This window comes from Blennius ocellaris, assembly GCF_963422515.1.
Source record: "Blennius ocellaris genome assembly, chromosome: 11".
NCBI classification, from domain to species: domain Eukaryota; kingdom Metazoa; phylum Chordata; class Actinopteri; order Blenniiformes; family Blenniidae; genus Blennius; species Blennius ocellaris.
Window position 1 is genome coordinate 22,876,566 of NC_137660.1, and position 72,089 is coordinate 22,948,654.

The following is a 72,089-nucleotide window of genomic DNA, read 5'->3' on the forward strand; positions in this document are numbered from 1 at the left end:
AGAAACTACCACTTCAGCTCCTAATTTGAGCCAAAATGTGCAGCTTTGTTGCAACGTTGTAACTTTTTAATATTTTTATATGAAAATATTTAAACATTTCTTCTACTTCATCTCGCATCTTGCAGCTTTTATGTTTGAATTGTTTCCCTGAGCTCTCACTGGCCTCGCACGGTCTCTCCCCGTGTTCCCAGGCCAGTCTGTGCCACTGCATGGATCAGTGAGTTGCTCATCCTGGTAGAAAACAGGATTTACTTCGCTTCAAAGGGGAGCCGGCGTCCTGCGTAAACCGCGCCCCCTTCGTGGCGTGCGTCCTACGTCAGCGCGTCGGATGACCTCCGCCGCTCCGTCCGCCTCAGCCGAGTCTCCATCAGCCGCTCAAATACCAACTTCGCACTGACAGAAGACGAAGAAGGAAAAAAAAAAAACCCAAAACACTGAAAAGGCGACACAGAGCAGCGTCTCTTCGGCAGGTGGACTTCTCGGTCAGCAGCAGACATGGAGACACAGTGCAGGTAAGACTGACAGCGGCCGGATGCTCTGAGCTGGAATTAGCGTCACTCCGGTAGACTATTTGGTCGTCAAGGCAACGCTGCAGCCTAAATTTAGAAAACGGTAGTATAACGAAGCCCAAAGGTATTCAGTGAGTATTTTTGGTATTGTTCGAACGTGATTTGAAACGGTTTTGGGAGAAGCAGGCAGCAGTCAGCGGTCCTGACTCGGGGATGACTGGAGCCTATAGTATATGGTTGCCGTGGAACTCTTCAGATCGTGTTGCTTTCCTCTCCGGTAAACCCGTCAGGCGACTCTCCGCTCCCTATGAGCAAGGTGTGTTTATAAGAAGAAAGACTTGACAGGCAGGTCGACCTGCTCGGGGGTCTGAAGGGTGAGCAACACGCAGCACCACGGACAGCTCCTTGCACAGCTGATCCGCGTGCGAGAGGTCACTTCCTGTTTCAGTGAGCGCACAGTAAATAAATAAATAAAGTGCAACATCATACACACTCTGAACTTGCTATAATAATAATAATAATAATAATAATAATAATAATAATAATAATAATAATAATAATAATAATAATAAGAAGAAGAAGAAGAAGAAGAAGAAGAAGAAGAAGAAAGATGCATTTTTTTAATTTGTACTTTTTTTAAGCAAACCATCCAATATGTCAACTCACAGTTTATTTATGAAAAACAAACAGCTATCATCTACCAATGTGCTGTACAGTTTACTCAAGGATAACATACCATACACACTTGAATTTAATAAAATCCATATACAGTCAGTACATAGATAAAATAATCAAATAAAGTCAGTATAATACAATGATATTGGAAGAAGTTGGAGGATGATCAAACAGGACAAAAGCTTATATTTGTGAATCAGAAATCTTGGGTTATGGTATTGTTTTAAATTGATCTCTTGTCTGAGTAGCTCTAATTTGAGGGATGAGATTTGTTTGTGTGTTTTTTTTTTTCTTCTTTTCGGGGGTGAGTGGGTGTGAAGTGTTCACATCTGTTAAAATTGACTTCATAGCTAATAACTTTATAGCTTAGTTTATAACTGACTCATTTAAAAAGGATGTTCAGGTTAAATGACCTGAATTGCTGTCATTCACTCTACAGCTGCTGTTGCTGGCTCCACTCCAGTGGGAGGTACAGTCATTACCTGCAGGCCTGAGTGTCAAGTTGACGTGTAACCTGCCATTAACACATGTAGACTACTTAACCCTTTATAAGACATTGCTTGAGCTACCACACTACACAGTGTCGGTTATCCTAATACTTTAAACTCAGTGTAGATAATCACATTCATGATATGCATGATAAAAACCCTGGAAAAGCATTATTACTTTGACCAAAATTGTAAATATTTCACTTTTCCATCATTAAAAATTCAATAAATTACATTGATTTCTGTAATAGACAGGCAACCTGCAATTGAGAACCAGTGCCCTACTATACAATGTACATCCATCCATCTTTCACACCCCTTTTCCAACTTTCAACTCAGGGCTGAAGATAATCCCAGCTGACTGTGGGCAAAGGCAGGGAAAGGTCAACATGTTCCATCACAGGACAAACACATAGAGACAGATAATCAGACACACTCACATTAAAACCAGGGAGTAATTCAGTGACCAAAGAATCTCAACTCTTGGAGGAAATGAACTACTGTACTGCGTGGCACACTAGATAATGTATTTGTGACCTGACTGGATGAGAACTGTGTTTTGCAAGAGCAAAGGGTTTAAACATTTCCCAAAGTCCAGGGGTACAATTTCTTCATGTTTTTCATGGTTCCATCCATCATCAATGTACAATCATCTGTTCAAAAGACACAGGAATGCATGCAGAAGTTGACACTCACAAGAAAGCAAGTGAAATTTCCTTCATACACAAACTGTATATGTACAGTGTTTTCTTCGACAAACATCACATGTATGAACTTCCACTCAGGTGCCAAAACACATTGGGGGTTAGACATTAAATCAATTGTAAATGACACAGTGTGAAAACATTGAATACTTAAGGCTAGTCATAAGTAAGAGTCCACTTCGCCAACACTTCAAACAGAGACTCACAGTCTGTGCTGCTGCAGACTGGTGCGTCGAAGACTGCAGCCTCAAGTGCCATTGTGTTTTATTAACAAAACTCGAGATAGACAGGGAACATCAACAGGATTATGGCTTTACAACCAGATTTATAATGAGTTTCAGTTTCAGCCTGTCTATATTGTGGTACCTTGAGGCATTCCCACTGAAATCAACATCTTGAGTAATAATTTGTCTGGTACATTTAAAACAGCCAAGTGAAACCTGTAAATGTGCTGCACAGTACATTATTTATGTGGGATTTTTTTAATGTTTTCTCCACAAGCTGATCTTTCAACCGCCACTATGGTTCTCACCCCACAGTTCTTCTGGCTTCTGTTGCGTTGACTTATCTGACTAGATATGGCACAACATAAAGACATGAATAGATTGATACTGTTTTGACACAATTTCCTTATTCCTTATAAGAGTTTAGAATTTTCAATACTATGTACGTTGCTTTTGAGGGACTGTCCTACATAGTGTAGCTTTAGCTTTACACTGGATTAAACATGCGGTTGTTTCAAAATTGTACTGTTGTTATTGTAAAGCTCCCCAGAATCATTGACAAAACCAATGAGTTTATCAAGTGGTTTTATTTTATCCTTTGGTTTAAGTCAGGGGTGTCAAACATAAGACCTGTGGTCCAAAACGCCAAAAAGAGGCTCCAGTCTAGTCTGCTAAACCACCAAGCGAATTGTAAAACTTTTAAAGAAAACTAAATCTTTTTTTTTTTATAATGCAACAGCTATAGGTGAATGTTTTGGGGAAATTTCACTCTATTTTGCACCAGAAGGTGTCATTAAAATTGTCTTTATTAGAGATTGTTGTCATTTTCTGCAGTGATTGTTTGTTTTTTGTGAAAATATAGACATTTTCATCATGTATACTCTGCACCAGAGTACAAACTTTGTGGTTCAAGTAACACTTTAATGTTTCAGATACCATTATGAAGATTACAAGGAGACAGCCGACTGGATTCTGGCTCAAACAAAGCAGCGTCCCAAAGTGGCCATCATCTGTGGCTCAGGCCTCGGTGGCCTCGCTGACCTGCTGGAGGATAAGAATGAATTCCCATATAAGAGCATTCCACGGTTTCCCACCAGCACTGGTCAGTTGTGTCTTTTACTTGCATTAGAAGTGTTTGGACGCTTTATGTTTGCATGCAGAGCAGCTGCTCATCAGATACCTGTGCTGTGCAGTGGAGGGCCACGCAGGGCAGCTGGTGTTTGGCAGGCTGGAGGGACATGAATGTGTCTGCATGCAGGGCCGATTCCACTTCTACGAGGGCTACGACATGGACACAGTAAGCAACCATGTGTAAATTATTTATCACGTCCTGTGACACCTGTGAGGTTATAATTGAGGCTGATTTATTTGGATGTGTGCAAAAGAATTCGAGCCTGCACTCCCCACATGCATCAGTGAGTTTCACGCACCCATGACTTTTTTTCTTCCTCCAACCACTTTTGAAAGATACTGTTACCGCAGTCTGGGAATACTCCACGAGAGCTGAAGCTTTCAAATGCTTTGACGCCGTCGATCAGCCATCACAAGCCTTAACCTTGTCCATCGTTTCTGTTTTCAGCACTTTCAGAACAAAATGCTCACTAGCTGATTAATGTATCCAGCGTGTGATTTTCTGGAGGTGAATGGTGTTTGGGGTACCTGTCTCTTCATCTGCTGATTTATTTTTTACCACAGGTCAGATATAAATTATCTCCCCCACTTAATGATCAAACATAATTAAACTCGCCAGATTAATAAAAATTCATTCCACATACCAGGTACTATATTTAGATTGCATTCCAGATGAATGTGTGATTATGCACCACCTTTTATGGTGGGATATCCGTGGAAACAGCAGAAAACACAACCTTTCTGAAACACCGCTACTATGTACGTGCACCGCGGTCGTAGAATACAGTTTTTCTGCACATGCGCATGTTGATGACAATAACAATGGTGGCCTCCAGAGTGTCATGACTCCCAGCCCAGATTCTCCTGGGGCTTGGCAGTTTTATAGGTGGCATAACAGCAATCCAACTCTATTGTAAGCAACTTGTCAATGTTTATAGCGTGTTGTTTTCTGCGTGTGTGTTACGAAGCGGCTCTGCTGAGAGAAAGATGTAGGTGTAGCCAGTAACAATAACCAGGTATGTTTGGTTGAATTGAGGGTTTTATTGGTAGCTCTCGGGTGTACAATAATTAAACAGAACCCCAAAGAAACACTAATACAGAGGGCCAAACAGGTAATGCCCAACAACTAAATAATGTTTGTTCTAATCTAACAAAAAGGCAGCTTCTTCACAAGAAGGGCATGAACAAAAACAGGTAGCTTCTCCTCTAGAAAGCCTTTAACTAAAGTGCAACCAATACAAATTTAATAAACAAAAGAGTGGAAAAATGGGAACAAACAAAATCACTAATTAACACAAAATGAAACAGTTGGTGCCATCACCAAACTGTTGGACAACGGGTCCTGTTGACCAAAGTTTAATCCACACACGGATATCGAAAGGTTCGTGTGGAGCAGAGCTCAAATGATTACACAACAATTCAAACATACACCAAGGTTCTCACGGCAGACTGAACAGACACCGCGTCTGCTGGAGCTGGTTAAATAGTCTCAGCTGGTGGATGGAGCTGAGCCAATCAGCAGTCATCCTCCAACCAGAGTGCTCCACATCAGGACAGGAGGCACAGGGAGTTGGTGAGGGTATCTCCTGTCAATCAGGACACTGTGACAAACACACACACAGAGGCGGAGGCAAGGATATACAACCTGTGGGCTGTAACAGTGTGTGTTGCCTACACATTATATAGGCTACATTTTGGAAAAATAAACTAAACTGTGATAAATTATATTCTCAAGCAATGTTTATTCATGGTCTACAAAATTCTAAAAGACATAATTTTAATTATGAGAGAAGTGTGATTAATAGAGATTTATTTATATAAAAAAAAATTTGAGCAAATACATTGAAAAATATGATATATTCAAAGTATTACCATTTCTTACTTGGTGACCACAGATGCAAAAACATCGAAACACAAAAAGAACATTTAAAACATTATTCGTCCCTTATAATTGTCATATTTTCTGTTTGGTGGGAGGGGGATTTATTAATAAGTTTGAATTAACATAAATAGAGATTAAATGACCTCTGTGTGAATGCCTGCTGGTGTATTTATGTGTAACTTCTCTAATCTGCCTCGTGAGCAGCTTTCCGTCGCAATTTCTATAACAAGCCAACTGGCCCCTGTCTTTCGAGACCTTGCTGATGCAAATGACTTCCTATACATCCTGTAACAGAACAACCATTGGCTCTTTCAACTCTGACTTTGTCAGTTACTTTGAGAAAGAAATGTCACGGTTTCTGTAGGTGTTGGGTTTAATCTTTAAACCTTGGATTTTTCTAAACGCTTACAGAGTTATTCTTGTCACGGAGGGATGTTCTCTTAAGTTACATGATTGATTTTTTTTTGTGGCAAATCTCTTTCGGTTTTAAGTTCCAGTAAGCCACCGGGTGTGGTGATAATTAAATATCTGTAACTGGTTCTTTTGGGATGCTGCTTTCTAAACATTTGAGTTCACCACTAGAGAGGAAAAACCAGTTTAGCAAAACCTTCTACATCTACAAACTTAAGCTTGTGATTGTACCAGTGTGGTCTCTTTTTACTGTGTTGACGTGATGACAGATAGACAGAAACACACAAAGTCATCACATGATTGACCTTTGGCTCATAAAAATCATGTGTCAGGATTTTATTTTATTATCAGATGAGATAAGCCATCTTTGTATAAAATCCTCCCCACAATCTCACCGGGTCATAAAACCCAAGTTCATAAGTACAGCAATAGAAGGAAACCTGCTTCATGACTACGATATTTTCAATATCTGCCAGTTAGATCATCCACATGAAATGAGCTTCAGGCAAAAAGGTTTGACTCCATCCAAGCTGCTTCAGTAACTTTAAATAGGATAATGAACAGGTTCGCCAGGTCCTTCTTTTCAAAGTGTACCACATACATATATGTAAAAATATGAGATCAAATGTAAAAGTACTAATTTACCTTTTGAAATGTGGATTTTGGAATGATTGTTTCTTTTGAGAGAGAACCTTGGTTCTTTGTTTTCAATTGTAAATAAACTACAGTACCTGGAAATTCCTAATTAAGTACACTAACAAAGTGTTAGTTTCACTTTCCACTGACACAGAAGGAAACATGTGAGAAAGAAAATGTGCATTTCTACCTGCGGTTTCCATCCTCTGATCCAACAGCTAATCTTTAACAAAGTTATGTATCAGGATTATGCTGCTGGTTTACGTTAAGTCACATGCTCACAAATTTTTCCTACGACATTACATTTTTTCATTCTCTTTCTACATTTGTTGAGTATGACACCCAAGAATTGTTGAAAAATGTTGAACAAATTTCTTAAGAGTAGTGGACACAACACAACACTGAGACCCGAGCTGAGATATCAGTGATGCTGCCATGAAAGATAGCAAAGTCGTTGCTATTAAACAACCCTCAAAGCCACGTTGTCAGGGTGAGTGTGTAAACATGTGCATTAAGCAATGGCTATAGGTGAATCTTTTCAGACATTTCACTGTATTTTGCACCAGAACGTTTCATTGAAATTTGCTTCATGTCGAGATTGCAGTCATTTCCAATAGTAATTGCTTGGTTTTGTGAAATTATAGACATTTCCATCATGTGTACTCTGTGTGACGATAAAGAAAAACTTTAATGTTTAATTTTGAAGGTTATTATGGTACTATTTTACCGGTCCAGCCTACTCAAGATGAAATTGGGATGTAGCGTGTTTGACATGCCTGCTTTAAGTCATCAATGGTGTCACTTCAGGATTCGCCATAGCCATCAAATCAGCTTCTGTTGTGATTCAAAGGAAGTAAAAGCTTCTTTTTTTTTTTTTTTAATGAATTCTGCTTTGGCTTGACTTTGTATGTCTCTACCTCATCTGGGAATGACACAAGAGAAATGACAAACAGTTATTAAGGATTAAAAATGTAACACAAGTAACACATTTGCTTAAGTGCTTCTTAGAAAATAATTCATGTAACTTAGCGATAACAGCTCTCTGCTCCAAAATGTTGCTGTTGCGTATGCAACTCTCCATGATTGCGTTTCATTTTTAACAAGGCCACAAGTCAACCTGAAGCACAGTCCGCTACTTCAATATGCTAAACTTATATCAAACAGGCCAATGTGCCTCAGTGACAGCGCTGACCTTATCAAGATACCGGGGCCACTTGAAAACATTTCTGCACTAACCAGCAAAACACTTCAATTGGCAATTCAATCTGGAGCGGAGTGTGGACGAGGAAAAGCAATTTCTAAATGTGACTGCAGTGAAAAGTAGCAACCGTCATTTATGGACCATCAGCCGCCCAGTAAAAAGGTTAACACAACTGTTCCAGAGCCATGCACAAGCGCCTTCGATGACTAAAGAAACGTCACATTTTTAAAAGACTGGCCTCTCACGCGGTTTGTTTCACGGTTTACTTCAGAAATATCCCAACAAAATGAGACGGTGTGTTTGTGTCTGCAGGTGACGTATCCGGTGCGAGTTTTCTCCCTGCTGGGCGTTGAGACTCTGATTGTGACAAACGCAGCGGGGGGACTCAATGAAACCTACAGCGTGGCAGACATCATGCTCATTAAGGACCACATAAACATGCCGGGCTTTGCAGGACAAAACCCTCTTGTTGGCCACAACGACAAGAGGTAAGAATACAAATTCTGTCTGGAAGTTTTTTTTGTGTGTTTTTTTTTTTTTTTTTTTGCTGCATCATGGCTCTTCTCTGTTCACTCATGCATTCAATACTGCTGCAGGTTTGGAGTGCGTTTCCCCTGCATGTCGGACGCTTATGACCGTACACTGAGGGACCTTGCCAAGGAAGCAGCAAAAGAACAGGGCTGCGGCAGCTTCCTGCAGGAAGGGGTTTACTGCATGCTGGCTGGACCCACGTATGAGACCATTGCAGAGAGCAGAGTCCTGCAGACTCTCGGGGCAGACGCTGTGGGTCAGTACAGCTCCCGCATGCTCACTCAAAGGGACACCACTGTGCAGCAGGAAATTATCTCAACAGTGCATCTATAGGAACAGCAGTATAGGTTATGACAAGACATTTGAATGTATGCAACGATAGGTCCCCATGGAATAATAAAACACCAGTAAATATGTATTCTATAGGAAGACATTCATCTTCATTGAGCATTTTGAATAAGATAAGAGCTCATCTGATGATGCAAAGATGTTTTTTTTTCTTCACCAGTAGAGATATGACATTGAAGTCTGTCACCTTACGCAGCTTGACAGGGCCCCAGAATTAATGAGCTGAGCCAGATTTATGCAAAAACGGCAAAAGGAGATCTTCAGATACTTCTGCTTCAAGGACACATCAGATTATTTTCAAACTTATTTTTACTCAACATATAGATTTTCTTTTCTTATTATTTGAGCTTAATGTACATTTTCAATTCACACCATTTTATTGGAAGCTGATATGGAACAGATGTGGGATTCTCAGAGGTAATTCAATCTATTTGACATAAATGAATAACTGTAAAAATAGCAGACTTGTGTTATATGCACAGGTGAAAACTGACATAATATTTAGTTTCCAGGTACCTGTATTTGAGTATTTCTAACTGATAGTAACAGTCTGAACCAGCTGGAAACATTGTTTTTCCATTTTTCGTTTCACATTCAGACGGAAACATTCTGAAAACAGTCGCCATATGTTAGCACGGCGATAGCGGGCCAGACCACTTGTCAGTGCTGTGTTGTTGCAATACAACAATGCACACATGCAGAAAATAATTTTTTAATGCGACCACACTCTGCCTATGCAGTGTGCCGCGATTCAGAGGAGTTGCATTTTCCCTTTTTACATCGAAATGTCGACCGGTAAGTTTCCAAAATACTGCCCTCTGGAAACCATTTTCAGTGGCTTCAAATCTAGATGTTGTGCAGACAAACAATCAATCATAGCCTAAGTTTGCTCTTTTCACCTGAGAATTGTGTATACAGGGCATTAGAGTCATAAAATATCATAAATAATAAAAAAAAAAAATCCAGTAACAGTGGTTGTGATGCGTGTCTGCATTTGACCTCAGACCCTCAACTAACATGTCAAAAAAGATTCCAAATCAAGTCTCAATCGATTTAAATGTCATTTTTATTTACCTATTTGAGAATATTTCAGAACCAATGTACTTTTTTACCTTTATTTGAATGAAGAAGTTGAATCTGTACAATTGTCTGCCCTTCTACTAAAGTGAATCACTTTGACCACCTCTGGTTAGAACCCTAAGTGAACGTGTTCATATGTGTTCATACGTTTGAGACATTTGTTTGTTTCTGCTCTTTATATGCATCTATTATTAATAGAACTGAAGACCCGATTATTCCCCGTTTGAATAAATAGATCTGGTGGATCACAGAAACTTCCATTGTATGTTGGTTCTTTTCTGAGGAAAATGTTTGTTTTTGTAGAATTGTGAACAAGGACCATTGTTGTTGTAACATGAGCCGAGGTTATTGATGACTTTTGACCTTTAAATATGTCAGCTCACAGTCTGAGTACTTGGTCAATTTCTAGAGTCAATGTGACCAGCTGTGACTGGCCAGAGCTTGTTGTTGTTGTTGTTGTCCTTCAGGTAAATGGATTTTACCTACACACACTGAACCAGCAAGCCATACCTCAGTGATGTTACCTGGTTAGTGCTTGTGAAAATAGTTGCACTATGAATTCTGTTCGAGGTCTGACAAAACACCCAGCGGTGTTCTTTAGCCTAAGAACGTACACATACTCATGTAATAGAAGGACTTTGGTAAAAGCAGGACCCCTTGCTGAACTTCTTCATTCCAGTGAAAGTAAAAACAGAACAGTCTCTGAAATGTCAAGTAAAATAAATTATAAAGTAAAAATGATGCGTCATGCCTTTTTAAGGTTTCTTCGGGGCATCTACAATTCTGAGTAAAGTGAGTCTTTAATGGATGTTTTTTCGAGGTGTAATTAAATGTCATCCTCTCCCCACGTCCAGGTATGAGCACAGTCCCGGAGGTGGTGGTGGCTCGTCACTGTGGTTTGCGTGTCCTGGGTCTCTCGCTCATCACCAACAAGGTTGTGCTGGATTACGACAGCAACGAGAAAGCGAACCATGCAGAGGTGCTGAAGACCACCGAGCGCCGGACTCAGGACCTTCAGAATCTCGTCAGACACCTCATCGCCAAGATCTAGTGGCCGCTTGGTTTCCAGGCTAAGTTACTGATGATTCAAATTGAAAGCAGGTGCAAGAGAGCTTTTTCCGGTTTCAGAAATAGGTTATTACTTACTACAGGGTAATGGGTTAATAAGGGTGAATGATATGATGCAGAGTATAATCCAGGCAAGAGGGGGGTCATTGGTAATATCACCCTTAGAGTTGATGTCTCTTCAATGTAAGTGAAAGGACTGAGCAAGCAATTTAATCCATTGACATTTATAATTGTAATTTTCCGATGATTAAAACAATATCTGATACCTTTAAAGAGTGTCTTAACACCAGGCTGAGAGGATACAGCCACCAAATCTTAAATCAACACACTCCAATACTTAAGCCTATAGATAACAAGGGGTGATTTTTCACGAGTTCAAATTACTGAATATTTCTTTAAATGCAATGTTTTCCCCACATACATTAAAAAAGAAAAATTCTATACAAATGTAATACTAATAATATTTTGAAAGTTTATTCATATAATGTATTGTTAAGCATACCAAGATAATGCAAAAATAGAAAGACATTTGAATGTAGGGTTTATAGCGATAGATGGAGATTTAAAGACCTACTTACTTTAGTCAAAGATCAATACTCATGGAACTAAACATAAATATATTCTTATGTAAAAGTATGGCCCTTCTTGTGAAGTTCAAGAAGTTCTTATGTTTCATGTTTCCCCGACAGAAAATGTAATTTTCCACCATTGTCTTAGCTCCTCCTTTAACTTGTATATTAGGAGTATTATATTGTAGATTGGGAGTATATTTCAAATCCCTTTACATGATCATGTTCTCGGATATGTATTCCTTATCAGAGATCAATAATTGCAATATGAATACAGGAGGTTTGTACGTATTTCCTGACATCGATCTTGCAGGGCATTCGGATTTCCTCTGTACTATAAAAAAGGCAGCATGAGGGAAAAAAATCATGATCACAGTTTGGTCAGGAATAATTCACAAATGTTTGGTTCTTGCTAACCTCGAAGATTTGTTAGATGCAGATGCATAAATACTACAATTGTCATTATTATGAGAAAATAACCCCTCCGGATTAGTGAAGGACTTCAAAAGGAACTTTCTCTCCATTATTCTGAGACGGTTTAGTGAATAAAATACCTATATTTTTACATGTGAATAATTATTTTAGCTACAAATTAAAGTCAATATATTTAAATGCTATGAGCACATGGTACTTGAAATTGATATACAACTGTCAGAATAAGAAACGCGATAACGGTAATTTGAAAACACAACTAAATTATCTTTAACTTCTATTTCCTTTTGATTGACATTTTCTTTATTGAGAGATGAGTTTGTCCCGTGGACATCATGAACTCTGAATAAAGTGGTCAGACTGATGTGCATGTTTATGTACAGAGATAACTGACAAGTCCACAGCAGAAGGTGGCACTAATGTTGATATTGAGAAAAAGATTCTAATTAAAAAGATTCTAATTAAAATGGAGCAAGCTCTGGTCAATTTGTTTTGTTTGTGAGAACAAAAAAGTGTGATAAAACAAATCAAAGATATTTTTTTTCCTTTTTTCTTTTTAAAAAGAAGAGAAAAACCTGAATTTGATGACTTAAAGCAAAAAAAATAAAAAAATCTTCTGCTTCTGGTTTTTTATCATCCAATTGTAACACAAACCAAACAGTTAAGCGTACCTTAGTCTTGAGAGTTATTTATTTTTTAAGTGGTCAAATTAAATATTTATTATATTGATTGATGGATGTAACAATGTCGTAATTTCTATGAGATTTTATCAGGAAAAAAAGTCAAATATGAGTCTAATAGAGTTGTTATGTAAGAAATAAGATTTACAAATCCAACAAATCAGCACAAGGTCACAACATAATGTAAAAAAAAAAAAAAAGCCTGGAGTCAGAAGTGGTGTATGAAACTTTGCATCTGTTTTTTCAGCACATGAAGATACCACAGCACTGTAATGTGAACCTGAAGGCAAGCTGTTTACCTTCAGGTTTCAATCTTCTCTACACTAATGGAGATCGAGCCTGATGCCAGCTTCCCTCAACCATCTCATTCATTAGAGCCGGGGAGGCTGCAGAAATCTGTGATCAGTACTCAAACCCCTGAGACTCTTTGTATCAGGCCTAAGATCAAGATAGCTAGACGTGTTTGAATTCTTTATATTCTCAGAGAATAATTGCTCCTTCAATAGGTCGACTTCGCTGCAGGGTTTCGCCATGTTTGTGATTGGTCAGACAGTCTGCAAACCCCGCCCCTTTCATGGAAATGCCCTGGGTTGAATTAGAGTTGATGACGTGCTTCGTGTTGATGCTTATCACATGTAAAAGAGAGATATCCTGAGTATATTTATCCCGGCTCGTAGTATAGGCCCCTCATCTTCCTCCTGGGACTGCTGAATCACACTGATTACATTTGTCACTTGGTTTTTTTGTCTTATTTCTATAGACGTTTAACGTCAGCAAAATAATATTTCATTCCAAATGCTGGTGCTGGTGCTGGTGCTATCTAATAAAAACATGCTGAACACATGTGGGTGCTGGTGTGTTGTTTTTTTTTTTTTTTTGCTGTTGTGCATGAGTGCACATGGATATGTTTCGGTTTGTGAATATAAGTGGGAGTGCACTGAAGCAGCAACAGGTCAAAACCAAGCCAATATGGAAGCTGTTTTCAAGGAGAAAAACAGTTTCTTCCAGTTTAGCTATAATGAGGATTAGTGGAAACAGAGATTTCAGTGAAAAGCCACGAGATGAAATGAGATTGTACGGCTCAGTATAACGCCAGTGCCATCCACTTTATTCATCTTTGATGAAACTGCATAAAACCTGCACAAAATCAACACTTTCATTGGCAAACTACAAAAGTATTGGTCATCATTACATTGTTGGTTGTTACAAGGATCAAGGTGAACACCAACACACAACAAAACAGCTTTTAATTCCAATGCTGTTGTTAATCATGCAGAGACCAAGTGGACACAAAGGTTATTATAGTTGAGGGAAACTAAAACAGTATAGTATGTTTCCAGCTAAATTATAGAGAGAGCATTCTTTGTTTACATCTTTTAAAGTGTATTGCATTCATACTTAAATTATATATATATATATATATATATATATATATATATATATATATATATATATATATATATATATATATATATATATATATATATATATATATATACATTTATTATATCAAATCAATATATTTCTTCCACTTGCAGCATTAATGAGGATCAGTGGACACGGAGTTCTCCCTGAACACATCAGCATACTGTCATCTCTCTCAATGGCTTGCTTTTAACACACCTAAAAACAGAAGAAGTCGGTGTAGCAGCCAGAGGAGTTGCCCATCATCCTTTTTTTCCCTCCCATCGTTTATACCACCTGCACACAACTGAGGTGTTGGAACTAACCCCATAGGATTGTCATCATTCATTTTTTTAACATTTAAAGCCATGAAAAAGGCTGACTGTACCTGACATGCTCATGTTTGTCCTGGACATGAATAACCATCCCAGTAATATTACTTCAGTTGTCATTTAGTCCTCATGTTTCTCCAGAATTGTTCTGAACATGCTCATAATCACAACTGTTTCCAGGCTGGATTCATACAGTTCATTGCTATGCTAAATGATGGCACCATCTAATAATAAAGGAAACATGCACATTGCATGTCGATGTTGGCATATGCTGATATGCATGAGTGCGTGTGGAAATATGTTGGTTTGTACTGAAGGAGCAACGTCCCCAAATCAAATATGGACACTCTTTCCATGCTGAAAAGCAGTTTTCCCCCACTTGCAGTGATAATGAGGATCACTGGACATGCAAATACGAGTGGAAAGGTGGGAGATGAAGGCAAACACATTCTCCTTTCTCATCCTGTATCATCAGCCCCACCCCCCCACCCCCCCCTCTCTCTCTCTCTCTCTCTCTCTCTCTCTCTCTCTCTCTCAGTCACTCTAAACACACCTCAAACAGATGAAGTCACAGTGAGATTGAGATGAAGTGGAAATGGCTGTTCCAGGACCTACTCCGCTCTCTTACATAATTCATCTACATACAGCGTGCAGGGGCGCAGGCTACTGCCGAGCTGAAATATTAATACAAATGAACCGGGCAGCCTGACAAAATAAACACAACACCTGTGCTTGGCACTGTTGTATTTACGCACATCCACAAAAGACGCCTCACGGCCTGGCGTCGTAGCACGTAGTGTGTCGTGGAAAACAGATATGCACAGAGGATGCAAATGTCTGTCTGGGTTGGAGAGAAGTGGGAAGATAAAGATTGTGTGTGTGTGTGTGTGTGTGTGTATGTGTGTATGTGAAGAGAATGAGCGAGCAGAATGAAGTGTGTTTGATCGGCAGTCCCTGCAGGCTGGCGACAGGCTTCATCGTTAATGTAATGTTGATCTATCTATTGTCAGCGTGCCAACAAAGCCCCCAAGCCCACTATTGATTATTATAGGGTGAAAAAAGAAGCTGAGGAAATAGAGCGGGACAGCTCTGCTGAGTTCACACTCTTAAAAACTGTCACACACTCCGTCCATGCCCTCATCCTGCATACACAGTGTGAGCTGCTGTACATGCCATGTGCTCTTGTACTTCATGAGAAGCAGCTTTGAGGCTGAATCTAGAGAATCATCAGGTCAAGTTCAACAATATGCCCTTTGGTTCATCAGTTTACTTGGTTCATCATGGTTACATCCGATGGCCCAGTGTTAACTTAACAATACATTTTTTTTAAAATTAAGAAACAAAACTGCGCTTTAAACCAGTGATTCTCATCTGGTCTGGCTTGAATCAGAAAAATATTCCATTGCTGAAATCCATTTACTTGAGTTTAAAACTGAGATAGTCAAGTCAAAGTTTATTTATAAAGTATTTAAAAATGGATCCTGTTGACCAAAGTGCTGCCCGAATTTATAAATATATAAAATCCAATATAATAAAGAAAAAGAATAATAACAATACATATTTCAATTATTGCATTGCACAAGTTAATTGTACATTACAGTAACATTGAACAAAGTCATTAAATGACAGAACAAGATATATAGTGACTAGAACAAACTTAATAATGGATGGCAAAGTAACAAGAAAATGTGGACGTATAAGGCAAAATATTCCTTTTACTGCTCAATTAACTGCATGTGAACTATCGTCTTTTCCAGACTATTGGTTACACCCGATCATAAGTCATATTAGTCAAAAATTGCATCATGAAGAACATAGGCTATATAGGCCACACGGGTATTGGAGATGCATTTGTTTTTTTCATAACCAAACATCACTGCACTGTTGATAATCGTCAACAAGCAGCTGCTGTGGATTTGTTCCTCAGCTCCGGCTGGAACCTTCTTTGTTTTCTTCATCACAGGAAATTGTTCTCTACTTTTCTCCAGTTCTTCACAACATTATCAAAAAACTCTCTCCCCACAGTTCTGTTTCCATTTTCTGTTATATGTTTTTTCATTTTTAGTTCCAATTTTGCTGTGTGGCTTTTTTTTCGCCACAGTTTGCTTGTCAAATACAGTAATAATGGAGATTTTCTGTGGTACTGTAGCAGCATTATATTGTCACACAGTGACATCTAATGGTTTCAGACAGTATGTACAAATATATTTTGGTATATGAGTAGCTTCCTAACGTAAACACAAGACCAGCCAAAAAACAATGGAAAATGGTATCTGATGGTCCAGAAAATATGGTGAATACAGGCAGGACTCCTCACTTTTGTAATTTCAGACCTTTCCAGAAGACTATTTTCATGCATAAACCATTTCAGTTTCCTGCTCCTTCAACTTGTTGCAAAAAGCATAGAGGTTTTTGTCCTCAATGTGATAAAAGTCAAATCTCTTATCTGAGATACACCATGTTTGATGATAATATCAAAATCAATCCAGTGCAATCATTTTTCAGTGCAACTTCCAGCTCCAGTATTGTGATACATCTTGGCAATTTATCAGTTTTAAATGAGTGTTTTTATATCTTTTACTGCATGTTTTTATACTTTGTATTGCTCTTGTTTTAGACACTTTTTAAAAGCCTAAGTTGAACTTTTTGCATAGAAATCTTGTTCATGTATGCGTCTGTGGTTTTTGGTTTGGCATTTCGGCCATCTTGCCAGCATTTTCAAAAAGTTCCACCTTGGGAGCAGTTATAAAAAAGTTGCATTTGCAGTGGCTCCGACCACCTTTGTTGTGTAAACAGGATCCAGTTTGCTGGTGTAGCCTATGAATGCGTGTGACTGTCTTTCTCTGCACATGTCAAACCTAAAGACTGCAGGCCAAGTCCTTCCATGCTCAGATTCATTGATCAGCAAATAATACAATTTCACAAATCCATATTGTAAGTGTGTAAAGATTTGAATAATTCTATTTGATCAGATTCCTTTTCATAGATTTAAACAATTTTCCTATTATATAATATCATTAACACAAGGACACACAATCACTCAGGCTCCCTCATTATTACTCTTTTTTTAAATCAATATCTTCATCACTACCACCACCATTGTTTCAATATAAAGGACTATTGATAAATGAATATGTTAAGTGACATAAGTTATTTACAACCTCAACAATAAACAGTAATAAATACTACAAGTATGATTGAAATACATGTTTCTGGACTGTGAGAGGAAACCAGAGAGAGGGAGAACATGCACTCCTCAGTGAAGCAGGGACATTCTCACTAAGAGGTGAGACTGCTAACCACAGTGCTACAATAACTACAGGACTTGTGACATCCATATTAGTTTTTTTTTTTTTACATGTGCCACACTAATTTGAGCTTGTCATAAGATGGAAAATCAAATGTAGACTAAATTCAAAGTAATCAATTAGTATTATTAGACAGTCCCTTAATCCATTCCTGTCCCAGTACCTGAGATTACTGAAATAAAATGAAACCAAGGCATCTTTCATATTATCAGTTAACCCTTTAAGGCATATTCTCCTCATACAATTCCAAATACATGGACAAGCAGGTTGCTGATTTTTTTTTTTTTTTTTTTTTTTTTGTACATGTGAAATGCTCGTTCCAAGCAAGAACATGCTTCCAGGGATACTTGGCCTCCTGCTCATTATGGTCTTATTACTTCACTCTGACAATTATTGCTTCTTGTTGTAAATGAGACAAAGAAATATATATTTAAACGCATTTTTTGCATCTTCTTTCTCTTAAATGGACTATTGGCTTGGCTTGTCTCTCTTAACAGTAAACTGGTCATAGATGCCATAAAGCCCACACACAAGAGAACCCACTCCCCCCTCCACAGAATTTACATTTATTTTGTGGACTAATCACTGCTGGCTGGAGGCAGTGAGGGAAATGTGATTAGTGTTTGAGTTCTAATTAAGTCTGCGAAGCCTCACACACTAGCAGACAGGCTCGGGGAGCTGCATGCTTAGATACACACAGATGTAGTTAAAAAAAAAAAAAAAAAAAAAGGAGGGGATCAAACGCACTCTTTTACGCATGCTTTGCATGCATGCAGTAGATCAAACACATCGGCACACATGGGATCTACTGTCAAGAATGATGACGCAAATGCACAACAGTCAATCTGCTAACTATCTGCATCCCTCTCAGCTTTTGTCGCACACACAAGCGCGCGCAGCACTCCTGAGCCTGTCCGCTGCAGTGCCCAAGACGTCCTATCACACAATTACATCAAGTTTGCACACACACACACACACACACACACACACACACACACACACACACACACACACACACACACACACACACACACACGCACGCACGCACGCACGCACACACACACACACACACGCACACACGCACGCTCGCACGCACGCACGCTGACTCAGATGGATGCTGTTGGTTACGGTGCGCCCCTAGTGCCGGTGACGCGGTGCTGCAGCTCCTGCGCCGGGGTTAAAAAGCGGCGGGCGGCGCACCGGGGCCACAGTGTGGGGTGTGTTTGAACAGGAGGCACAGAAAAAAAAAAAGTTAACAGCGGATTTTTTTTCCAGGCGTCCGACCTGCAGCAGCATCCGTCGAGAACATCATGGCAAACAAAGCACAGCAGCCCCCTCACCTGCACCTGGCCGAGGTCACCGCGTCCCAGTTCCTCGACATCTGGAAACATTTCGACACTGACGGTAGGAGCGTGTTTTTTTCTTCTTTATGCAACAAAAAGTTAATGTGCTCACAAATCACGAAATAATGCATAATATGGATATCCCTCTTTCGGGAGGGAGCGGAACAAATGATGAATTATTGCTCCGACTGTGAAAAAAATTATCCGGAAAAAGAGTGAAATGAAAATTAAAACCCAGTGTCAAAGTTAAAACTATTAAAATATCAAAAGCAAAATGATTGGTGCCCCACAGAAGGACCGAAAATCCGAGGGAATGTGTCGTTTCGTTCTTAAATAAAAATAAAAGTCCACATAAATAAAAAGGGTTTGAAATAATTCAGGCCAAATATCATGAAAACATCTCGTTTCTTTTTGTTTTCCTGTTTTATGGATGTGTAAAGTTGCCATAAACTGGTCGCTTTCGCGTTAAATGGTGCGTAATAGCGGACTTTGGAGCAAATTCAGCAAGATATTTCCTGTTTTAAAAGAACATTTAATGCGTCTGGTTTTATGTTTGTTGAATAATAATTTAAACAAAAAAAACACTACCGAAACTGCAACAGAAGGTGTAACAGCCGCTATTGTATCTGTGTGAGAAATCGTAATAATCGTGTTTTAAATCACGATTTAAGCCGAGATCAGGCGGATCCATCTTCATCCCTGCGTCTTTTCGGCTTCAGTGCGCACAGTGCACTCCAAGTATCCGGGCACATTACGCACGGATCTTTCGTGAAACTCTTCATTAATGGATGCATGTTTTACACATTCTGTTAATGTGCTGTTTGCAATCAGTTACTCACCCGATCCGCGTTTTCCATGGAATCTGTAATCAATAATCATTGGCAGTTTGCATGTTCCCTTGAAGTAATTGCTTCTGAGTGATGCCACTCGGATTGATCCGGTTCTAATCATAAAAAGGCTTTTCAAGCGCATCAATAAGCTGGTGCACTTTCTGACAGGAAATAGTCCAATTTACAAGCTGATTTATGGCATGTCTTTGTCACACCATCACAAACACTTTTCACTACATCTCAATCCTGATTCATTACCTCTGTGTAGATATGTCTGAATGACAAGTTTCCCTTTCCCTCACATATCCAGCAGCAAATTGCAGCTGTACTGAAAGTTTCATAAGCCTGATTATGAATATTTGCATTTCATTTGGTCTGCAGACTCCTCATTGGATTGAGGACATACCGCAGGCTGAAAGGCTTAAATGTCCAGAGTGGTCAGTTGGAAGATTTCTTTCATCGCTATAAAACTTTTAACTCATTTGTCCTACAGTACATAGCTGAATTGCCAAGTAGGTTGCCTTTAAAGTGCAGAATTTGATACCTTACATTGTGCTAGATATGATGAGATAACATAAAACATAGTAGTGATTAGTTGCCACACATGATCCATCAATCTATTCATTTTCTCTCCAGCTTTCTCCAGCTCAGGGTTACAGGGTGCGAGAGCTGATCCCAGCTGACTCTGCGCAAAGGCAGGTCACACCTTGTACGGATCGCCAGTCAATCACTGGACAAATGCAGATGGTGCACTAATTAACTATGCATGCATGTTTGCTTTTTTCCCCTTTGGACTTTGGAGGGGGAAAAAAAATGATTATCTGGAGGAAAAGCCATGCACACACAGGAAGAACATGCAAACACTGCTCATAAACGGGGGGCCGGTCTCTGTGATACAAGAGTGCTAATCTCTCCATCATCATTCAGACACACAGAGATAACTCATTCAAATGAGAGAAAAATATTCGATTACTATGTATTTGTCATGGCTACTCACTTTTGAATATCGTACAATCCCACGTTTTCTATCAATCATATTGTACACCTGAAATATATGTTAAGTGTATTGTACCTGTTTGTTTTACACACACACGCACACGCACACACACACACACTCATGGGAATTAATTGTCAAGTTGATACCCGCACACATGTTGAAACATGTTCCACGGGGAAATCAAGATGGCATGAGGAGTGTGGCTGGGTGGAGGCGTTGAGGAGCAGCTGAGCTTCTCCACAGGAGTCACTGTGCAGAGATGGAGTTGTCATATGCACTATTGTCTTTCCTCACAAAGCCTGAGCCGAGGTCGGTCCTCGCAGGTGTTTATACATATCGTGCTTTGCAACAAGCCACTTTTAAAATCAAATACCTGCAGTCAGTCAGTGTGCGTCCACAGATTTGGATACAGAGTTTGATTCCTGCCGTCGTTGTTGGGAGTGTCTTCAGTGAGAGAGAGAGAGAGAGAGAGAGAGAGAGCGAGAGAGAGAGAGAGGGAGGAAAAAAAAAACAAGCGCTAATTTGTTTGCTCGGATTGAGCAAACATCTCTGAGTTGCAGATAAAAATACACAGGGGGCAATGCACCGAGAGATGATGAAACCACATATTCCCCTGTTGGCCCAGGATCAAATCTCATCTGGATTGCGTCTCATGCAGCTCATCTGCTCCGTGTCCCTCTCATCTTTCTCTGCTGTCTCCATCAGGCTTTTTCAACATACTCACTTCAAAGCTGCATAAGGAAACAACTACAGTCCCTTTAGCTAATTATAGAGCATTTCTGGCAATTATTTCAGAATCACCTGGATATGGAAATTCAGAACACTAAGCAAAATCTCCACCTCCCGAGTTAACCCAGCTGTGATCCCTACGCAAAATATTTGAATAGACAGGGCACCACTCTCCTTTGAAAGGCAAATGCACTTTATATAGGATTTAAATATGCACTTAGTTTGCACAACTGCCCACTTTCAGAGTTTTCCTGTGTTGGGGTTGAATTTTTGAATCCAAACTAAAAAGTAAAGCATCTTTACCAGCATCTCTGGGGAAATCTGTGCCCAGAGAGAGAGAGAGACAGAGAGAGAGAGAGAGAGAGAGAGAGAGAGAGAGAGAGAGAGAGAGAGAGTGTGTGTGTGTGTGTGTGTGTGTGTTTTAAGGCCAAAAGTGTTTTTTTGTGAACCTTTTATCTGGCTGGTTGGTGGAAGCTTTAAGTGCCTGAGCAGAAAGACCAAAGTACAGTATATGAAAGTGTGTTGGTGGGAGTCCTCTTATTATGAAGTGTAAAACTAGTTACTTGGCATTTAAATCAAATAATCTAGGAAGGAGCTGGAATTAGTTTTAAATTGAAGCTGCTGGCAGTAACTCATAATGTTGTTGTCATACAGTGGATATGGTATTTTACTGCAGGGACTGTTTACTGCATTACAGACAATGCATCACATAATACATCAGTTTGCCCCATTTCGTCCCCCTTATCCCAAACTCTCCCACTGCACATGCTTCATCCTCATCTCTTCTTAGACTTTGTAATGTTTTTCACATGATTTATTGTCAATAGTTGTTGGATCCAGCCATACATACTCACGGTCCTTGGTCATTGTATTCCTTCAGTAGCTTCCATACTGCAACATTTTCAAAACTTGCTGGTCTTTATCTCTAAATAAAGATGTAAAATGTAACTTTTCATAAATGTGAAGTACTCCACATGCACACTATTATTGCATTCATTAGATGATGTGCATATGTGTAAGTAGGTCAACAAATATTGTGAATAAAAAGGTTCTATCTGAATGTGAAACTCTGTTGGCTTTAATCACTACCTTAGGCGACGTTCACACTGCAGGTCTTGATGCTCAATTCTGATTTCTTGCTGAGTTCTGATTTCCTTGTGTGAACATTCACACTACATTTTACACTACCTCCATCAGATTGCAGTGTGAACATTATCCGACCCCATATAGTGACCCGCGTGTGCAGGAGAAGGTGTGACGGCACACAGAGTACACTGTTTACGGAAGTAGATATGGACGGAGATTCACTGACACAAAACCTTGCAATTTCCCCAAAGATTAATTGCATCACCAGTGTCTACGGTGTCTATTTCTTTTATTTGTTTCCTGATACATTTTGTGTGTCAGTGCCACCTCCTTCGGCGCAGATTCATAACATCAATCTCATATCAATGACCTGCGAATTGAAAAACATCAGATTCATATCTGAGTTGTTACTACATATGATTAAGGCCTGGGTCTGGTGTGCAAAAACTGGAATTGCAGGGTTCACACTGTCACAGAACAGATAGGATGTGGGTCACTTGTGAGCAGAAAATCAAAATTGGGTCTCTTTCGCTTGCAACGTGAACGTAGCCTTCGAGTCACCAGTTGCACCACAGCTGCAATTTATTTGACTGTGGGAGGAAACCCACATGCAGGGATAACATGCAAACTGGAACCAGGGACTTCCTGTGACCTCCACGAACCACTCCACCTCTTACTGGATCCATCAACAAATGGAAAGCTTTTCCAGGGTTAGATTTTGCAAGTTTTTTTTTAAAGTTTTTTATTATACTTACACTAAAACAATTCCTAAAATTGTGACTAAAGCTATCATTTTGTTATCTGTGGTTTTTAATAAAGCAATTTGATAAAAAGCATACTGGGAAAAGATTGTTCAACCTGCACAGTTTTCTTGCTGCTAAAGCTCTCTGGCGCCGCCTGAGAAGATGCTCATCCCACCCTTCAAAAAACCACAGACATAAATGAGAGTATAACTTATCGCTGCGTGCTCGATAATACCGGTTTTTGAGTGACTGGGGCACAATCACAAACAGACGCCACCTTCATAAATATCATAGGACGTATACATCTATGGCGGTGTTTATCGAATGGATGACAGCACTGCAGAAAATAATCTATGCATGAATCTATTTTTACTGTCATTTTATGCCTTTCGCCTTGTAGTTAATCACATCTTACCCTGTTTAATTATCAAGCAGGCCATTTCTCTCCAGAGTGCTAAATGTCAATAAGACCCACAGGAGGCAGGGTCTACAGCAGCGAGACATTTCGCTGTCCCACTTATTGAATTAGCAGAGTTTCTATTCATGACTTTTGATAAGGGAAAGCGCGTGTGCGTCTATGTGTGCGCAGACTTCCATGGACAGAACAAAGACGCTAAGACGCTGGCGAGATGGAGGGAAGGAGTTTAGATCAAAGATGACAGAGAGAAGTGGTGAGTTGGAGCGGGAGGAGAGGAAGTGGATGGCATGATAATCTTTGTTAGTGCTTAATGAGGCGCCTCTGCCTTCCAGGGTTTTATTGAAGCAGCCAGTCACATCGTTTGGAGCCATCTGTCCAGCAGTTCAGCGCAGTAGTTGTTGATGGAAAGCTGGCGTGGGCTCATGCACAGCACCTGGGTGAAGCGCTCATTTGTCCTCTGAATAGGTGCAGTCAGGGCAAGAATACCCCGAAAGAAGATTAAAATCTGATTAAAGCTGAAGACATAACAGTCATGGCCCTATGAGGTAGAAAGCACGTGACTGACGTCTCAGGTTGAACAATGACTGATGAGATAAGAACATGGTAAAGATGCTTTATAGAAGACTTATGCAAAGTCTTTCTCCTTTTTTTTTTCTTTTTTACAAAATATGATAATTTTTATCATTTGGATAACCTTCAGAAAGCAATCACTTGTGTGAAGTTTGCACGTTCCCTTTCGCAGCATTCAAACTCCCTGCAGCAGAAGCAAGAAGCAAGAAGTAGTTGTAGTGATAGAAGAAGAAGCAGGACATGTTCCAAAATACTATGCAACAAATAATGTGTTTCTTTTTCCTGATTATGTCAATTATAATAGAGATATTTCAGTAGAATAATAAAAAAAAATTAAATATTCTTATGTCACGAATTCCTCTCAAACCTGTGTTTTTGAACTGTGGAAGGAAAAACTGTAGAAAACTGGAAAAGTACAAACTTAGACTCAAACCCAGGAAGTTCTCAACATGAAAGGAGAAAGCTGACCTGGATGCATCTCAAAAAGCAAACTTTCACGACTTTCTTTACGGTAATATTCATCACTGATCTCTGGACTAGCTGAAGTCTCTATGAAGGTAAGTATTGATCTGAGGGGAATAAAGGAAGCGCCTCCTGGATCATCACCTTGAAAATTCAAGAAAAAGTCTTCCCTATAAATAGCCTGTCCTGGCATACAGTCCGACAAAGACAGTCCGTGAGGAGTGATCAGTTTGCATGGCGTCAGTCAATAGTGTAATCTATTAGAGGGGAAGGAAGAGAGTTACTGGTAAAAGGCTCATGTTTGAATCAATACCAGGCTAAAACAGTCGCGTTGTTTGACACCGTGACACTGTGACCACATCGGCACCTGAGTGGTTTTTGCATGTCAGCAATACAAAAAAAAAAAAAAAAAAGCCCAGAAAAGAAAAAAAAAAGTCCTGTGGTTTGTCGTAGTGACATGCTGTTATTCTCTTCCTCAGGTAATGGCTACATTGAGGGAAAGGAGCTGGAGAACTTCTTCAGGGAGCTGGAGATGGCTCGGAGAGGAGCCGGGGTGGTGAGTTCAAAGACCGGAGGGTAAAAGTCACTGCTCATTACGCCACCTTCGGGTTCCACTCAATGCACATTTTTTCCAGGACCCGACAAACCCCACATTCAGAGAAAACATGAAGGAGTTCATGCAGAAGTTCGACAAGAACAGAGATGGACGGATTGAGATGTCAGAGGTAAGATACATGGAAACCTGTGATTTGGAAAGCTTGTTAAAATTTTTCTTCTTTTCTCGTTAAAATTTTTCTTCTTTTCTCACATTCAAATGAGAACTTTAACACTTGTTTTGCTTGATGTTGAATTCTTTTCTTTTATTCCTGTCTGAGTTTCAGAAGTGATTGGTTTAATTTTTCTGATCCCACTTTCAGAACACATAGTAGTAGAACCCAGTCTTTATGTCAAGCTAATAAAACATTTCAACATGTCAACAAATGGAATATTTCCTTCATGCAATCCCAACTAAAGAAACTGATTTATTTTGCAGCAGAATACAATGATCCAAACATATTACGAGGCACTATCTCAGACTTAAAGATGATTTACTTCTAAACAACCTTCAACAACCTTCCTGCAGAATTCCTTCAGAAATATGCAAAAACAGGGAGTTTACAAAGGGTGATCTCACTAAATACTAATGTCTCTTCTGTCCAGTCAATCTCGGGGTGTTTGGGTGTATTGATCCCTGGCTCACAACTTTTAAAACTGCTCAGACCTTAAACAAACTGCAGGGAAAGGTGTGGGACGTCTGCTCTCTGCGGAGGGATAGAAAAGTTGTAAAAAAGAAACCTGAGATTCTTCACAGAGCTAAAAATAACATTGCAATTCAGATGCTTCAGAGTCCCGCTCGATACTCCTGATCGATTGCGTAAACGTGGTCTACATGATGGTCTCTGTGGAGCGTCAGTTTGGGATATTGCTTTTCCACAATTTTACCACTCTCAGAGTGCGATCTGGAAAGGATGTGAGGAGCAAAGCTTATGCAATATCAATAACCCACCCTCGGATTGAAAAAGCTGTAAATAGGTTTTATGTTCGGATGCCTGCATTAACACAAAGACACAATGTCTTTCAACTCTCAAAAGTGCTATTTTTGATAAGTTTTTTCAGACTTTGGAAAAGCCCAACTTGTGAGGTTACAGCTCTCTATTATTCATGTCTGAGGTGCCCATTTGCAGACAAAAAGCTCCCCAAACGCCACCATCTTATGCTCTCACCTCCCATTTCCCTGTCGTTTGTCTCTCCAGCTGGCCCAGATTCTCCCGACTGAAGAGAACTTCCTGCTCTGCTTCAGACAGTTTGTCAGCTCCAGCACTGAGTTCATGACGGTGAGTGCATTTCTCAATGTTTCAAGATTTTTTTATTTTGTTTTTAAATTGCAAATCTGTGGCTGCTCCTCTCCACAAATTCAGCCATTCAGTCTCTTCTTTTCTTTGACTATTTGTGCCTATCGATCTCTACAAAACACCACCAGACATTATAGACTAGAGTCAGTCAGCTGTGTTCTGCTTTCATGTTCTTCTTTGTGGTTGTTTTTCCAAACTATAGTGCTCAGTCTCTGTCAGTCGGTTAAATTTGCTTTTGTTAGTTGATCATCATTTGCATTTTTCTTTCATATTCAAAATAATTTGGAGTTTGCAGGGAATCGCAATATCATTTAAGCATAATTTATTCCAGGTCAGATCATGTAAATTTGTGATATATTGTGCAGCTGGGATGCAAATAAAGTATTATATTCATCCAGTGGCATCGAATTGAGTCTTCAAATTGAATGTAGAGAACCTGTTGTGACAGGAAATCTTCAGTGCAAGCTGGAATCACTTACCTACAAACAGATCAGCCACAGAAACATAATTTCTTTAGCTCCCAGTGTCATTTAAGACTAATCTAATGAGGTTAGTATTACAAATTCAAGTACCCTGGTCAAGACAAGCAGCTGCACAACAAACTGTGGCAACAACCAGTAGCAATAAGCCTGACAAACATAAAACAGAGATAAAACTTACCATATTTACTGGACTATAAGTCACATCTTTTTTGTCACGCTACCAATATAGAAAAAAAGACATGCATATCAATATATATTGGTATTTACCATCTGAGACCAGTAGATGTCACTGTTTGACAACAGAATGCTGCTGCAGTACCACACAAAACTCCTTTATTATGACTGTGTTTGACAGAACAAGAAAAATATCAGCATAAAGAAAACACAGGAAACTAAACGTTTTTCAAAGTAAGACACTTGTGAAATGTTTGCTTTCATGAAAGAATCAAGATATTTGGCTGTTGAGCGATCTTTCAACATTACCAAAAAATCTCACTAGACTTGGGTGTGAATGAAATCGTACACTTCAGCAATGTGTCTTCTTATGCAAATAAATCAAGATAAATAAATCAAGCTTGTTTAGTCTGGTGTCTGATTTGGAGCTATAAATCTCCCAGTGAAAGTAATTCAAAACATTAGCCTGTATCCACACAAACTTTGGCTTGTCCTGTCAGTCCATTTTAACAGTGACGTCTCGTGGCCCAAGATTGTATCTACTAGTGAAATTTGATATATAAATCACATAACCAGAAAAATTCTTTAAAAAGTGCCACCTACAGTTTGGAACATACAGAAACACTAGGATGAGAATCTTATCAGACAAGTCTGCATCCCGCAATGTGACCACGTGATCAAACTCTAGTCGAGTAATAACAATAAGATTTCAGTTTTAATTTTGTCTGTGCTTCCCATTCACTGCTGACAAGTATCCCCTCCATATGGTGTTTTTCAGCAAAATCCCATCTTCTTTAACTGGCAAATATTTCTCAGTGTTTTTCAATTTTCGAGTGAAAACAAATCGGTATCTCGAATCAAGACACACTATTGCGGATTTTCCGCACTTTTTGACGTGTATGTGTTCCCGTTTTAACCACTTTGACTGGCACGTTTTTTGTGGAAACTGTCATGGCACACTATTCCTGAACGGTGTGCACATTTTTATGTGGTTTTTCTGTACATGCTATCAACAGTGTGGGACTAGCTATGATGTGCCAAAAATCTGTTGGAAGTAAAGGATTTTTTATTAAAAAAAAAATTTTTTTAGATGAGCACCTCTGAGAGTAATCTTTGCCTCTTAAAGAGACAGGCACACAGAATAAAAATATTCCCAGTAACAGACCAGCATTGTAAGCAGAGCCTTTTGCTTTTTGATAAAGGCAATAGATTTTCATAACTGACTGAAAATAAGCGGTTAAATAATCTGGATAAACACATCGAAAACCTCAACCATTCATCTTCTATTATTATTTGGGCTACTCGGGGTTGTGGGTGCTGGAGTACGCAGGTTACACCCTTAATGGGTCACCAGTCCATGACAGGACAAACACAGAGACACACACTCCTAAAGTCACACCTATGGAAACTGAAGAGACATTATTTAGCCTCACACATGTTGAGCCTGGACTCAAACCTGGGACCTTCTTGCTGTGAGACAAGAGTGCAACCCACTACATTACAGAGCAGTGCTTATATAAAATATTAAAAAAAGACATGTCCTACTTGCGTGCAGTTAAAACATTAGCCAGACTGGTGTACACATTATAACCCTTGAGATTTGCAGAAATGCATGTGCATGCATCAAACTTAGTAAAAATTCTGTAAATGATCATAAATGTGTTGAAACATTTAGTGTGAACCATAGTTCCAAAACCTTGTGCAAAGGTGAATGTCTCTTCAGTTTTATTGCTATGAATCTGCCACATTTTCAGTTTAGGAAACCCTTTTAACATAAAAGAAATAAAGAAATCCAGACGTTTGAGTACAGCGGTGAATTTTAAAGCATGAATGATTGAAGGAACAAAAAAAAAAATGCTTCTGTGGAGGAAACCTGAAATATGTTGAAAGGCAATAGAAAGAAGAAATCATTTATTCCACAAAATGCCTCCTGAAGATAAGAGAGGGGTGGGAAAAAAGAAAAAAATGGCAGATTTTATGTTAGATCTGCTGCACAGAAAGAATGGAACCAATTACAAACCAATTACAGAGTGAGGAAGAGGCAGCCCTCATCTTCTGTGTCATACTGGGGAGGAATAATGAAACGAGGGGAGGGGGGAGGAATGAGGAAGAAGGTGTGGAATGGGAGAAAGACAGAAAGCGCGGAAGAGAGAAAGCAGCAGCGTAAATGAAACGCCGATAGAAAGTTTGAGAACATAAAACAAGGGAGGGTAGGGGGGGGAGTTAATCAGTCTTTGTTGAAGGTTGAGGGGCGGAGGAAGTGGGCAGAGAGGTTTTTAAAGGGTTAGAAAGAGGGAGCAGAACCTTCTATTTTCAGAGTCATATATAATGGATAACACTACTGTAGCAGAGCCCAGAGGAGGAGGAGGAGAAAGAGGAGAAGGAGGAGAAATGAGAAGAACATCCATCTTTGATAAGGAGCCCTTCTTTGGTTTGGACAGGGACAGCTGCTAGATTAAAACATTCATTAAAGTGACTTTCTGTGCCCCCCCCCCCCCCCCCCCCCCCCCCACCCCCCCCCCCCCGCCTCGTATGTGGGCGAACAAGATTGTATTGAAAACCGTGTGATTACGGAGACAGTATGGACCTTTGTGGTTGTCCCGTCCGGAACGATTTCTGCTCCACAATCAGAGGAAAAATCAAACCCTCAACACAGTTAAAGAGCGAGCAGAGAGTCGATCCGGGGGGATTTATGTTGGGACAGGTGGTGGGGGGGGGGGGGGGGGGGGGTGGTGGTGGGGGGGGGGGGGGGGGGTTTGTTAATCACTCTGAAGAGGAGTTCTTTGTGTATCAGTGCTGAGAAAATACTTTCAATCCAATTTTTCCTTTTGTTATGTTGATTGCTTTTCAGGCATGGAGGCGATACGATACAGATCGCAGTGGCTACATCGAAGCAAATGAACTGAAGGTAAAAAAGTATCGCCCTGCAAGCAATCACTCTTTATTTGCTTTTCATTCATATTTCATCTTCCAAAATATCACATATTTGTTTCATTAGTTAATCTGTTTATTTTCTCATATTGATTTTAGGTTGTTTGTTTTCTTCTCTTCTCCCCCCCCAAACACTATGCACATAATCACGAATGTAAAGTAAAAATTTACACACTCAGGTATTGCATCATCTGTAATCTCTATATTTTAAGTTTGTTTATCAACGAGGACATGCTACAAATATATATCTACAATATGTCTATATTTGTATGCATATTTGTCTTTGTATGCTCTCGATGGTCCACACTATGTTGTTTACTCTAATAAAGCATGAGAAACAAATGGAGATTATTCTTCTATATTTTGTTTTGTTTTGTTATTTGTTAAATAGTAACCGCATTTTTAAATGTAAAAATTCTATTTTACATTAATTGAATGTTTCTTTGCTGATAATATGTGTCGGCTAAATCTGAAGCTACAACTATTAGGTCAGCACAAGGAATCTATATTTTTTGTGTAAATTATTATACTTTTTTGTGTGTTCCTAATGTGATTAAATTCATATATCTATCATTAATGGGAGACATTTTGAGATGCTATGCAGTCCCTTGCTTTACCCTTAACATAGAAATCTATTCATCACACTTTTCATAAAGTTAAAAATATACATGTATAGAATCTTTATATTTCGAAGCCAACAATATATACCTTTCTACATACTTGGGTAGATAATGGGTAGAATGGCCTAGTTATTGTTTTGTGTCTTGCAACGATACTACAAAAACAGCTAACAAACATTTCTAAATAAACATGCCAATATTAATAACCCCCACACTGTGAGGCGTAATGTCTGACTTTTTTGTTTGAGCAAAAGTGAATTAAGCTCAAATAATTAAAGTTATTGGTCAGCAATGTAGACTCTAAACATCATTTTCCCCATTGTCCATGTTGTGAGTTAAATGGCCACCAGAGGGAGCATTCATTGAAAAAGATAGGCTGTGATAGTGCCAAAGCATTGAAAATAATGTTGGTTCTCAACAAAAATAACAATGCCAAATATTTCCCTTAGCAATAATGATTAATAGCATATTTAAGATTGAATAAAAGTTCTTCAAACCAATAAAAGTTAAAAGCAGCAAAGGTAAACACACATACTGTCATGTCCTGTCAGAGTTTAAGTGCAGCTCATTCTGAAATTCCTTTCTGACAATAGGATAGTTTATCTGCAAAGAACCCCCTCCCCCCCAAAGAAAAAAAACAGCATTTAACCAAATCCTTTTTCACTTCCACACCTCGTGTGGAAACCTTGTCTTATTATATAAAAGGAAGCGTTCCACACTGGGGAGCTGAGCTTGGACGGGGTCAGCGAATGCACCACATTAGGCTGCTTGTGGGAATTCATTTTCATCCAGCTGACCAGGTGCAGATGAGCTCCTCAGGTGTGCCTTTTCCGGAGCTTTAGAAAAATACAGATGAGATCTCAGACAGCAGACATAAGTGTGAGCAGACGTGGAAAATATTGCTTAATTTCTTGCAAATGATCTATTTACTTAACTACAATCACTGCGATGGTTGAATTTGACTGTTTACCTCAGCGTAAATTTACCTCATTTTCTTCAACAGTCTTCTTCAACTTCACAATCTCTATGTTAAAAACATGGGAGAGTTCTAGTTTCGTGAAAATTCTCCAATTCAAGAGAATTCTAGTACGTAAGAGAGTTCTGAATTTTTGCAACATGGGAGGATTCTTTCATTTGGAAGAGTTTAAGATGTATGACCTTTCCAATACACTTGAGAGCTCTCAATGTGTATAATTTATAAAACATGGGAGGGTTCTAGATTCATGAGAATTCTTAAAGACGTGATAGCTCGTGACTTGTGAAAGTTACCAAACACAGAAATTCCTTCAGAGAGTTGGAGATTAACAAACATTTTAGAACATGGGACAGATTTATTAAAATCCTACAATTTGAGATTCTAGAATGAGAGTTAAAGAATTCGAGAATAGAATTTAAGATCAATGACGATTTCTAGAACATCTTAGGGTTCTCAATTTCTATATTTCTAAAATGAATTTCTAAAATGGAAAGATTCCGAAAAATTGTGGAGCCTGTCACTTCTTGATTTATAGGAATTTTAGTGTTGTGTGCGAGAAAGTTTGAGTCATTTAGGTTCATACAATTGTTTGGAATTCTAGAACATTCGGGGATTGTGAAATTTGCAGGAGTTCTACATTTATGAGAAAGCTAGTATTTGTGAGGATCTAAAATTCTTTCTACAGCTTCCTACGGTTTGTTGCGCTGGCTTTAACAACACCGCGTTATAGAAATATTTAATTGCAAAGTATTTCAGGTTTGTGAGATTGCATTTTTAGAATATATTTTAAAATATGTTCACAATCACTCATTGCAAGTATAGTGATAGAATAGTAATACAGCCATAAAACTGTCAACCAATGAAGGAAGTTCCACAGCTTGAACTACATATTTCACACATATGCCACACGATGACTTCTGCGCGTTCATGTCATAGAAAATCCCTGATGGTGTAGAGCCATTTCCTTTTTTTTTTCTACTCTGTGTGTGTTTCTGTCCTCAGGGCTTTCTGTCAGACCTGCTGCAGAAGGCGAACAGACACTACGATGATCAGAAACTGCTGGAGTATACGCAGACCATAGTGAGTCTCTCTCTCTCTCTCTCTCTCTCTCTCTCTCTCTCTCTCTCTCTCTCTCTCTCTCTCTCTCTCTCTCTCTCTCTCTCTCTCTCTCTCTGCATACAGTACGTGCAGTTTAATTATATTTATTACCGAGTCGTGATTTTCAATACTAAAAAAACAAAAATAAAAAAATAAACATAAGGCTTCTCTCCAAAGAGGACTTACACAAATAGGACTTAATATCAGACTTCGGTTTATGTGTGAAAACCAAGACCCTGGGAGCATGAATGAATTCAGCACAGTATTTATATGCACTCAGAATGAAAGCTGTTCGTCAGTGGTGGCGGCCGCAGTGCGCTGTAGCTGAGTAGACGTCATGTCCTGCAGGTCGTGAGCTTTCAGCCCAGATGTGCTCACATCTGCTTCTACCCTCGAAGCCCCTAAGATGAACTGACCTGATTCTCTCAAACTGATTCTTCAGCTTAACGTCCACTCCCAGATGTTTATGGTGGGAAAAAAAAAACAGCGAGAGTTTCTAGGTAGAAGTATTAGTCAGATGCTGCTGGTTGAGCTTTTGCTTGAGGCAATTCTCTCTTAATGTATAGTTGTAGTTCATTTTACTCATACATTTTAATGCCTTGACTTTAAATGTAGCTTTTTTTTAAATAAGGTGTAAAGTGTATTATGAATGAATTGTATTATCCATCCATCCTTCCTTTTTAGCACTTATATCTTATTAATATTAATAAATTGTGACCAAGCACACCTACCCCAAAGATTTATGAGAGTTGAAGAAATTTAATTTTTAAGAGGGTTCATTTCAAGTCTCCAATTTTAATCAACATGCCAGCGTTTTGTACTTTTACCATGATGAAAATCTGTAACACAGTAATCACCATTGATACCTCCTTCAAATAAAATGATCATCATCCTGAAATTACCTGTGAAACCAATAATTTATTAATATGTGGAAATTGGTTACGAGCGGAAGAATCTGGGAACATGGGTCACATTATAATTAAAGGCTTAATCTGTAGAGGTCTATAATCGGTCACTGCTGGTACACTCAGAGGTCGTCAAAGCATTTTAATTCATGTCGATTATCCCTTTCAAATATATGTTTTTAAGAGAAATTAACAAGGAGAAATCATGCTGGGCCCATGTTAGCCTGCCCCACACTTTGAGAACCATAAAGAAAGATTCCAAAGTCCCGACAATCAGGAACAATCGTGCGATACGGTAAATGTGTGAACCAGTACCCAAATGCGCACCCTGTTGCTCATTGTTAGCGTTGGAAGGAATATGCCTCCCTGTGATCCACATACTGCCCCTTCTGCTTGATTACTTTTACCACCTTCTGAGGGAAGCTACCTCACAGCAGGTCAGGCAAAACTGTCGTCTCTCAAGCACTGAGAATAGGAGTTACATGATTAAAACGACAATATATGTATTATGGCGCTGCGCAATTAGTTTGGATAGTGTTGTAGGCATGTAAAAATGGAGAACACATTGAAAACTGCAACTCACAGCTATGAGAGAAAGAAAGTATAAGCGCATGTATCTACAGCCAAGTGTCTTTGTATTAGTTTTAGCTTCTGTGATACTCTCTCCTCCCAATGTCATTCTCAGTGCCTTTTATTTTAATATTCTGCACAAAGCCACTCACAATAAGAAGGTTTATGGATGGTGGCTTTACTAGCCCTCTGCTAAGAATCTGTGAGTATGCAAAAGATGTGGAAATGCAATAAAGACAGAAGCATTTTATGTTCGATCTCTCGGTCTGAGGAGCTCGTGGGACTACACTCGCCTTCATTTTGACAGCGCGCGCCTATAAAAAACTTCCCTTTCAGCTTCTTGTTTGTCTTATTCCGTCTCTGCTCTGCTTTGTAGCTCAGGATGTTTGATCTGAACGGGGATGGGAAGTTGGGCCTGTCTGAGATGGCGAGGTAATGTGCGATTTCACCAGCTTCTGCTCACTGTATGAACATTGAGGCGCATTGGCAGACGATGATGTTCAGTCGTCGTCAATTCGAATGAATAATTTAAGCGCCGATTGTGTCCACTAATGAATTCCTTCTGTCCTCCAGGCTTCTGCCTGTTCAGGAGAATTTTCTGCTCAAATTCCAGGTAGGAAACAAACACTGAGCGGCTCATGCAAATCACAATATTACTCACAAATAAATCCACTTTAACGTCTGTCTACATTTATTAACACATGATTAGAATTCAACTAATCACCGGCCAAACTTTTTTTGCAGGGCGTCAAGCTGACCTCCGAACAATTCCTTGAAATCTTCACGTTCTACGACAAGGTTGGTGACATTTCATTCCACAGGAAAAAAATATTTTCTATGTCTATCTTCAATAAAATAGACTACTTTTACACCAGTTGTTTTAAGTAAAGATTATATTAATACATTCAGCAAGGATCAATATAAAGCTGTCAAATAAGCTTTTATGTGATATCAGTTGTACACAATATGTAACTTTCGAAGTAAAAGCTTTCAAACAGTATCCATTTGGTCATAAATCATCTTTCTTTGGGATTCCCATGAGCAGATTCTTTCACTCTGAAATACAAAAATCGAATTATTGAGCTAAAAAATCTGCTTGGCATGTCCGCGTGTCAGTCTGTCCATGACAGCTTGCAGTCATTACAGTGGAGAAGTTATTAAATATCAACTAAATCTTTTTTTCTTTCAGTCTTACAACAAAAGAAACATTTCTTATACTGGAAGATACACATTAAACCTGGTATATATACCATGGTAAAGTCTAGGCAAGTATAGTGAGCATAAGTAATGTAATTATTTCTAATCTCTCACTCATGCCAAGTGGTGATTATTTGAATTATTCAGTAGATTGTCATTGGGATCTATAGGTATTATATACCATTTACAGGCATGTGATAGGGTTTTTGTTGAGAGTGCCCTGCTAAGCTTTTATTTAAAAAAAAAACTAAACGGAAACTGTTGTATCTGTTGTGTTCATGGTTTTGTGTTAGAAATTAGTTATTTTTTGTTTAAAAATCTACGACTCTACAAAGGTCTTAGTGTTTGTACTCTGTCCAAGAAAATGAGCCATGCTTGGCACACCCATCTAATAGTAAACAACTCAGGGTGGTTAAACAGTGGTTCAGCTCATGGCCATATTTTCCACATTAGCTACAGATTGGGGAGGAGGGACTACGGGAAGCCATACGAGACAAGACACCATGAAAGAGAGCAGAGTAGCAGATGAGAGAGAACATCTGCTCAGTCAATTCCCTTCTCCATGATAGCTTGTGAGTTTGTGTGAGCCTTTGAGATGAGCTATAATCTCAGTAACTTTAGTTTTTCATATGGAGTTTTGGAACGCTTTTATTCGGAATGGGAATCGATAACCGGATCTTGTTGAGATACATGTTTGAGTAAATGTTTGGTTAGGAAATACTACCAGTATGCAGAAACATCCGCACAAACAGCAGGGATAACCTTTGAATAAATGTCACGTTTTTGATCCCCTCCGGAGTGAATTTCGACCCAGCAGTGGCAACATTACCACTTCCTCTTCTACATACTGCATGTTCCTTTTCCAAATGAGAATCCATGAGGGAATCCATAAAGAACCAAATTGTTAAGCAGAATCGAAATGGAATCGGAATTGTAAAAATCTTTGGAATTCCCATCCCTGGCTTTAGTCATAGCTGCAAAATTCCAACAAAACTATTTTAGTGTTTGAACAACAGCATCAGACCCATTTGTTGTTTGTTTTTTTTGCCATGCCTTGAACTTTTAATCAAATTCACGAGCTTCAACTTTCCCTTAAATCAGCTCGTATTTTTCTCATTAAGTAATGACCATTCAAGCTCAGTATTTTTTATCTTGTTTTGATTTGTTGCTCATGTCCAGGCCTCATTTAATTCACCATCTTGGACAGTAAAGTTTGACAGCGGCAGGAAGTGAGCGGAGAGCAGTCTGTCATGGCGGCGGCGGCGTTGTAGCGTGGGTGGAGTCCGGGTTGCGTGCTATGCTGGTGTTGGCTTGAAATGAAGGCTTCTACTACTTCTAGCTCACTGGCAGAGGACAGGGTTGAATACTCAATTATAGATGAACCTGTTCACTGCAGCACATTCATGTAGACACCCTCTGCGAATGGACTGCTACCATTTATGTGTGTAATTAGCTTCATCATTTCGTTATGAGCTCGGCCCTGCAGCTTCTGTCACTGGTGCTGAGAGATCGCGGGCAGAGCAGAGCAGAGTCAGTCAGCTGGACGCTAACATGGCTCTCTGTGTTTCGGCAAAATCTATGCGAGGAGGACTCGAGAAATGGCTGAAATGCAAGATGGCACACACGAGCAAGAGCTCGACCGATACCTGACGTCGTTCCCGTTTCTTCACAAAACTCTGCAGAGTCTGATCTTTCATCCTGAACAAGGAAAATAAGGAGAATTCACACTTTATTCCCGAGATCTGGGACACTTCAGTCTCACTTTGTGCACATCAAAGAGCATCTCCCAACACTGAAGAAATACTGGCAAAGACACTAAACGCTGAAGGCGTCTAGAGGCCGAGCCTGCATGAACACAAGGCGCTTCTGTGCCACTTGCCGAGGGAACACTTGCAATGATTTGGACTTATTTTCTGGCCTCCAACTCTAAATATCACCATGAGACGCAACTCATTAATTAGCAAAGAGGATTCATATTGACTTTGCAGCTCAAACCCTGCAAAGACTTATGAATGGGAAGTCTTTCTGGCTTGACATTCATGAATGCTGCCTTTAAAAACTGAATGAGTCCAAGCAGCATGAAACATAAAGCTCAGTATTTTAACATCATTAAAAAGTCTCCAATTTACAGGGATTAAAAGAGAATCAACCACCAATTTAAGCATCTGTTCTGCTGTTGTTAGATGGTTTTTGTTCTGCTATTGTTGAGCAAGATGAGTCATTTACTAATTTATTTATTTTTTTGGCTGATATGCTAATATTTATCTTCTAATGCCTGACTGTAGATGTACATAATTTTTCCACCTTACAGAGAACATTTGATCCCTGTTCACGTGAAAAGCGACATTTTGGATGTCCGTTTACACGACAATGGTGTTTGGAGCCACTGAAAAGGACTGAAATCAAAATGTTTGATAAGCATAAAAAAAAACAAAGTACATTGAATGAAATTAAAAAAAGGGGGGGGGGGTTCAATTGAACTCAATAATAATCATCATCATCACTTAGTTAACTTACTCATGACTTGAGTGAGATCTTGCAACTTTTGTGGAAACTTTTGAATGCCAATATTAAAATTCTGTATCTCATTGACAGGATGGGAACGGCTACATCGACGAGCATGAGTTGGAAGCTCTGCTACGAGACCTCTACCAGAAACACAAGAAGGTAAGACGAGGATGAAGTGTTGGACTTCCATCATTATGGTTTACAGTGTTTATGTTTACCAGTCAATCAGTTTGTGTTTGTACGACTCTGCTTCTTGGATTAAAAGCTTTTGCTGATCCCTCGCAAACGACTGAAGATTTAAAAACTCTTTATCCAGGATGTGTTTATGAGGGTAATAGGATTCCATCTCTATGACGCTTTTGTCGATGTGTGACTTCTGAAATACTTCTGGTCTGCTGATAAGGCTTAGAAAAGTTAATTATTTTATCTGTCGATTAAATAAAAGTTTTGTTGTTTTTTTTTAACATCAATATCCCAGAAACAATGTGTGTGAAAAATGCTCAAACAATAGTTTTGATATATTTGTAATCACTGTTGAATTTGCTGAGGGAAGATTATAGGGACACTAAAGACACCAAAAGATTATTTTCACTAATAAAACTACTACAATTGGACTTATAATCACGTGTACTACCATCAAATATGCTAAAGTGCCAAAGTATATATTGCAGATATTGAACATTTGATGCTTTCACTGCAAGTTATCTTGTTTTCAAAGGAGGTAATTTGAGAAGTCATTAAAAGTGATCCACTGCTGTAAACAATGTATAAAACTATCTGGCTTCTTTGCTATTACTCTGTAAATGTCTGTATTTTTACAGACATGCTTCATTATAAGCATTGTAACTGTTTAAGGACTGATAAAAAAAGTTGAATTCTGGCTGGCAGTGATTGTAGTTTGTCTTCGTATTCAAGCACGAACAGACTAATGCCACCGTGAAACAGATTACAAGTTTCTAGCATATATGAAAACAATCATACTTTCAGGACAATTTGTTATTTTATTTAGGCTTTTTCAAATATGTGACATACATCATCTTGTTGATTAAAACTGGTTTGAGTGGTTTGATTGGTGCTTCACTGGCTTTACTCAGCCCGTCATCTATCCTTGTCTCTCATTAAAGGAGGTGGACGTGAAGAACCTGACGGGCTACAAGGAGAGCATCATGAGCCTCTCCGATGGGGGGAAGCTCTACCGCAACGAGCTGGAAATCGTCCTGTGCAGGGACCCAATCCTGTGACTCCTCCTCCTCCCCTCCTCTCGCATATCATTGTTTTCTCTGCCTGCCCCGCCCTCTTCTCTCCCAAGACCACATCCACCGAGTGGCAACTTATATCAGGTGCATGTGCCAGACACCCACCCCTCCCTCATCCTGCCAGTCATTTCCTAAACTACCTCTCCTCCTCCTCTTCCTCCTCAAAGTGACAAAGAATGATGAGTTCACCGTCAGCACGCATCGGCTCCTCTCCTTTCTTCAAACTCTTTACTTTCCTCAATCTGACCTTCCACTCCTAACATGATCCCCCTGAAAGCTCCAGACTCTCTCTTCCTCCTCGAAACCATCTCTGACCTCCACATCCATGCGGTGCTTGACTCGCAACGCCCAAACCCCGTCCCCGCAGGAAGTGATTGATTGATTGATGGATTGATTGATTGATTCCCTCTTGAACCTTCACCCTGGCTTCAGTGCCTCCCACCTCCTCCATGCCCCTTGCTTTTTCAACTTTGCATTAGATATGATATATATAGCAAAAGAAAACTGCAGACAGGTGTATTTCAATCGATTGCATTTATAGTCTATGATGGAACTTATAATGGTTTTTCCACCTCCATTCCTCCTGAAATCATCTCGTTCCATTCTCTTGTGTACCGTTGCCCTGCCATGGTTTTCATTTTCAATGTTTGTTTTTGGCTGATACTGTCAATTGAAAATATAAATAAAATATCTTAAGATAAAATTATCCTTTGTATTGTATGAACATGATTTTGTACCAGAAACTCTCTTCAAACCCAAGCAATGTTGTCTCATCCTCCCTTTTTCCATACCAACTTGGCCAATTTTAATCAAAACTTCCCAGCTTAAAACTGCTCCCTTGCCTTCAATCGACCAGCAAACACATAAAGAGGGATTAGCAATGGTTGCAAATCCCAACAAGAGTAAGACGGTGGGCAGTGAAAAGCTTTCGCAAAGTTACTTCCGAGGCAAACTAAAACTAAACCCCCCCTGATGTTCGTGGTCAGCCTTGAGAAACTTAACACAAGCAAACTCCTAATGCTTCTAAAATTCAGATGCATTGCTTTGCACACAGAGGAATCAAGAAGTTTATAAAAACGATGCATGCTTCGCTGTAGCTCCGACTCAGACAGCTTTATTATGTCTCTCTCCCAGTTACATAATCAAAATAACTGAAGGAACGACTGAGGTGTTTTTGCTGAGTTTGCACTGACGATGCCATCATTTTTTTTTGTTTTGTTTTGTTTTTATTTCTTGATCGGAATAAAATTAAACATTATGCATTAGAAAACATTTTAACTGTGTCTTTAGTAGTATTCCTGAAGAACCTGAACAAACCACAGCCTCGTAAAAAGTTATAGTTGACCAAATGGAATTTTACTTGTCTTTAAGCATATTAAGGCATAGGTTACTAATGTGAAGAACTGACACCAACACTGTGACTAAAAGACAAATCACGCTACTAACTGACCTGGAGTCGCCCAATATGCAATTTAAATGCTTTCATTATTGAAAATGGTGGTTGGATTTGATGCCTCATAAATGTTGAACTAAATCATCGGGGCGAGCTAATCTAATCTGGCATAACCTGAAATCGAGAAAAAAAAAAGATATGGTGTGCTTCAGAAACCCTTAAATGTAAATTTTAAAAAAAAGAAGAAAAAAAAAGATGCAAACCCTGTTACATAAAGTCTGTAATAAAATATAACTACTGAATTAGATCACTGTAATTTAAACTGACAACCCCCCCCCCAAAAAAAAAATTTGGCTTGATTCCATTTGTGCACTGGGTGTTGTCATTTTTCCCAGTTGCATCCAGAATGAGAGTTTTTTTTCTTTCTCTCTTTTTCCCCTGCAGCTGGGCTGTGTTACTCTTGAGATAGTGAGGCAGGACATGCTATTTCTAGTAAAACCTCTGTAATTGAGTTGACATGCTTTTAAAACCTTCTGAATAATACAGCGACCGCACACGCTGAGGACCCAGTGCAAACCCGCATCAATTAATCAGAGGCGTTTAAATCTTTATATGACATAAAGCTACACAAGAAAAGTGTTCATATCGCTATGAACAAATTTAGTTGGAAAGAATTTATGGTTTAGTGATACTGCAGAAATTTTACCAGGAACTTGTTTAGCTGAAAATTTTGTCAAATGAAATGTTAAGCGTGAGGCTGCAGGGAAATGTCGGCGGTGTTGGATCAAAATGGAAAATTGTGGAAATATAGTGTGAAAGCGGTTAAAAAAAAAAACGAGATGATACATTGAACTGAATACTACATGGGAGCAAAGTATCGGCTTTAGGTTAGCTCCAAGCCTGCAGGTGAGAAGATGTAGCAGCAAACCCAACAGCTGAAACATTTCCTTTCAGATTGAAGTTTAAATCCATCCATCAATCTTCTACACCGGTTTATCCAATTCAGGAGCACTGAAGCCGAATTAATTGACTAAGGCTGGGTACACCTTCAAAGTGTTGCCAGTCCATCCACAGATCAATCACACTCATTATAACACACTGGGGGGCAATTTAGTTTGTAAAAGATTCAAAGCCAATCAGTAAAGATATGTTAAGATCTTCTTTTTTTTTTTTTTTTGTAATATTAGGACAAGTGTAAAGATAAAAAGACTAGAGACAAGAGAATAACAGAATTTACAATACAATAACAAGCTGAACTTAGCTATTTTTAGATAGCTTTACGAACCCTAAGCCTCAGCAAGGAAGCAGAAAACGACCGTGCAATTAAAGCTCGCTCAGCTTGAGTATCATGCTGTGCTTTAACATATTATAATCACTTCATAATGTGTTGGATTTAAAGTATGTGAGCCACAGTGATACTGAAGGACAAATAAACAGAATTAGTAACAACTATAGATCTTTTTGTTGATGATGGTATCCTTGAGTGGCTATTGTGGGATTCATCAAATTATTGAAAACTGTTTTTTTGGTGCCAGAAAATAGGTCAAGTGTGTGTTTAAAGCTTCTCAATTCTGATTCCTGCACTGCAAAGAATGGAAAAATCTTTAGTTAAACATTACTTTGGACCTCTTGAAGGTGTGTATATTTCATTGTAATCTGCAAATCTCTTTCAGCTTGATAAAAGCGCTCTATAAATCAAATGCATTATTTTCACCATAAGTTTTTGTAGTTGGATCAGGCTTCTTTTACCATGTCCACTTTCTATACCACAATTTTTCCCCCTACATTTCCATTACACAGTCTGGCCTGATTTCACCTAAAGAAGGAAGAAGGGGCAACTGAACCCACTAACCGAGGGCTATTTGATGGGGAGGTGCCCTCCTGGATATCATTAAAACCCTGTCCAGTCTTTGTGCAAGGTCATGGTACACTTCCTTGTGCATGGCCTGCAATGTTTTGTCATTCAAATTACCCATAATCTTGCGCACAAAGCATTTTTATAATTATTGCCCTATCCTTCCCTCAGTTTGTCCTTGCACACATCTGCCTCACACAAACTTGTCCGAAACCAAAACTTCTGTCTCTGTGAAGAGAAACTCAATACAGTGCAGTCATTTAAAATTTCAGACCTGTAGTAATCATCATCATTTGCAGATCTCTGCAGCCCTGAGAAAAAAACTGTTTCTCCTCTCACATTTATATAAACTGCTGTTTCACTCAATGTGAGATGTTTAATTACTGTTCGGTAGTGAGGTACAGAGATGACTCAGCATTTTTTTTTCCTGTGGGGAAGGAGGACTACTTAAGGGAGTGGATGCTCTGGTTTGGGAATACCTTCTTGCATCTTCAGCTCTGGCTTTTGAGAGGAAACACATCTAATTGAACACTTTGCTGAAAATTCTGTGGTGCCATACATAAAGGTTGCCTTAGTCCTCTTCAGTAGTATGAGTCAGTCATGCAGAAGTAAATACCCCACCGTTTCATTTCTGCCACAGCAGTGAAGCATGCCTTCACCTTCTCTACAGCTACTGAGGTCATAAAGAATTAACACTTGCCCCAGTCTACGGATGAGGGAGAGCGTAAACTTTGCATCTTAACATCAATGCCACTGTCAGGAGAATCTGAACCACTAAAAGACAGAAATGCATTGACAGTCACTGTACGCAGTCTCGCTAAGCATTGCCTTCTGCTCCCATCTGGGACAAGATTCTACAATTAAAGTAAATGAGATACTTTCAAAACAGATGCTGGATGAATTTTTGTTTTATCTTAACCCATAAAGATTTGCTTTGTGAAGTTAAATGAAATGCTCTAAAAACCACAAGATCATTTGCAGATTCGTGATTAAAGCAGAGGACTCTGCTCTATGCCCGTTGACCTTGGGTCCCGGAGTACTGTGGCAAGTCACACACACACACACACACACACACACACACACACACACACACACACACACACACACACACACACACACACACACACACACACACACACACACACACACACACACACACACACACACACACACGCACACACACATCCATAATAAATGAGATGTGCTGCTATTGCTTGTTTTCTGCCATCAAACGTCAAAATCATGTACCGTACTTATACTATATCTATACTATATCTGTTGTTGTTTTCCTGTTTGATAATCAATTTATATTTATATCTGGAAAGTACTAGTCAGGTTCATTTGGTTTCACAATGGTTGCTTGTTGGAAAATGTTTGGATCGGTGTGGTAACTGTAACTTGTATATGCCATTAGCTCACAAAACAGTGTATAATCCACTCAAGAGACTGTAATAACATTGATTTTGAGACGAATAAAGCAGCAGATTGTCATGGTTTGCCGAGTGAAGGACTCAAGATGACAGACACCACAATAATAATAATAATAATAATAATAATAATAATAATTGTATTGCAATTTATGTTCAGAAATCTGGAAAATATAGTACATTTAAAAATAGCAATAAAAATCTAATAAATGATAAAGATCCCGACATGATGTTAAAATCTCAGAGAAAATGTGTTAACATTCGTGCAGTGCAGACACCTTCTGTGCTGAAGACATGTACTAAATGAACCCGCCATTGCAAAGCATCTTGCAAGCTACCGGTACTTCAGTGCTCCACCAGATCCTGTGCTTCACTTCACTCAGAGCCCACACCTCTGCTGTCAATGGAGCATAAATATCTTCTACTCCATCCTAAATTGGTCTCTTTATAAACCCATACATTTTTAAACACATAGATAATTCCAAATTATGGATTCAATAGCTCATGTATTCCATTCCCTTGTTGGCTGCAATGAGATTTACAAGACTTGCCATCCTGTTGCTGCGTGGTGATGACATTCATTGAAAATATTTTCCACCCCGTCCTGGCTAACCAAGAGTTTCCCTCAGGATACTAAACAGTGTTGAATTTAAAATCATGTTCAGGGTTTCACATGTTGGAGCAATGATCCTTACTCACCAACTGTTTACATGAATAAACTGAATATCTGAGCAGACTGAAAAACAAAAGCAGCATGTAAACAGCCGACTGTAATAAAGCACTGTAATGAAGACCTCGGGCAGCCAACGACACGGAGTAGAGAGAAAGAGAATATGAATATAAGAGGATAAGGGCCATGATTTATTCATTGATGAAAGAAACCCTGGTATTTTATTTATGACCTTTTTAAAAATAGCTCATGTGAATTAAATAACTGGCTGAACGTGGCTGCTCCAGCTGAGTGTCTTGTATATTCCACACACCCAGGCAGCTGCACACAGTGAGCACAGGTATGTGCACACGCGTCGCATCACATGACATTATTTTTGGCAAACTGGAATCCATAGACAGAAAAATCACCATGAAATAATTTGTCATCTCCTGTTCTGTGTGAAGAAGTCAGGAGTGGCAGAAAAGCATATGGGGTTATGAGGTTGATGCAAAACGTGTGCAGTCAGTGGAACAAATGGAGAAAAGGTGGAGGAAGGGCTACATTTTGTGGGCATAGCTCGGTTGGTAGAGCAGTCGTCTCCCAATCGGAAGGTTGCAGGTTTGATTCCCATCTCTGCCTGCCTATATGTCGAAGTGTCCTTGGGCAAGACACTGAACCCCCAAACTGCCTGTGTGTATGCAGTGTGAGAGTGAGTGGTTGGTGGGGGTCAGAAGGGCCGATGGCACAGATTAGCAGCTTCACTTCCGTCAGTCTGCACCAGGGCATCGGTGGATACATACATAGTTTACCACCATCGAGTATGAAGTGAATGAATAATGCAATGTAAAGTGTCTTTGAGTGTCAAAAAAAGTGCTATATAAAACCAATGCATTATTATTCTGCACTTATCAACATCAGCCAATACACAATTGTATTGTAATAGTCCAACCACAGTTGTTTTGTGTTTTAACTCAAAAACAATGTTATGTAAACAGGGCCATGTCAATATATGGCCCTATATATATAGATATATATAGGCCTTTAATCACACTATGGCGATTCAATTTCCACTGACTTCTGCAAGTGCCTCATCAAGGTTTCAATGACTGACAATTCAGATTTTCCGTAAAGTCACTGTAGTTAACACATGCAAAATGTAAAACTATTTCCGTCTGATTGAAAAAAAGATGGTTAGTGATTTTTTTTTACCCCCCTTTATGTGCCTGATGATATTTATTTTGTGCCACTTATAGCACAATTCAGGAAGAACATATGAAACAGGATCCTTAAGGGATTCTGGGTGGAAGGAAGTACTGTTAGATGATCAATATATACATGTTCAGTTTCAGAAAAATACCTCCTGGAAGCACTCAACCTGGGTGAGGTTAAATGTTACAGAGCAAGTATAATGTTAAATAAGTCGTATGTTCAATATGCTGATGTGGCGTGACCTCGGGTGTCATTCAAGCAGACAGAAACAGATGCAAAGAGGTTTGATGGGTCATCAGGTCAATCAAAGGTCTATTGAATTAGATGATGAATTATGGCAGTCATGTCCTGTAATCTTTACTACCGTTCGGGAATATCAAAGAAGAGCAATGAAATGAACATTAAAGATTAGAATAAATGGCTTTGCAGTCATATTATGAGTCAAATTAATGCATTTACAGCAAAAGTAGGATGATATGTTTGACATTTTATCTGGCACTTACTAAAATATGTTGATTTCCCATTTTAATACAGATTTGTAGGTGTTGCAATGTTTCTAGAATTAACTCTTTATGGGTCAAGTTATATTACATATTGTGAAATGTGCTTCTGCTGGTCAGTTTTGAACAATTTCTTTTTCAAAACACCTAATTGTTTCATTCCACTTTAAAAAAAAATCTAATTAAGTGCTCAAAAACTTCTTAAACATGTGCCCAGTGCTGTTAGTAAATCATATTGACCTTATTCCGGAAGTTTGCGTGGGCGCCGCCATGCGCGTAATCACACTTCCGGTTTAGCCCCGCGCTACTTGATTTGCGATACCAGTCTCTTGAATTGTTTCCAATTTTAAGGTACTTTTAAGCTAGTTTAAAGCTATCAGAGATGGCCGGGGTTAATTGCGCAGTGCGTGGTTGTCACAATAGCTGGATAAAAAGGAAGCTAACTCTGTCGCAGCTTTGTTTTGAGCACCAGAAGAAGAGGTCTGAGTGTTGTGGTCCTGTGTTTACCTTGCACTGCCCCCCTACCAAGGACGAGGATCGGCGAGCTTGGCTGAAGGCACTGAATTTAAAGAATCCGCCGAAGTTACCTTTCGTCTGCTCTTTTCACTTTGTGGATGGTAAACCTCCACCTGAACATCCTTACCCAGAGAAATGGTTGGGCTACGTCGCTCCTCTGAAGAAACCTCGTCGGGTGCTTTGTGAGACCATCAAGTAAGTTGATATCGACTTTAAACAAGCCGTTTGACGAGGCCTGATCTCGAATCAAAAACAATAACGTCATTCTTTGATTTGTTAAAATTATGTTAAGTTACTATGTGATGTGTTTTATGTAACATTTTGTTAAACTATGAAAACCAGAGGTGGGCAGTACACTGTTAGCTAGCTACATTCACACTAGCTCGCTGCAGTTAACTTGAGCAACATTTTCATAAACTTGTACGTTTATGAGTCATTTTCTGACACCCTAAAGTAATACACCTGTAATGCATTTGAATACTTTTTGTTAATAAGCTTTATTTTCACAATATAAAACCACTTCTGTGTCTTGCACTGCTTCCAAAATGATTGTTTTTCTTGCTTTGGTGGTGGTATCACAGTGAGTAATCCCGACTATTGTTTTGTAATAACGTTACTCTTAAGTATACATTTTTATACTCTACCCTATCCACCTCTGGTAAAAAAATCAATAAAAAAATGTTGTATAATTTCTTAAAAACTAATTGAATTTGTCTGTGTCTTCAGCTGCATCTGCCACCTGTGCTGTGGAAGACGATACCCATGAAGAAGAAACACCTTCACTTCCTCCTGACCACCACTATACAGCTACTGGGCCAATATTAGACCAGCCACTTAAATGTGATCAGGCAACACAGTGTTCAGGTCCCCGAACTGTACAGACAACTCCTACGCTCTGATCACTTAAGCCTGCTGTACACTGGTTTGCCCTTGGAAGGTTTTGGTTTTTTGGCTGATCAGCTGACAAAAGATTACAAAAATTCCTTTCAGATGGACGCTCGTGATCAGATCTTTATGTCACTGATGAAGCTCCGCCTAAATTTGCTGCAGGATGACCTTGCTGAAAGATTTCATGTGTCACAGTCACAAGTCAGCAAGATTACATCGCTGTGGTTCGACATCATGGAGGAGAAGCTGAGGAGTTACATCCCTTGGCTGCCCAGGGAGACAATTCCAGCAGGTGATAATGTACATGAACAGATTATTAAAAAAACAAACCTATTTCCAAGTGGTGTTGCCAATGTAGGCTTTGTTTATTTGTACATTAAAAGAATTAACCTCTCATATAAAGTGTGAATTATTTTGCTTGTCGTTTAAATGAAAATAACAAAACAAAATAATTAAAAATGTCGGCATATACTATTTCCGGTCATCTTCTCATGTCATCCACCCACTCTGAAATATCTCTAGGGTGAGCCAAAGATATTCCTCATGAGCTCCTCAGTGCATGTGTGGTCTCTTCCCATGTCGTTCTCTCCATGTTTCTGTGACAGACAGTGAAAGACAAGGAATTAGCAGAGTCAGAAAAACAAAGTTTTACAAATGGAAATAAAATATAACAGACTATTGGTGCAACAGAAAGTATAATAAGATAAAGTAGCTGTACTTTAGTTTTTACATTCATGCTTTACTGTTCTCAGTTTTAGAATAGACTAGACTACACTATCATCATCAAATGTATGAGCCTAAGGTGATGGTAGTGAGCATTAATTAAAATCTTTTAAAACAACACAACTATCAAATGATTTAACAGCTGTCTGTGTCTTTCTAGTGGCTACTAGATGAGTGTGAATATTACGTACAAACACTACTACGTTTGAAACATTACACCACCACTATCTTTACAAAGCATGTTGTGGGTAGTTTTTAGTCGCTGGGTTTTTTTAATAGATGCCTTAATATCCTAAGCAAGACGCGGCTTAAGAATCGCTAGACCGGCTGCGTTAGCCTGTCGTCTTGTAAACACTACCAACTCCGCGCTGCGGCACTATAATGACAGCATGTAGCACTGGACACACTCTGATTTAGACTGTAGTCTGTAATAAAGTCAGCTCTATATGGAATATTGTGTTTCCACACTTAAGAATCCTCCAGATTGTTGTTGTTTGCTCTCCTCAGTGAAGAGGAGCTCCGTACTGAGCACACAGAAGGGATGCGATCTGACCGGCAAACGGGCTATATAAACACCTCAAAGTCGTTTTCAAACTATCAACACAAGCAATGCATCGTTTACTCGTTGGTGTACATGATCATAGCACATTTGAAGCAAAATAACCTACCTTATGTGATATTTTAGACGCAAGTCTTCCCAGTAATTCTCCGTAGAAATGAATGCGATTTCGCTGTAACCGGAAGTGCGTTTCAAACAGGAAGTGAGGGACAGAAGTAAAAGTGGGCGGGGCGGAATAAGGTGGATAGAATAAAACCGATAAGAGATCTGAGGGTGAAACCATAATTGAGATTACTGTGTTGTCATTGAAGTAGTTAAAGTCACTCAGGGACAGCTGTTTGTTTATGTGATGAAATTGAACACTGGCACAGACACATTGTAGAATCTGCAAATGTTTAAAAGGGCAAAATAGCAGGCAGAATGGGAATAGTAAGCCCTGTGAGTGAGTCCCTGTGCAATAATTAGCCTGCTGGACAGAGCAACAGCAATCTAGGCCATTAACTGACTGTTGTATTTTCTGTAGAGACAATGCCACATGATTATATTCACTGTTGCATATGGACAAGCCAGTCAGCTCTCTGCACTGCACATTGAACGATGCTTCAGCAGCTCCTCATTTGGTGCCAAAGTAATGTGTCTGTAAAATGGAGGCACGGAAGCCAAAAATCCAAATTGACTGACCTGGAGCAGACCTGGGATATCTGCCGCTCCTGAGCACCAGAGGCTTTAAGGGAATCTGGACTTATGGGGCTGCCAGAGAAACCATCTGTGTGCCGTGACGGCAATAAGCTCCATCGGCTGTGCCTTCACCCTTATCTCTGCGCCTTCATCTCAGCTTCAATATCTGAGAACTGGCTGCACACAGCAGTCTCTTCTTGGCTGAATTAGTATTCATGAACGCCACACTACCCAATGATCAAAATCAAATGTCAGAGCAGGATGAGTCCCTTAATGTTGTCGACCTTGGTTTCTTGGGAGGAGCACCCCTCTTTTCATTTTGTCAAATTATATAATATGGCGGTGAAAAATGGAGATGATCACCTTTAGAAGTAGCATTCAGTGAGCCTTCAACACAGCGTTACTGTGTATAAGATTCTTTTGTAATAGGTTAGTTTGTACATCAGAGTCTGCAACCAGCATGAACCAAAGGGCAGTTTCACCACTTTTACAACAAAACATGTTTATCACAGACCATAAAGGTTATTTTTTTTTAACATTTTAGTGAATTTTTAGCTTCTTTAGCTTTCGCAATTTTTGATGGAGCCGGCCCTTTTAATCATTTTAGCTTTTATTTAAGTATTTTTTAAAGTCATCTTACCAGTTTTAGGTAGTTGTTTTTTAAAGTTTTTTTGTTGTTTTATGAATTGTGATTTTTGTAGTTGCTGTCCCAGCTGTTTGAGCTTGATTAGTAATTATAACTATTTTCATAATTTTACATAATTCAGTTCTTTTAATTTGTTTTATAACTTCGACCTATTTTAACTGTTTTTGGCTCATATATCTGTTTTTGTGTTTTTTATCCTTAACATTTTTCAGCCAGAGCTCCTCCATCCATCCTTACTTCCATACATATATCAATTCATCCATCCACTTTCATGGTGGCAGTGCAGAGAATAAGATCCCAAGATACTTTGGGCCCATTTACAGGACATTTTCAAGTTTTCTGTGGAAAATGAGGGAAGCGCAACTTTTCTCAATTTCTTTTTCTGAAATTCTATTCATTTCAGCTGGTGTATTTCTCATTATTGTATGTATTTTGTCTCTATAGCCCATGCTACCTACTCAGCTCTATAGTAAAGACTTTCACAAAAACAAAGTTTGCATGCCAGATATTGCACAAATACAAAACTCTCTATCACTTTCCAAACAATGCTAATTTTTCACTGAATATCTCAAATGTTTGTTTCTGAGTCTGGCCAAAGGTAAACACAGACGTCAACCGTCTAGAACTGTGCTAATGCTGACTGTCTTACAAATATACGTGTGTGGTGACAACATCCTGCCTGGCAGCGGCTTTAATTTACCAGCACAGTGATTACTAATGAAGTTAGCTTTACCATTGTTCCAGGCAGGAAAGGCCAGTGTTTGCACACAGATGGAATAAAAAACATAAACAAGTGTTTTCGCACAACACCGAGAGCTTTGTGCTTCAGGCCCTGCTGTTGTATGATTTCATGTTTCACCAAGTCTATTCAAAAGAGGCCAAGAGTGAAAAATTAGCAGCATGACCCACAAGGGCTTTTAATGTGTTGGGACCATTATGTCCTCATATGGATCACTATTTATGTTTTGGTTGGCTATCGATAATGATTAATAATTATCAAAGATAGTTATTAATAATGTTGAAATTTAATCTGATCTGTATCAGAACCTCGGAGCACCACCTGTCGTAACAGGAAATGATAGCCAATTCAGTTATATCAGTCTCATAAGATATACTAAACAGTTAATCAGGAATTTGAATTAATAGTTAAATTAATTACAATTACCAGAATTAACAGTAAAGGTTGAAGGATTTTGGAGTTCTTAACACAGAAGAGGTCGACATTTCATTCACCTTTGTGCTCATTAATAAAACAGCAAGTATGATTCCAAAAATATATTTATTAACAATGAAAACAAATAAAACACAGATTCTAACTACCTATATACAGCTGGGTGTGTGTAGGTGCATGTGTGTGTGTGTGGAGAGAGAAAGAGAGAGAGAGAGTTGGAGGGAGTGTGTGTGTGTGACGTGTGATGGAACTACAAAACAAGATGGCGGATCACAAGAAACTACATTCCAAATGGAGGTTGTCAGAGAACAGGAGGTCTGTCCTGGGTCTCGGCCATGTGCTGATAGCAAAAGAACAATAGAAGCTAGCCACAGCATCTGCTTCCTGTATGTCTCTGCTAAAGGACCATTTCTAGAATGAGTTTATGTGACTGCGATTTGTCTTGTAAAACGTCAGGAGTCATCAGATGGTGTTCAGTTACTGTGTGATGTTGTCTTTAATGTGATATGTGTAGGATTGTGAGTTAACAAGTTAGTAAAGCAGATTAGCATGCAGACCCTGTGTCTGTGGCAGAGCTAACAGTGGTTTACAGGTTGATAACTGCTCCTAATATCATTATCATCAGAACGCGATCATTGTAACAGAATCAACACATCTTCATAAAGTTAAACAGTTCTATGCATAGCATCAAGTTTAACTAATCTCAAGTAATGCCCAGTTGTTACCACTTCCTTGGAAGAGTTCAGTTGTTGTCCTGCTGGAGGGAAGCTGGTGTCTTCTCCTGTAGTTAGCACCTCCTGCTAACTGTGGTTGCTGGTTCTGCAGGCTGAGGAGAAGAAGATGGAGTTGATGTTTCAGGAGCTGTCCTTCTTTGCAGCGCCTGGTTGTCCCTTTGTTCAGACTGAGGAGCTGGTCGCTCAGGTCTGTGATGGTTTTCCTGCTTGTTCAGGAAAAACACAAAGAAGTTCTGTGAGGGTCCCTGGTCCCGTCCTGGAGGAACCGGTTGGTTTCCCTGGAGAGCAGACTCTGGGTGCTGGTCTCTGGATCAGGGGAAGGTCTGACCCTCGTGGTGGGTCAGCAGATGAGTTGAGGAGTGGAGGCCTCTGGTTGCCGGCCTCTCGTGTTAGCTGTGTGCTAACACTGGATGAGGTGCTCTGCAGCAACCCACCTCCTTGGAGTTTGCTTTGCAAGAGTGTCTGAATGGAGGCTGGGTGAAAGCCTTTTGTCCACGTGTGACTTCAGAGGTGTCGAAGCCTGAGAGCTTCAACCAATCAGTGACTGGCTGATTGCATGGGGGAAGAGTCTTGTGAGCAGAAAGGGGGGGGGGGGGGGGGTGGAAGGTCCTGGAGAATGTCCCCCCTTCCCCACTCTAGGTGTGAAAGGCCATCACATTCCTGGGTCAGAATTCATGTCATGACTGCGTCTCATGACAAATGAATATTGCCTCTCCCCAGAAATGAACAAACTTTCTGTGGTCCTGCAGATCCCAACAAATGGGAACTAAAGCATATAACCAACAGCAGAATCAAATGATTTGCCATTTCCAGTATGCATTTCTACAAGTGATGTAAGAGATGAAATCTGTTAATAACTTTTGAATGCAGGGTAGAACAAATATATATGTCAACCCCAAGTACCTTTTGGAGGCCACCTTTCATGTTTGTTATTGTCATGTAAATCGTGAACCGAGAACTTCTAAACTAGTAACTAACCTGAGTTTTTTTGCTGAATTAACAAATCATGATGAACAGGATGGGCAGGTCTGCAGTCTTAATCTTTATTCTACGCAGACCTGTTTTGTATGAAATGTACACAAATATCATCTGCTAAATATCTTAACCTGGCTTTTTTCACATTAATATAATCATGAATCTCACTGAGGCTATTCAAAACATTCTTTAATAGGCTGTAATATATATAAAACAAAAGAGGGCCGAGCACGCATTGGCCGTGATTTATATGGGACAATAAACTCACCTGTTGCTTTATGTGGATGTGCATCTTTTTCTCTTTTTTTTAAATTTTAGCAGCCGTTTATAGTTGTTTCATAGTATAGTTGCAGTTTACGTTTATATAGTTGCAACTTCTGCTGCGGTTGCCTTTCTCTTCTAAACCATCGCTGCAGTCCCAGATAGCAAAAGGCATTGATTCAACGTTGGATTTTGGTCAGATTGGTTATTTTTGGTTGAGGTTGAAAAAGCAATGTTGTTTCAATATTTAATTACAGTTACTATTTCAACAATTGAAGAATTGTCGTTGATCTGACATTGTATAGATGTTGCATTTTCAATGTTGAATTTCCCTACGTTGATATGATTTTGTATAGATGTTGCATTTTCAATGTTGACTTTCCCTACGTTGATTTGACATTGTATAGATGTTGAATTTTCAATGTTGAATATCTCTACATTGATATGACATTGTATAGATGTTGCATTTTCAATGTTGAATATCTCTACATTGATGTGACATGGTTTCAATGTGGGCTGCTGATACTTTTTCTTATTGTTATTACTTATGACTTAAAAGGCCGAGAAATGACGCTGAGACAAATGGAGGACAGATTCTGATGACTGTGACTCACCAGGTACAACTGACATGAATTTAATGTCCCGTCCACAAGTGCCTTAAAATCAAGGTCAACTTTCACAAGGTTGAACTTTGATATGGTATACTTTTGCAAATCTTGCAATTATTCTACTCAAATTAGAGTATCATTATATTTTTGTATTGTGCATTGCATCATAGTCAAAAGGAGCTGTATACTTAATCCGTATTTGATGAGATGTGTCAACACAACCGCATTGGAAAATCTATAGCGGTTTATGGCTTTGAGTGATACATTAATTTAATATAGACTGTATAATTAACATATTATGATATACCATGTATTTGATCCATATTCCAGAAAAAAAGTGTGATTAGATATGGTCATATCTATTTTGAAGTTCGTCAGGTACTGTCAGATACTTCGTCAGTACGTCAGTACGTCAGATACTGACGAACTTCAAAATGTTTACTGTATACAATATTTTGTCTTCATGTCGCATAGTGGGTTCGTATTTGACCAGATATGGTGCATATCAACAAAAATATGCTTTAGGGATGTCCATATTCTAGACCGAATCCAAAAACAGATATTTAGGGATTCTGGATATTTTCACCCATACGGAACACCAAATCAAAATATTCTTCATATAATTTTTATAATATATGTTCTTCATGATGTGGTTTATATTTGACCAGGCTCCATTTGCTGGCAATGAAAATCTCATGAGATCAAGGCAGTAGCAGTTTTAGGCAGCTGCTCCACCTACTGTGGCCGCCTGCACACCTCAGAGCATCTGGTATATGGCCCTCCATGAGGACCACAAACTATACATTTGATGTAAAATCCTTTTTCCTGTAAAATTGTTAAATTTAAAGATTGTATGAATCACGTATAGTGGAATATACTTTATTCCTCGTGTACTGGATCAAGTATATTCCACTACACGAGATTCATATCTGTTAAATGTATGTTGTTGATGATCATGATAATGATAATAATAATCCTAATACAAAAGGTTTTTAGTACAACACTTATAAAAATGAGCAATTTGAAAGTACTTGGCAGACATAGAGTGAAAAAGGACAGAACACACACACACACACACACACACACACACACACACACACACACACACACACACACACACACACACACACACACACACACACACACACACACACACACACACACACAGGTTTACATTCTGCTTCGCAGAAGGCTGGAAACTGTCTGGAGATTGCAGCTTTATGTCGCCACCCCGCGTAAATTTTATTGTGCCTGCCACCTGCCGCCCCCTGCTGCCGAGCGAGGCCGTGGCGGGGTCAAAAGTACGTGGAAGCCATGTCATTAGCTAGTGATTCTCGATCGCAGCGCCACCACGGGGCCACCCTCCAAATTTCAGCTCATTTGAACAAACTTGTCAGCATGAGATGCTAACACCTGCGATTTGCCTGAAAAGCGCAGAGGTTACCTCCCAGGTGTGGCTGACCTGGAATCTGGAGTTTTATGACATTCTGAGATGCTAAGCTAATTAGCTTAGTGTGGCGGCTAATTAGCTTGTGCGCCGTGATCGCAACGCCCCCATGAGGCCACCCTCTAAATTACAGCTCAATTGAACAAACTTTGTAGCATGCTAATTGGCATGCTAACAAGTGTTGATGCTGAGTCATTGCCATCAGCATTAAAATGGATTGAAAAGTATGGTGCCTAAGCTACTGTGTGTGTGTGAGCACTGTGTGGTCAGCCATCATGTTACTGGTCCAGCCAATCAGAGGAGCCGAGTGTGTTGCCAGGCAGATTGGGAGCAGCTTGTGTGATGTCATGGAGCCGGCTCCTGATTGACAGGCTGCAGGTGGCAGAGACTATGAGACCTTATGTGAGGGAAGAAGGTGTTTAAGCACAAACGCAGGTCCCGAACAACTGCTTATAGTTGGAGAACCGTGACACTTGGGTGAAAAATTCACCGTGGGCGTCGGGAGAAGTTGAAGGACGCGCGGTGTGGTTTTTGTGTCCTCACGAGGTTCCGTCTCCCCGTGAGGACTTGAAACAAATGGCTGAACTTTGGGGATTTGGGGAGAAGATGACTCGTCAAAATGTATTGGCGCGGATGAGACAGAATCCTGCGCTCCCTATCAATTAAGTCCCCTGGAGGGAGAACCGTGTCTCTCTGAGACAAAAGTGTCCCCTCGTGAGAAGCCTAACCCTAGCTACATTTTGATGTATAATATGTTGAGAAAGACGAAGAAATGTGGCCGTGGCGACGAGATAAAAACTTTTTTTGGGGGGAAAACGGCAGTGTCTCTCACTCTGACCGAAATCTCCTCACTCTAACCTCTCCACATACACACCCATACAAAACTGGAAAAAAGAGGGAAAACTTGATGACATTTGAAGGCTCACAGTTTAAAATTGGTGAAACTTGTGAAAAATCCGAGGACATATCTGAATAGAGGACAAGTGCGGCAACGTTTTAAGAGTAAGTTGGAGCCTGTAGCAAATGTAAAATTTGGGGACGTGATGTGGCGTGGAAAAAGTGTGATTTTGTTTTCGGTTTTTTCTCGGTTCCCATGTAAAGCGGATGGGAAATTCTTCGCCGTTTTTTACGTGTTGTTCGGAAACCGTTTGCGATATCCATAATGTAAATGGATGCACAGGAGTCCCGATAATTGCGCACGTTTTGATATATCACTGTGTACGTCCTCCAAACGGTGTGGGACTAGTAGGCCGTCAAACTTTGTGGGAAGAATAAAAATAAAATTAATAATAATATTTTTAAAAAACGGCGCTTTCCCAGGATTGTAATAATTGTGCGACGCCTCTTACAGAGGCAGGCACAATTAATAAAAATTAAAAAACGGCTTTTCCCAGGATTGTAATAATTGTGCGACGCCTCTTACAGAGGCAGGCACAATTAATTAAAAAAAACGGCGCTTTCCCAGGATTGTAATAATTGTGTGACGCCTCTTACAGAGGCAGGCACAATTAATAAAAAAAAAACGGCGCTTTCCCAGGTTTGTAATAATTGTGCGACGCCTCTTAAAGAGGCAGGCACAATTAATAATAATTTTTAAAAACGGCGCTTTCCCAGGATTGTAATAATTGTGCGACGCCTCTTACAGAGGCAGGCACAATTAATCAGGTGTTATCGCTGTGGGAGGGTCTCATTGCTGCGAAGGAGTTGCACGCGGTCACAGCATCATTTCGGAAGGTAAGTGGATATTTCATTGTCAGCATTTCAGCATAATAATTGATGTCTTGAGTCACCGTGTAACACTAAGGTTAAATACGTGTCATGAGCGTATTTGCTTGCAAAGTTTTATTTGCCCGGTTTCGTAAAAAAAAAGCGATGTGCTGTTCGCCAGTTAGCTAAACTCGCCCTCTTAACGTAAATCGTAGAAACTCAAACGTTATATGCGGTCGACAACTGTCCCAACTGCTAATGACGAACACGGTGGTCCCGGTGTCCGGAGAGTTCCGTTGGGAAAGTCGGGGGGGAGGGGGGGGGGGGGGCAACGCCATGGCCATGTGGCTTAACACACCGCAATTTTCGTCTACAGACTTGGCGCAGGCCGCGGGTGGTTCATGATGGCGGCCATGCTCCACTCTGGACTCACTTCGTTTCATAACGTGAACGAAAATATCTCCACTTCTGTTTTCCAGTGTTCTACACATTTCCTAAAGTAGTTTGGGTTTCATTGTAGGAGTTTAGCCGTCTGGGTGTCTTTATTGGCTTTTAATTTGTGGCCCCCCTGAGATTCCCCCGGGTCCCGTCCCGGTTCTAAGAGGCCCCCCTGAGATTCCCCCGGGTCCCGTCCCGGTTCCAAGAGGCCCCCCCAGAGATTCCCCCGGGTCCCGTCCCGGTTCCAAGAGGCCCCCCCAGAGATTCCCCCGGGTCCCGTCCCGGTTCCAAGAGGCCCCCCCTGAGATTCCCCCGGGTCCCATCCCGGTTCCAAGAGGCCCCCCCTGAGATTCCCCCGGGTCCCGTCCCGGTTCCAAGGCCCCCCCTGAGATTCCCCCGGGTCCCGTCCCGGTTCCAAGAGGCCCCCCCAGAGATTCCCCCGGGTCCCGTCCCGGTTCCAAGAGGCCCCCCTGAGATTCCCCCGGGTCCCGTCCCGGTTCCAAGAGGCCCCCCTGAGATTCCCCCGGGTCCCGTCCCGGTTCCAAGAGGCCCCCCCGGAGATTCCCCGGGTCCTGTCCCGGCTCCAAGAAGTTCCCCCGGGTCCCGTCCCGGCTCCAAGAGGCCCCCCAGAGATTCCCCGGGTCCTGTCCCGGCTCCAAGAAGTTCCCCCGGGTCCCGTCCCGGCTCCAAGAGGCCCCCCTGAGATTCCCCCGGGTCCCGTCCCGGTTCCAAGAGGCCCCCCCCTGAGATTCCCCCGGGTCCCGTCCCGGTTCCAAGAGGCTCCCCATGAGATTCCCCCGGGTCCCGTCCCGGTTCCAAGAGGCCCCCCCCAGAGATTCCCCCGGGTCCCGTCCCGGTTCCAAGAGGCCCCCCCCAGAGATTCCCCCGGGTCCCGTCCCGGTTCCAAGAGGCCCCCCTGAGATTCCCCCGGGTCCCGTCCCGGTTCCAAGAGGCCCTCCTGAGATTCCCCCAGGTCCCGTCCCGGTTCCAAGAGGCCCCCCCAGAGATTCCCCCGGGTCCCGTCCCGGTTCCAAGAGGCCCCCCCAGAGATTCCCCCGGGTCCCATCCCGGTTCCAAGAGGCCCCCCCGGAGATTCCCCCGGGTCCCGTCCCGGTTCCAAGAGGCCCCCCTGAGATTCCCCCGGGTCCCGTCCCGGTTCCAAGAGGCTCCCCGGAGTTCCCCGGGTCCCGTCACCGTTCCAGCTCCCCTTTCCCTGTTCCCTCAATAAAACATTAACTGTTTGCAAACAACTTTCTGCTTGAGGTCTGCTTTTGGGTTCAGGACACTCCACGCGCCGGCCCCCAGCCGTGACAATTCTATTTGGTTTTAAAGTTCTGCAGTTGCTCCAAACTTGGATTTCCAGCAGTGACATCACTTACATTCAGTGCAGTGATGTCACTACTGGATGACTTTGGCATGACCCCTGTGGAACTTCACTAAATAGAGATTAAAGTGATTATTTTGGCTTTGTTTGACACATTAAAAAATAAAGGAATGTTAAAAGTGCTGAAATGGCCTTTTAATAGTAGTTTATCAATGTTGATAACATGGTTGAATCAAGGTTGATTCATCGTCTGGGTTCATTGAAAATTCAACATTCTTTCAATGTTGATAATATGGTTGAAACAAGGTTGATTCATCGTCTGAGTTCATTGAAAATTCAACATTATTTCAATGTTGATCATAGCGAGCAAACTCAATGTTGCTTCAATGTTCTGACATCAACGTTGATCTCACTCTTCAGCCTGACGGAATTTCAATGTTGATTCAATAACTGTTTGCTATCTGGGGTGCAAAGTCTCTGTCTGGGTTTGGTCTGATGTTGCAATTGCTCTTTAATCCTGAAAAGCCACGTGACGGCCGCAGATTACTAACTGTACAGAATAAAAAGCGCACACAAACACACCGGCCTCCAGTTAAAACACCCGTAATAAAGTCCGCGATGAGTCACGCCATGAACTTTGCGAAATGCGACTCGGTGCTGGTGACTGGAGCCAATCGGGGAATTGGAATGCAGATTGTGGAAACTTTGGCGACCGGAGGTTTCTCGCCCGGGAAGATCATCGCCACGATGAGAAATCCTGCAGGAGCGCAGGTAAACACCAACAACTGTCGCCATCTGTGCGCTCCCGATGCGTAAAAACTGCGTTCAGAGAAACAGCGTCAAAGTGCGCACGCTGCTGCTGAGTCGACCTCCATCAGGGAGATATTCTAATAGAATTTGAGGTTATTCGTATTAACTGTCACTAGAGGTCGCTGTCCCCCTCCTCACTGAATTAAGTCATGGTTTTCTTTTGATCTGCAGAAACTTAAGGAACTTCGGGAGAAACATCCAAACATCCACATTGTCCCACTTGGTAAGACTGAAGTGTGTGTGTGTGTGTGTGTGTGTGTGTGTGTGTGTGTGTGTGTGTGTGTGTGTGTGTGTGTGTGTGTGTGTGTGTGTGTGTGTGTGTGTGTGTGTGTGTGTGTGAGTGCATATTGGAAACCTGAGAGATCCGTAAATACTTTATGGTCAGAATCTATTTGATTGTGATAAAAAAATATTTTCTGAGATTGTCTGGCAATTGAACTGGTTCTTTCAGTAATAACTTTCTGACAAGACGAATAATGTGACAGAAATTATTCCCTTTTGAATATCAAATGATTAAAATGCAAAACTGATCAGTTTTTCTATTATATAATTATATTTCTTAATGTTATGCCGCTTACTAAAACCTTAAGTAAAACAATAGATAGCAAAATACACCTACTCAGTTTGAAACTCAATACAGCAAATTTGGACAATGACAATAAAGCCTAATAAATAAGCAAGATTTGTTCATTTCCGATAACTCACATGGTTCAGTGCAAAAGTCTGGCCATCGAAAATAAAGAAAAGTGATCCCTCTCTAGTCAAATAAACAAGCTTAGTGCCTCACTGACACTCAGTGCCTCTGCACTTTACATCCCTGCTCTTAATAAGTGATATATGTCAGAGGATTCCTTCAGCTTCAAACAAGAATCGAGACACAAAAGGTTGAAAAACTCTGGCCTGACCCAAAGAGACTAATGTTCATTGTCATTTGTAGCCATAAATTGCTCACATATTGACTTCTTGTCAAATAAGGCTGAAGTTAATAACTAACCCTACTTTGTTGGGTTTTGTGCCTCATTTTAGCCATTTTACACCCATTTGTGTTTGTTTGGTGCTTTTTTATTTGAATCTAGGCATATTTTTCTAACCTTTTAGTCGTTTCACTTCTACTTTGTGCTGTTTAATGTTTTTAGGTTGTTTTGTGTTTCGGTGTTGTCACTTTATGGGACTATGGCCATGAGGTTTAGGTTTTTAATATTTGTTTTTCTCTGTGCAGTTTGCGTGTTCAAGTGTGGGTTTGGACAGGGGAGCCACTGGGACGTGACAAAATCCAAAAATTATGCTCATAAGGACAGCTGCACAATATCAATTCAGTATGCAATTAAAAAAAAAACTTTTCTTTTTTGCAATGAACTAAAGTACCGGTAGATAATGTTTATATATGCGCCCAATAAGACCAATTGACATACATAATCTATTTGCAACTTCATGCAAGTTTATACCTTGGAAATATGTTTTACACAGAATTCATTGTTTGCTATCTTTTCTTCGCCTCGTGATCAGCGCACTAACTGAAAGGCTTGATGTGTGCTTGGAGCAGACGTGGTGAGCCAGGAGAGCATCGAGAAGTCTGTGGAGGAAGTTGGTCGACTGCTGCAGGATGAAGGTCTGAACTGCCTCATCAACAACGCTGCAGTCAACGTGCTGGCCGACTTCCATTCGGTAACTGCGGAGAAGATGATAAAAAACTTTCACACCAACGCTGTGGCTCCTCTCATGATCACCAAGGTAATCCCCTGACATATATATTCACTTACCTCTTGCCAGATTGGCCTTTCGAGGTGAGCAAAAGTTTGATTTGCAGGCTCTCATTTCACCAGATGAGGGACAAAACAAACTCCAGGAGCTTCACTCGAGACTCAGGAGTAGCGTTTTCCTCTACTTCATTGCAAACAAACACTAAAAGATGACCTTGACGTGCAGAAATAAGAGAACCCTTCAGCTCGCGGCAGCCTGTATATCATAAATATTAATCAAAACCCTTGTTGTGGCTGGCCTCAGAGCGCCGGCCCCAAAGTCAGACGCTGATCAAAAAGAAGTCGGCAGGGCAGATTTCTGCTGACGCACAGTTTGCTCCTGCTGAAGGACGCTCTGTGACTGCAAGGCCACGAAGCAGCACACGGCTCTCCTGTCGTCGCTGTCTGTTCGCTTAGAAGTCAGCAGTGAAGCACAAAGATCAGAAATCCTATCTCTGTATGTGTTGAATCATGTCATTATTCTCACTGCATCACATTTATTCCAGCCAACCCCAGATAAACTACAGAGAAATTAATATTTTAATACATTTCAAGACGTAGTCGATACATATATTTGTTGTTTCCAGCCCCTGTTGATAAATTCGCTGCATTTTAATACTTTACTTAACATTTCTTAAGTCAATTTTCTGACTTTAGGGAAGTAATTATTAGTTATACCTTCGAATTAAATACAACTTATTTGTTTTGTTTCCAATTGGTTTAATTGATTTGAGCAATATTGGCTTATTCAAAACTAAACCTGCACACTTGTTTATAATGTCTTTTTTATGGACAGGTCCTCATTATTTTATTGAATAAAACTGTATTCAGACAAGTTTAAAGTATTTCTGGAGGCTCGAGATGAGGGATTCATGCCTTTTTGTAAGATAATCAATTCACCACCAGAGGGCAGCAACTTCAGCATTATCCCTGTCGGTCGCGGTGTTTTTAGAGCCACATACCAGTAAAACTAGTAAAATCACAGCATTATAATCTAGAAATTAATTGTATTTGTTTAAGTGCAAACAGGTATCAGTGCATGAAAAAATAGGTCTATGTTTAATACATATAGTTGTTTTTTTTTTTTTTATTCCTGCATACATTCCTGTCAGATAAGTCCTAACCAAATTCTGTTCAGTTTCAATGACAATAAGGTCTTCTCTCAACAATGATGCGTCATTTCTTCTTTTCTACACTGCTAGGCATTTCTGCCTCTGTTGAAGAAAGCTGCATCCAGAGGAGGTGCAGGTGGAGGAGCGATGGGGATCCAAAGGGCAGCAGTTATCAACGTGTCCTCTCGACTGGGCTCTGTGGAGCTCAACTGGGGTGATGGGGACACCCGTTTCAACTGGTACCCCTACAGGGCATCCAAGGTTGTTACTGTGGGATGAAAATGACTCTTTAATCCTGATTTTCTGATAATCTCACTATCATAAGTTCTAGACCATTCGTGATGTGTAGAAAAGTAAAAAAAAAAAAAGAAATAAATTACCGGAAATCACTGACAAACATTCACACAAAAAACAGTTTTTTGTTGTTGTGATGAATGCTAATTAGTACCTTCTTCACCTCTCAGAGTGCCCTCAACATGGTGAGCCGCTGTATGGCTAAGGACCTGGCGCCTGACGGGATTCTGTGTATGGGGATACACCCTGGCTGGGTCCGCACTGACATGGGAGGACCAGAGGTACGAGCCAATCCCCAGTCTTCTTCCTTCATGATGCTACAAGCTGGAACATTTGTAAACGCCTCGTAAGAAGCCAGTCTTCTCAGAGGATGCACGTCAGCTGTAATTAACGGCACGACCGTCCACTTCTTTTGAAGTGTAGAGACTGAGTTTGTTCGGTTGTCCGTTTCTTTGCAGGGGCGGCTGAGCTCAGAGGAGAGTGTCTCTGCTGTCCTGTCTGTGATCGGCGGACTGACTGAAAAGGATCATGGGTCCTTTTTGAACTTCACAGGAGAGAAGCTGCCTTGGTGACCCTAATTTGCGACCCAAACGGAGCTCCAGAAACTCATAACTCATCCTGACTGCTGCTCAGTCGGTCCTGCAAAGTTTTGCAGAGACGAACAGCTCAGCGATGCAATTTGTGCAGTGACTAAACAAATAAGGTGCAATTTAAGCTTTTAGTAGGCAAATTTTAGTAGTGGTAAATTTACCAAAAGAAAGTCATGGAGTGTGGGATCATGAAGTTACGTCCACTTGTTACTCTGATCTGATTCACTGTAATGGCATGCGAGTGCAGAGTAATTTTGAGTACATTTGTTACACACATTACCTTTCCTCAGTCAGGTTAACTTGTTGCTAATGTTCACTCATTGACATTAATTATGTGTTTTGCTTGAAAGTTTGGAAAACCAACTGTTGCAGAGTTCTCTGTTTCGGTAATGTCCTAAAACAGATCTCAAGTGTAAGTTTTTCCATGTTACCTCTCATAGATCAGTAAAATGCTTTAAAAATGGTTAAGTTTCACCTTGACTTTTTTGGGAATATTGCCAAAAGTCTGGAAAAAAAACACTATATTAACATTTGGGTTTTTTTCTTTTTCTTTAAGCAGGTTTTTCTTAACTCTGTAAAATTTTTGTTATCCCATGTTTCACATTTTGTAGTTATTTACAAAAAGTACAAAAATCTTGGAGATGCATCTGGTGTATGTTTGAAAATGGAACCTATTGGCATGCAAGAGATTATTTACTGCCTAAACATACTCAAATATTTGTTAAAATTTGCGCACACACATCAGAAGTGGCAAACTCTGGCAAAATCGCTCCATAGCAACGTGGCAAAAAAAGGCCCACTGAAATAATCATAATGTTTAATTGTTGAGCCCCTTCATGATGGAAAATGCAGCTTGAAGGTCTTTACAAAGAAAGGGATTAGAAAAAGTCTGTGGACAAATATTTGAGGATCAAAATTCTTACAAAAAGACATTAACACAATTGTAAATCTTGTGATCTATATCAACCACAGCCAATAAACAGTTTTCTTTATCTTTGCTGTATTGCTTTGAATACTTTGCAAAGGGCCTAAATTAACTTTAACCTGGTCAAACAAGGAAGAGGAGACGGAGTGTTTTTCTTCCTCATTCTTTGAAACACGAGTTTAGATTATTTTGCAGCTTTATCTTTCACCCACACAAGTTCACATTGTTCAAGAGTTTGCTTTGAGCCTCTTTTCCATTGTGAGCATCACTCTGCTGTCACGTGAAACAACAGGGGACAAGATTCAAGATAACAAGGAAACATTTTTCCCACAAATGTCATTTTAAATTATAAATGTGTGTCTTTGGGCTCTCCACCTGTTACAAAGAGTACTTTGTTATTTTTCCCTGAAGATCACAGAGTATTTAAGACAGAGTTTACAAAAGTACTCACAATACAATTAAAAAAAAGTTCTGAAATGTATTCAAGAAGAAGTAGATTCCAAACTTCATTGAGCAATGCCTTATTATTATTATTATTATTTTTTTTTTTTTTAATGTTATCTCCTGTTAGGTTTGGCTCAGAGGAGGACTCATGATGCCAGACACTGATGTAGGTGGAGCAGGAGTTTAACTTTATTCTAGCAAAAAAAAAATTAAATGACCAAAATAAAGTCCATGAGATCACAGGAATAATCACAAAGAGACACTGGAAAGTCCAAACACAAGAACACAGACTGAACAACTGGAGCGGTAACCACACAGAAACACAAACCAATGAGAACCAACAAGAAAAGACAGAACTGAACCACTAAATAGGTACTGCTGTCAACAGGTGCAGGCGATCATACACTCAGGCACAGGTGAAACAAATTAGGGCAGGAAAACAGCAATCAGACGCAAGGAGGGAAAGTCAATGAGCCTGAAACAAGAGGCAGAGTTAGAATTTCCAGAAACAAGAAACAACATATAAACCATGACATTTCTCATTTATTTATTTATTTATTTTGTCAGGTATTTTATTCACATTTACACACATACATGTGTTTCACAGTGTGATTATAGAAGCTTGATTTGCAGTATTGCAGATTGTGAATTGACATGCATCCCAGTTTTGGTTTCACGAATTATTTTCTAAATTTATAAAAGATGCAACATCCAGAATTTCACCTTAAATGTTTGTGAGGAATTTTTATTTTCAACAAGAAATCAGTACGAATGCAACTTGACTACTTTTTCTCAACTTCCTCTTGTGGATGACTGTGACTGTGTGTATTGTTTTGATCATTTTATTGACTCTAAATGGTCCTCAAAGAAGTTTAAACAAGGAAAGAGCCAGTTCGAAGAATAAATACGCAAGTTTCAGACACCTGAAAAGCCCAAGTATGGAAATTGGGATGAAACAACGCTGAAACTGTAACTTTGAAAAATAGAAAATAGATATATGTGCATTATGAAACAAATTTAGATTATTACATACACTGATAATTGAGCTTTATTGCTGAAACAAACTGATAGGATGCAGTGCTCATTTAGAGCAGCAGACATTTTGGTACTGGCAAGTGTGTCCCCCCAAAAACCATCAGATTCTAGAAAATAAAATTTCCTCTATAATTGATCATTTTAATTGAACTGTGACAGTGACATATATTTAAAGATATATTTATAAATTAAAAAAAAAAAAAAAAAAAAAGATATATATATATTACCTAAGAACAAATATATTTAAAACCTTTTTGCAACACACATTCACACCACCTAAATTAGTTAGATAGGCATATTTTTGGAGTTTGGACATTTGAATTCAGTTGGCAACTCTTAATTACACCCTGAACAGTATTGACAGTATAGAACATGGACAGAGGGATGGATGGATGGATGGATGGATGGATGGATGAATGTGAACATGTGTTAAATGGATAGATGGACCTTACAAAAATAAATGACACATTTTCAGTCATAAAACTCCTCAGGTATGACCTGGATATGCACTGTATTTTATTAATATAGATTTTTTTTTTTTTTTACAGAGATTTTTACAATTAAGTGTGCAGACAAAGGTTGAGGAGGAAGGCAACACGGATGACTTCATCTTAAGCTCTCTCGAATGTAATTTTGCTGTAATCAAACCTGTTTGTCCACACTGGTGTGCAGGAGGTCATGTGTATTGGGTGTGTGCAGAGAGAGGAGTGAGGCAGTGTGTCTGCAGTGTTGACACAGGAGGAACAGTAATGTGACGAGGCTCAAGTGTCTTGAGTTTGACGTTTCATGGGAAATTTTCAACAGCATGTTTTCATACCAGAAAAAGAGCGATGGATTCCTGAAGAAAAAGACGTATTGAGCTGTCTTCACCTGCAACAGGTATGTCCTGTACTTATATGGTCTTAGATTGTTTTTTCATCAATTAGGTTGAGTTTTTAGCTCATCCATACAGCATTGCACATTTATAGAGGGCTATCTTTCTTTTATTAAACATACTGGATATTAGTCTGGAGCGTACATTGTGTTTTGCATGATTTGACTGGAGGCTTCCTGATAGGAGATAACCATGTCATTACAATTGTACAAGTTTTCGCTACTCAAAGAAACAACTCCACCACTGATGGGATGTTTTAGAGTTCTTCGTCTCTACAAATGATATTCAGTAGGGACTATATGTGTATCTACTGTATGTGCTTTTCATTCAAAACACCAAATATTTGAAAGTTATTCTCTCTACAGCCGAGGCAGATGGGACAGTACTGTTTACTCTGGCTGTACTTGTTTTTCTGAGTACTTTACTTTTATTTCCTACATTCAAACACAAATATCTGTACATTCTCCTCCTTCCATTTCTCAGACTGGCTTGTTACTTGCCATAACCGAGAAAAGTGTAGATGGCAAAAATATATTAATTGTATTTTGAGGGGGGTAAATGTCACAACCTTCATACTCCATGCATTGCTCATATTGTTGTGGTTGTTAAGTATAATATTTGGTAAAGGTAAATGTATATAAAAAAATAAACAATCCAAGAATCCATGTGACATACTGTAATTGTATTCACTGACACTTTTGTAAATAGTTTACTCAAAGAGATCCTTCCTTATTTCTTATTTGTTCCTTATTTGTGTTGTCTGACAAGTTTTGTCATTTGTTCCTTTCGCTGGTCTCACATAGGTTAGCCTGCACAATACTGCCAACACAGCTCATCAATGGTTTTACTCTATTTGCTACGCATCTGTAAGCTCCCTGGAAAAGTACCAAATTAAATATGTAAAGAATGCAAAATAAGGACACAAAGCTATGTATGTGTTCTTCTGTGTGTTCAGCAGCAGGCATATTTAGGTCTTTAAAATTGCATTGGATAAATGTTCTTATCCGAGTGACTGTCCAGTTTAAATTAGAAGCAGGGAGGAGGAAGTGGTTCAACCCAGTCAAAGTTAATTTCTTTCTATATGTACTCTTTCTTTATTTTATCTATATGTCTGTCCATATCCTGGATGTTTACAGTTTTCTCATCTCCGTGCCTTGTGGAGCTGCTGTGATGAATGTGATGAAGCCTTCTGTCCATCTTCCTGTGTTGCAGAGGGCTGGTGTAGACCACATGGAGACAGAGTCATGGTGACTCTCACAGATTTTCCTGCTCCCATGGAGCCGTTTTCTGCGGCCTGGGAGCTGAGGATGCCATTCCCAGAGATAGTCAAGTATCTGATGCTGGCCATCTCGATCACCCTCCTGCTCCTGGCTCTGGGCATGTTGGCCTGGCAGACATACAGATGCTGCACACACTCACACACCAGATACACCCAGCAAGATACAGGTGACAGGGATGAGAGTATTTGCTTTTCCAGCATGGGTGGAAAGTTAATTTCATGGTTCAGGGGGCAACAATAAACAGAATTTTTTTTTTTAATGAAAGAGCAATCTTTGAATGTCTGTCCAGCATTTAGTTTATGTTTGAATTTCAATTTTTTTCAAAACTTGTCATTAATTTCAAAATGTTGGGAGGCAGTTAAAGAAAATATATTTATGTGATATGTTGATAATTTGTATTTTAATAATATTTCTGCAAAATATAGGATAAAGACAAAATAAACAAACATGCATGAAAGAAATGCGGTCATATTACATTTTTTGTAACCCATAAAAAGTGCAAAAGAAATTTTCAGTATATATGATTCGCTAATACTTGTTTAATCGACAGGCAAACAAATGGAATGAACGATTTATACTCAGAGACTGGGAGAGGTTATGGTCTTTTTAACAAATGCATCGTTGGTTCCTTAAAATATGCACAATTGCCTTTAGTTATTATTGGGAAATAGTTGAAAACTATTTTTTTTTAAATATATACTGGTATTTAGTGCTCACTTGTTCTTATTAAGTCAGAGGGGATTGTGACAACCCCATTTCACACATGATTTTGGCCTATGTCTACCAGAGCAAGTATGAGACTGAATATCAGACAAAGAAAAACTGACATATTATGTGCTTGTTTTATTGTGTGTTATGATCCACAATAGTCAAAAATAAACAAAATAAGAAAGAATAGACCTTTAGAATAAATTAGAATGTTATAATAATAAATAGTTCTGATTATCAGTATTAGTAGTAGTAGTAGTAGTAGTAGTAGTAGTAGTAGTAGTGGTAGTAGTAGTAGTAGTGACTGTATGTTTATGTGTTTTGTATTATGAAATACATTAAATACTATTTAAAATAATATTTTTGGGGAATGTAATGAATCATGATCTCAAGTACTCAACATGACAAAAAAAATTAAATGATAAATTAAATGTGAAACGTTACAGAATATTCCAAAAACTACAACTACTATTACTAGTACAACAGCAATAAAAATACAAATAACAATAAGAATGATACTTTCATTTGAAAAACACTTCTTTTTTTTTTTTTAATACAATCTTGTGTATTTTTGTGTTGTAGTAAATAATAATCTGATGTACTCAGTGGAAAATTCCTCGACAGCAGGAAACTACTCGGGCATTCTAAGCACAAAGGTAAGAGGCAACTGAGCGGAAACTGATCCAAACAAAATCACTCAGAATAACCTATACTAGAGTGAGAATATGAATATATGAATGAATGAATGAATGAATGAATGAATGAACCGCATCATCTGTGCTGTTTTGCGTCTTCTTGTTTAGTGTGTCAAAATAAAAACGCGTCAATTGTGAAGCTGCTCGACTAGGAACTGGTGATTTTCTGTATTTTCAGCACTTGAAGCCCAAAACGTAATGTTTTCAACTATAAATATCCTTATACATATTGACCACTCTTTGTACGCATTGACAAATTTTGTTACACGTATACATTTTAGTGCAGCACATTGGACAGTAAAACAAAATAAGAAATAATATGTTCTTATCTATTATAAGAATAACCCTAACCTAAACATTTCCTGCTGGTAAATGCAGATATATTGTAAATTCAGTTACCTGACTGTTCCGCAATATCTTTGACCCAAATGGGAATGCGAAAGTATGACAGAACATCAACACATATACATATTAACATTTAAAAGCAACAATTCATACATAAATTGAGCTTAAGGGAGATCAAGCAAACTCATTATGGCCACTAAGCTTGGACATCAACAAGGAATATTTATGCGAGGTGCTTCTGACATCACAAGAAGATAAAATTATGATTCAAGAATGACTTCAGCCGATGCTTTTATCTTGACATGGATTTAGCAGCTGTTTGTACACCTCTGAGAGAAGACAAGGCGGGCTGGGTGGGGTGTTTATTCTGACATTGAACATTCCTACAGTCTGTTTGCATGATGCCACATGACTTAATTGTCAGTCAATGTTGCACTGAGTTTAATAGATGTGTTTTCTATGATTAGATAAGTAAACATTGAGAAAAAAACCAGTTAGATTCTCATTTAAAAGTGTGTTAGGTTGGAGATAAAGTTTGATTCAGTTGGATAGGGTCCAATTCTTGTCTTGGAGAGCCTCTTGTGTAAGACTGGTTTCAAGAATTCTGCAATGCTTGGTGATGAGGCATTTGTTATAATTAAGGGTGCTGTGGTAAAATCGGATTAAGAACATGCAGGACGGTGGCTTCTAGGACAAGGATTGGACGTCGCTGCTGTAGTGCAATATCTATGCAAACAAAGTAAGCTGAGACCTGGGAGCCAGAAGCCAAAGAAAACCTGGAGGTGTCATGGAAACATGTGGGTGTGTGTATGCATGTGTGTTTGGCAGATGATTGCTGCCAACGCCGAGGCCTGCAGGCTCAGCCGCTGTTTCTCTCTGGCCTCGTTTCCCTCCTCAGCATCCAGCCAGTCAGACGGGGAGATGGGAGAGAAGGCAGGGACCAGCAGGAAGGTAACAGAGGCTCCATCATCCTGATGTAATGAGACATCTCATGCAAGTTTTATTGTATTGTCTGTGCCTATTCCTCTATGGTTAAAAAAAAGAAAGAAAGAAAAAGTCCAGGGTGTCAACCATATCAGTAAAGTCACAGCATAACCTTTAAATACAAGTGTATTGTAAGATTTCTTTCTTTGTTGTGGAACTACAATGTGAAAACATTTACATTAAATTGAACATCTTTTTGAACAATACAATTTCCATATTGTTCCTCGTGGTGAAAAAAAAGGAGAGTAAGATATCCCAAAATCAATCTTATTTTCTCAATCCCGCATTTTGTAGCCATCATGCATGCTTTTTCAAAGTTACACACGTCAATACCCAAATGACACTGCTGCATCGCTCTTGTTTCAGCTCGGTTCTCAGTCTTGTGTTTTGTCCTCTGGTCAAAATCTGTTGAATCACCTGCAGGAATATTTTATCTCTACTAACTGAGCATTGAAAGCTTCCTCACTGTATTTGCTTGGTTTCTTTTTTACCTTTAACTGTGAGTCTGGATTCTGTTTATTGCTGAGATGTTCAAAATGCCAATACCTCTGCTTGATCACTAGATGACTCCCTCGTACCCAAAATGTATCATGGCGCTATACCGATGATAGTAGATTTTTATTTGTATTCTAAATTATAATTTGAAACAAGCCATGTCAAGAAGAAAACAGCCAAAAATCTGAAAGGAAATGTCAAAACAAAATGTTAAGCTGCAAAACTTGTTAAGATATTTAATCTGATACAACTGATGTATATGGGCACTCATCACAAGAATACTTTAACTGAGTAGTTTGAAAAATGATATTTTACTACATCCTCGTTTTTATTAATTGTCAGGAAATGTTAGGCCTTTGGGGCTCTCTGCTAACATACTGCATCTCCTTCTTATAGGTTGATGGATCGCTACGTTTCTCAGTCTTCTTCGACCAGCAACAGGCTAAGTTGGTGGTCACTGTGCTGCAGGCTGAGGGTCTTTTTCAGGACACGCGCAGGCAAAGCCTTCAGCCATTTGTCAAGATACGGCTCTTGGTTGCAAAGTCAGCAGTGAATATGGAGGAATTTGATTATGATGAGGTGATTTGATTGTAAAACACAAACTTAATTTTGCTCTTTTAGGAAAAGTTGCCCTGAGTTGCCCTGCCC

At 39.7% G+C, this 72,089-nt stretch overlaps 4 protein-coding genes across 7 annotated transcripts in view; all 4 read left to right on the plus strand.

The window, feature by feature from the left end:
- The first annotated feature begins 381 nt into the window (after positions 1-381).
- On the plus strand, positions 382-13,412 carry pnp6 (purine nucleoside phosphorylase 6). The gene is made up of 6 exons (XM_080504265.1): positions 382-512; positions 3,533-3,702; positions 3,794-3,897; positions 8,174-8,349; positions 8,458-8,648; positions 10,675-13,412. The coding sequence occupies exons 1-6, from the start codon at positions 496-498 to the stop codon at positions 10,869-10,871; spliced, it is 855 nt and encodes a 284-aa protein (XP_080360391.1). The 5' UTR covers positions 382-495; the 3' UTR covers positions 10,872-13,412.
- Positions 13,413-18,923: 5,511 nt separating this feature from the next.
- calb2a (calbindin 2a) lies at positions 18,924-39,385 on the plus strand (the record flags this gene model as incomplete). Of its 4 annotated transcripts, none has more annotated exons than XM_080505213.1 (11): positions 18,924-19,017; positions 25,271-25,347; positions 25,427-25,516; positions 26,585-26,665; positions 30,191-30,247; positions 32,869-32,946; positions 34,816-34,871; positions 35,013-35,052; positions 35,184-35,237; positions 38,232-38,303; positions 39,266-39,385. In XM_080505213.1, 11 exons carry the CDS (start codon positions 18,924-18,926, stop codon positions 39,383-39,385), a joined length of 819 nt encoding a protein of 272 aa, XP_080361339.1. The 4 variants fall into 4 exon arrangements, with proteins under 4 accessions (XP_080361339.1, XP_080361340.1, XP_080361341.1 ...); XM_080505214.1 differs by having other exon boundaries at positions 39,269-39,385; XM_080505215.1 differs by having other exon boundaries at positions 39,272-39,385.
- Positions 39,386-59,729: 20,344 nt separating this feature from the next.
- On the plus strand, positions 59,730-63,638 carry LOC308136337 (C-signal; the record flags this gene model as incomplete). Its single annotated transcript, XM_080504653.1, has 6 exons — positions 59,730-59,882; positions 60,093-60,144; positions 61,465-61,652; positions 62,863-63,033; positions 63,237-63,347; positions 63,525-63,638. 6 exons carry the CDS (start codon positions 59,730-59,732, stop codon positions 63,636-63,638), a joined length of 789 nt encoding a protein of 262 aa, XP_080360779.1.
- Positions 63,639-68,178: 4,540 nt separating this feature from the next.
- The window catches only part of syt19 (synaptotagmin XIX), a gene marked incomplete at its 5' end in the record, with an annotated part of 5,994 nt that continues 2,083 nt past the window's right edge, over positions 68,179-72,089 (plus strand). The window contains 4 exons of the mRNA XM_080504768.1: positions 68,179-68,380; positions 69,505-69,578; positions 70,791-70,913; positions 71,838-72,020. Of these exons, the coding sequence (XP_080360894.1) occupies positions 68,179-68,380; positions 69,505-69,578; positions 70,791-70,913; positions 71,838-72,020 (582 nt within the window). The remainder of the gene's footprint in view (positions 68,381-69,504; positions 69,579-70,790; positions 70,914-71,837; positions 72,021-72,089) is intronic.

Coding starts and splice junctions, on each gene's coding strand:
- pnp6 (XM_080504265.1), top strand. Junction 3,898..8,173: donor AGGGCTACGACATGGACACA/GTAAGCAACCAT, acceptor TTGTGTCTGCAG/GTGACGTATCCGGTGCGAGT. Junction 8,350..8,457: donor GTTGGCCACAACGACAAGAG/GTAAGAATACAA, acceptor ATACTGCTGCAG/GTTTGGAGTGCGTTTCCCCT.